The 72,089-nt window shown below is 41.5% G+C and overlaps 1 protein-coding gene across 1 annotated transcript; it reads right to left on the reverse strand.

Moving 5' to 3' along the window:
* Positions 1 to 10,775: 10,775 nt before the first annotated feature.
* PPDPFL (pancreatic progenitor cell differentiation and proliferation factor like) lies at positions 10,776 to 25,895 on the reverse strand. Its single transcript, XM_007058799.4, has 6 exons — positions 25,758 to 25,895; positions 23,830 to 23,889; positions 15,117 to 15,221; positions 13,566 to 13,658; positions 13,374 to 13,476; positions 10,776 to 12,484 (listed from the first exon to the last, which is right to left on the reverse strand). The coding sequence occupies exons 1-6, from the start codon at positions 25,807 to 25,809 to the stop codon at positions 12,472 to 12,474; spliced, it is 426 nt and encodes a 141-aa protein (XP_007058861.3). The 5' UTR covers positions 25,810 to 25,895; the 3' UTR covers positions 10,776 to 12,471.
* Positions 25,896 to 72,089: the final 46,194 nt, after the last annotated feature.

Here is a 72,089-nt window from a genome sequence, read left to right on the forward strand (position 1 = left end):
GTAATATTTCAATACTATTTTTTCTTGTGTGCGTGTGTGTATGTATTATATACACACACACACTTCAATACATATCTGCGTTTAATGTGCACCATAAAATACAGAGGATTGTGTAAAATGCATAAGCTAGCACCGCTCCCCGTATACTATTTTTTTCATTTTGTTAAAGTTTAACTGTGTAACTTTATCCTTTTGTGAATGTAGTTTTTGCATTTATCTTATTTTTATTTTAGAGAAAATGTTTGGGCTTAATAATGTTAGCATTTAAATGATCTAAGATTTTGTATTTCACAAATCACTGAGGTTAAGGGTGGGGGGCGTGTGCTGGTGCTGTTTAGCTGGTGGCAGCAAAGACTGGTTAGCAAAACAGCAGAATTATTATAATGGCTATAACTTAACAATGGAAAAAGACAGACTTTACTTTTAATTGACAATTTTAGAATGTGCAGAATATTTCAGGATGAAGCAAAAACTGGAAAACTAAAACTAAAAGTCATAGGATCTGCATTCCCTCCTGTCCCACCTATGATTTTCTCTTGGTTTAGATACCAAGGAAGGTTAGGGTTTTTCTTTTATTCCTTTTAATTTCTGCATGAATGATCCAATGCAACATTTCCAATCTCCCTCTCACAAACTACCCCAAGAGCAGCCTGACAGTAGCAGCCCCCAGATGATGGCACAAAGAGAACAGGGCCTAATCAGCTTCTGCTAAAAGAAATATTAGATCTCATCTGAGTGTACTCAGAATCAATGTTTCAGCAACTTATAACTTTTTGTTATTAAAATTCCATCCACCTGCCTTCCCCCAACAAATCTCAAAGGCTAGATTGTGGATAATTCTACCAAGGTACACAAGGCTCTCTCCCTCCCTCCAATGTGCACTTTTAAACATTACTGTACAGTACAGTACTATAAATATGAAGAACGAGGGATCATGTGAGAATTTTTCTTCAAGGATAGTAGCTGAAATAAAAAATTAATACTTGCAATATGTTGGCTTGCAAGCAGAATACCCTAAAACGTGCAAGTCCATGCTTTCAGTGAAAAATATATATTTTAAAACCACTATATAAACAAATGGGTTTGGACAATGTATGCATCCCCATGATCTATTTATGAATCTGCTTTTCCTTCATGTTCTTGTAATAAATGTTCTACTTACCTGTCAGCTAATTATAGAATATAGTTATGCAAGCTACACAGCAGAGATTTTAACCAAGATATGTTGGCTAGCTTATGTAATATTTACACAGCTCTTTCATTTCTTGGAAATAGAAGGCTACATGTGATTAACTCCTCCTCCTAAACTGGAAGGACTGTATCCGAGAAAGCTAAAAATAAGCAATGTTCTCTATAGGCCACTCCTCTACACAAAAGCAAAATGGAAATGAGGATGACTGGTGTCCTGGGATTTGGGTGGAAAAGTAAAGCAATCCAAAGTTAGGAAATGCCAGGCTTAGGGTTGCCTGTGCAACAGCTTTTCCAAAAATAAATTCAGCTTAAGAGAGACGATGGGCATGGAAAATTTCAGCCCAAACTGTTAATGTATGATAAAGTTATAAGGAACTGAAAACAGGGTCTTTTAATGGAAAGTGTGGGGGCAACCTTAATTATAGGCATAGCTACCAGTTCTGCGTATAAAAAAAATGGGAGAATCAGGCTCAGGGGTATGTCTACATGACAGATGGAAGTAAGCCTTCCAGCCAAGGTAGAAAGACTCATGCTACTGGGGCTTGAGCTAATCCAGTGAAAACAACAGTGTTGACACCCAAGCTTAGACCTAGGAGGTTCGGTGGGCTTGAAAAGTCTGAACTGCCACCCAAGCCTCAACATTCACACTGCTATTTTTAAAGTCCCACTAGCATGAGTCCATCTACCCTGGGCTGGGTGGCTCCCTCCCACATGCAGTGTAGACATAACCACATATGCAGATAGCCACAGAAGTTAGCGTTACTCTCCTAATTAAAATTTTTCCCCTCTTTGACATGGCAATTGAACAGGATATTAGGCTTACTCATCACACTGCATTTCTCTCCAACATCATTAGCCCACACTGTTTGACATAATCAAAACAAAAAGCGCATCAAAGCTATTTTTCAATGGAAAATTAAGTTGTCAACTTTCCATGGAAAACTGACTTTTGCTGAAAAAAGTTTTTTCTAACACTGAAATATTTCTGCCAAAATCCAAATTATTTTGATTTGGATATTGTCCCATGGGAGTTGTAGTTCATTTGCTTCAGACTCCCCAACTGGTCTATGAACCCTCAACTGGACCTCATTTCCTATGAGTTACTGTAGCCTTGGGACTGGGGGGCGCGGGCGGGGACTGTGGTGCATTATGGGAGACATTCAGAACAGAGAGTGCAGCCTATCAAGGAGAACAGGAGCAAGAGGTGCCATAACTAAAACTTCCATCAGGCACTGCAGTGGTATATCCAAATTGAAATAACAGTTTTCATTTTTTCCTCTGCAAAGTCAGAATTTTCGTTAGAGGAAAAAAAAAAAACCATCTTCCATCCAGTTCTACCCACTATTTTTTTATTTTTTTAAACAGACTATAGGTCTTTTGAATCTGATTTTTATCCATGACAACTGGCTGAATATAAAGGTCACCTAGGACGTGCTCAGTGAAGTTTATGTGGGGTTCTAAATGTAGGCCTGGACTCTTCCTTGGGAAACTGTCGGGTCTATTTCTAACACAAGCCAGGAAGAAATGTACGTCCTCTAGATGTGCTAATCCTATCCTGCAGCTCTGAGGAATACTTCCAGTCCTTGATCCTTTCCATGGGTGGAGAAGGCCCAGGAAGCAAAGGAATCTGTGTAGTTTTGCTGTGCAGAGGAGGACAGGATGTGGCAAGGTAAAATAGTAGTTCTGTATCACCTATATATGGAGGAGCTAAGGAGATACCCTAATGCAGATCTGAAGTGACTCCAATTTATATTCTGTGGGCAACCAGAAAGTGCTTGGGTTAATTAAAAAACAAAACTATGTACAGGGAAGAAAGAGTTCATTGGTGCAATCTCTGCCTCCCAACTGAATCCACATCTTAATATGCTTGGAAGCCCTATCCAAAATAAATTAGCTGTCTAAGGGTAGAGGATATTGTGGCAGATATTGCAACCACATGCAGTACCTTTAGGGACCATATTGTCTGAAACTCTGGTCTGGAGAGAGAAGGGATGCAGGTCTCTACCCACAGAAAGGTGATGGCTAGAAGCATTACAGGCATTCCTAGAGCAGACCGCAGAGTGAGTCAAATGTGCAGTTACCCTGCACATTTAGCTTCTGTGACTTTCTGCTGTTGAAGGCATTAATTTTTGTGGGCTCAAGACCTTAAGTAATAGGGAGTGGGTAGCAACCACTGAGCCCGTGATAAGCTATGTTCATTTTCTATACTGAAACAAAGAATTTTCATCAATCTATTATGAACAGCAGCCTTTACTCCAGTGGACCTCGAGATTTAGCAACTGAATTAGCACTCAGTCTTAAACACTGAAAACTAAAAGTTAATTTACTGACTAAGATAAATGGTAGAAATCAGTGACAAAAATAAATACATTTAGGTTATGAGATACTGTATAGAGTATAGCCATCTTACAAATTGCCCACGATTTTGTGTACGGTGACAGAAATTTTGGTCAAGGACACTAGGGCAAAACCCTTCTCTTATTAAAAGTGCCATGGAGTCTTTAATGCCTACATAGAGGGCTACCATTTTAAAGGTTTAATTAGAAAAATCGACACAGTAGTATAATACATGACAATATTATTATGTGTTATCGTAGCACTCAGGATCCCCATTATATGTAGGTGCTGTAAGACCACAGAATTAATGACAGTCCCTGCACCAGAGTTACAGTCTAATTACATTTATCTCAGAAGCCTGAAGGTCTGATCTGACCCTCCTAGGATTTGAAGCTGTAATTCCAAGGTGTCTAGGTATTTAAAACTTGATGTTGAAAGCACAGAGCTGTCTCCTTCCAATACCACTGAGGCTACATGCACTATATAGCAATAAACAGAACAAATAGCTCCCTCACCAAATACATTAAATGACAGAATATGAACAAAAATTATGACAACTGAAACAAATAAGGAGAGAAAGCAATAATCTACTATATAAGCTCAAAAGCTTGTCTCTCTCACCAACAGAATTTAGTCCAATAAAAGATATTACCTTATCCATTCACCTTAGTCTTTACTAGGTAAATTCAGTGTGAAATATGAAGCAACCAATGCTTCACCTGGAAAAAGAATATTTATAAAAAAAGAACATAATGAGAAAAGACTTTTTAAAAAATAGATCATACATTTTGTGGGCAGGCATTTTATTTTGATGGAATACAAAGGAGTTGCCAAGTATAATTTATATTTAGTCTGCTTTGTATGTTCAAAACTTCAGTTGTATTGCTATGATTGCATAGCTAAGTATTAGACCTTCACAAACAAATCCAGTTGGTTGTAATTCAAATAGTAATTCTAGATTTCACCTACACTTAAAACATACTGCAGATCTGAACTGGAGTCAAGATAGCATTAAATTAACCTGATTCAAATGTAATGGAACAATACCTCTTTAAAGGAACCTACTTCATTGGATATTCTGCCATTAAAAATATTCTTTAATTTCTCCACTTTTATGAAACACTGAATCATTTGCAATTACAGTAATATAATTTAAAAGTTTTCAACAAGATTGATTACATCAGGCAACCAGCTCAACAGCCCAGCCGAGAGACCTGTGGGAACAGTGAGTTTGGCTAACTTTGGTTAAAAATAGCAGTGAAGACACAGCAACTCAGTTTTTAACTTGGGTTAGCAACTCAAGTTAAAGCCTAGAGGGGAGCTTGGGTTCACTAACCTGAATTAATACACCTTCCAGCTTGACCCTGACTCTCCACCCCCCTCAGTGTAGATGTACCCTTGTGAATAGAGTGAACATTGCACTTGGAAGAGGCTCTTATTGTTTTGGGAGCAGCACTGAAAGGTCTCTGGAAGGAGCTGCATAGAATCCTTTGTGTTGTAAGGGCCAGTGGGATGAAATGGGTTCAATGGTGTAAAACAATTTATGTATTTACATGCATCTTTTTTATGATCATCATACAAACATGCCCTTAGCACTATTTTATTGTACAGCTGAAGGCGCAAGATTTTTAAATCCTACCTTTAAGTGAAGCAGGCTGCAGGCAACAATTTATAGTTTTAAGGCCCAACTTTCAGTCTTTCCTCCATTTTTGTGGCTGTGGTTGCAAGATTACAACCTGCAGTTGTTAGGTCACTGGCCATATACATATCTGATTTGTCATTCAGGTGTCCAAGTGATCTAAACTGCGGGTTAAATATAGAGATTAGACGCTGGAAAAACTGGTTTTTCATTTTAGCCCATAGTAGCAAAAAGAGTTAGTATAGAACGGATTTGTATAGAACACCTACATGCTTTAAAAATGTGCTCAATAATAAATGCCATATCCAAGCACAGCATCCTCACTGTCATCTTTAAGCTCAACAATTAACTGTACAGCTGTTGCTGTTGTCAGAAAGTCAGTAGGATAACACAGCTCCCATTGAAAAATCAATATAGACTCCCATTGGATCAGGCTCTAAAAATCTCTTATTTGTGTCACAAGTTCTTGATTAATCTCTTGACTACTGTTCAAAGATTATCATCCACATACATACTGCAAAATGGATCAGATACTTTCTAATATGCTAGTGATTTCAGTTGCTGCAAAGGACAAGCAGAGGAAATTTTAGTAAGCATTCAAAATATTTCCAACTACTGCACATCTGTCTTGGATGCCCTGACCCACTCCTTTTGCTACCACACAGACTATAAATCTTCAGGCTGTCCTTGTGGAGTCTGCAGCTCGTGCTACACACTAGCAGACAAAGAATATCCCCTTGTACCTGACACGAACAGCCCAGGCATAGCCGGTGGGGGAGATTCTGATCTCAGTTATACAAGTGTAGAAATGGAGTAATTCTGTCCAAGCCATTTGAGTTACTCTGGATTTACACTCGTGTACAGCATTTGGGATCAGAATGTAACCCATACGCTCAGAATAGGTGGAGAACAAATGTATTTTACCTAATATCTGTCAGAGACAAAGGGTGTATAAAAAAGTTTGTTCCTCCACCTTTCCCCAATATTCTGACTGGATTCCCTCCCCTGTTGTGAATAGCTTCCTCCTCCTATTGCACAGACATATCTTCCTGTGATTATTGAACAGCATATTTCAGATCTGCTACTGCAGGAGCAGTCTAAAATGGCAAGATGACAGAGCACATGAAATTGGATATCTCCTAACACTCAAAGACAAGGCAGGGCACTTGGCATTGACATGGTCAGAATTTTCAGCAGCCAGCTGCCAAACACAATCTGAGAAACATTTTCCAAACAATGTTAATCCTGTTGCAAACTGAAGAGCAGTGAACCAGATTTTCATTTGCAGAGCTGTGAGAATGCTAGACACATCTTGCTTCTCCAGAAAGAAGATACCCAATTAGCTATGTCCTGAATGCCCTTTTATAAAGGTCATAAAATATATCAGGGTTGGGAGGACCTCAGGAAGTCATCTAGTCCAACCCCCTGCTCAAAGGCAGGACCAATCCCCAATTTTTGCCCCAGATCCCTAAATGGCCCCCTCAAGGATTGAACTAACAACCCTGGGTTTAGCAGGCCAATGCTCAAACCACTGTGCTATCCCTCCCCCTGAACAGGGGGAATCTCATAAATTAAGGCAGGAATTCTTCTATTTTGTAACATAACTTTGCAGTGTCATCACAAACAGACAAATAAAAGTTTCTCATTAAAAATATTGGTCTAGTAAAATCCATTAGAGTTTTCCATGTTGTTGGAAGAAGGTATGAAAGACCAATAAAATCAACATCAGTAGGAAGAGTGTGAAATTCTTTCTGCAGATGGTAGAAAATACATACTTGCTCTCTCATGTTCACCTTTTTGTCATGCAAATTCATTATTCAGAAAGATTTTGTTGAAGCTTTGCATCAAGGGTGTGAGGGAGACATAGGCAATATGTTCATGTAACTTGTACAAAAATAATCCATACATGGGAACAGTAGTGTAATAACTATTGATCCTCAAAAAAACACCACCCATATAAAACTGCCAGGGCTAGTGAACACTAAAGTAAGATGCCACATAAGTGTCTGTTGCGTAAATTACAACACCCTAAAGCTAATCTATCCTAGGCTTCAGATTTGTTGAAGCCTTTCTTTGTTTAGTGTCAAGGAGCCACAAAAATAGCTAGCTTTTATAGTTCCTTTTCTTTTGGGGTTAGTGCATTCTCAGCAGTTTACTGACACAGTAACTCATTAACAATGCAGAATTCATACTGATGTATATGATGCTTTATACCTTAACCAGAAGGCATAGGTGGCATGGCCCTTCTGGGAAAGCTACAAATAAGTCCTGATGTAAAATGTTATTTGTGACGGTCTTTATGACTGCACATGTGCAGAAAAGGATATGCTTATTTCAAACACCTTACACTAGCTTCTTTTGCAGTTTTCTATTGCATTTTCATAAAAACTATTTTAGAATCTTTTTTATTTAACACTCTCTTCTGCAGAGAGCTGTACAAAGAAGGAAACGCAAAATAATATCATGGCAGTAGTTCCCTGCTCCCCTTTAAACTCATTCTCTTATACATAATATGTAATAATGCTATTACAAATACTCTTACAATTTCTGATTAACAGGCATTTAGATCTTGTAGGGAAAATGCTGTTAGCAGTACACTGTTTCTTCCAAGTTCTAGCTGTCTATACATTCTGTTAATTAGAACTTGTTTAGGGCTATCTGGTGACTGTCAATATTATTACACAATGTTCCACAATCTGTAGTACTGGAGTTAACACTTCTAAAGTTAAATGCATTAAAACAATGTATTCACTACTTATCCAAGAATAATGTAGAATTGCTAAAACTCAGCCATTATAATTATCACAGTAATATATTTCACACACAAGAACTTAATATCTCTGCAGATTTCCAGGTCTAATATGCACAGCACCTCAACCCTTGTTTTGATGGGGAAAAACCTCTCAAATGTAGGCAAGCAGAAAGACCCTTATATTATGCAGGAGTCAGTCATGTAACCTAATATTAACCTGGGCGATGCTGAGAATGGCATGGAGTTGATACATGATCTGGGAAACCTTATCAGGGTTATGAATATAGCTGCTCAAAGCTACCATAGCTAAAATGCATTAATAGGGCCTGATCCTTCTCCTGTTGAAGTGAATAGTACTTTTCCACTCGCTTTTGTGATAGCAGCATGTTTGTAAGTAACAGTGCCAAAAAGGGACCTTACAAGGATCAACCAGCTATGCTTTGGCTATTGCTTTTGGGAGGAATTATTATATACCATTGATACTGGAATGCTGGAGGAAAACCAAAATCAAGATCTTAATTTCAGTTGCCAAGCTGCCTGTCCTCTGAATAAGATCTAAATTAATAGCAATATGCTGACTTAACTTGCATTTCCTATTGAATTTCTCTGCTATTTGTTAACTGTTTCTAGGTGGGTGGCAATAAATGTGTTTTGCAGATTTGATCAAGGTATGTGTTCTGTTCTATCAATACTTGGGGAAAGTATACAAATTACCTCAAAATATCATCAGTTAGATATGCTCGACTTGATCCTGGGCTGTACTGCATTGCATCATAAAGTGGGCCTAAAGCTGAAGTAACTGTCCCCAGTTGGCTCATCTTAGGGTAGGACGCTTTACCAGTGGCATAAAGCAGCTTTAGACTCAGATTTTAAGGCCAGAAGACAGCATCATAATCATGTAGTCTGACCTCCTGTACCTTGCAGGCCACAGAACCTCACCTACCCATGCCTGTAATAGACCAATAACCTCTGGCTGAGTACCGAAGTCCTCAAATTACAGAGAATCCACCATTTACTCTAATTTAAACCAGAAATATTATAAAGCTTTGACAAGGTCCTTCACCAAAAGCTCTTACGCAAAGCAGTCATGGGATAAGAGGGAAGGTCCTCTCACGGATCAGTACCTGCTTAAAAGACAGGAAACAACAGGTAGGAATCAATGGTCAGTTTTCAGAAAAGAGAAGTAAAGAGCAGTGTCCCCCTGGTATTTGTACTTGGACCAGTGCTGTTCAATATATTCATAAATTATTTGGAAAAAAAGGATAAACAGTGAGGTGGCAAAGTTTGCAGATGATACAAAATTACTGAAGATAGTTATGTCCAAAACAGACTGTGAAGAGTTACTAAGGGATCTCACAAAACTGGGCAACAAAACGGCAGATGAAATGCAATGTTGATAAATACAAACTAATGCACCTTGGAAAATATAATCCTCTCTATACATACACAATGATGGGATCTAAATTAGCTGTTACCACGCAAGAAAGATCTTGGAGTCATTGTTGACAGTTCTCTTAAAGCATCCATTCCATGTGCAGCAGCAGCCAAAAAAAGCTAATAGTGCTAGGAATCATTAAGGGATAGATAATAAAGCAGAAAATATAATCCCACTCTATAAAACCATGGTACGCCAACACCTGGAATACTGTGTACAGTTCTGGTTCTCCCCATCTCAAAAAAATATATTAGAAATGGTAAAGGTACAGAGAAGGCCAACAAAAATGATTAAGGGTATGGAACAGCTTCCATATGAGAAAAGATTAAGACAACCGAGACTTTTCAGCTTGGAAAAAGAGATGACTCAGGTGAGAGGTGGGGGCGCATATGATAGAGGTCTAACAAAATCATGAGTGATGTGGAGTAATTGAATAAGGAAGTGTTATTTACTCCTTCACCTAGCTCAAGCACCAAGGGTGACCCAATGAAATCAACAGGCTTTAGTTTAAAAGAAACAAAAGGAAGCACTTCACACAACGCAGTCAACTTGTGGAACTTGTAGCCAGTGATGTTGCGAAGGCCAAAACTATAGCTGGGTTCAAAAAAGAAATAAATTCATGGAGGATGGGTCCATCAATAGCTACTAACCAAGATGGTCAGGGATGCAACCCCATGCCCTAGGAGTCCCTAGCCTTGGACTGCCAGAAGCTGGGACTGGACAATAGGGGATGGATCACTTGATAATTACCCTGTTTTGTACATTCCCTCTGAAGCACCTGGCAGTGGCCACTGTTGGAAGACAGGATACTGGGCTAGATGGACCATTGGTCTGACCCAGTATGGCCGTTCTTATGTTGACCAAGTGACCCATAGTGCAGAGGAAGGTGTACCCCCTTTCCCCCTGTGTGGTCTCGGCTCATCTGAACTGGGGAAAAATTCCTTCCTGCCCCCACATATGATGACCAGCTAGCCCTGAGCATCTCTGCAAGATCCACCAGCCAGATACCTGGGAAAGAATTCACTGTAATAACTCCAGAGCCCTCCCCACCTAGTGTCCCATCTCTGGCCATTGGGGATATTTGCTACTAGCAGTTGTAGGCAAACTTCCTCTTCCAACTCCTGCACACATTTTGCAAAAAGAAAAAGACAAATTAGGAGAAAATCATCTTCAAAACTTGTAGTTACAAGTCCATATTCTTTTACTTTGTTTTCACTAAGACATTAAAGCAATTTTCCCCTCCTGGTTTCGCTTTCCTTATTTAAACTCCTCCTTTCCTCTCACATTCCTGTTATGATTGTTTCAAAAATTACTTTGAAAGATGACTTCTTTAATTTCTGTTCATGGTCATTTTGTAGATTTTTGCCACAAATTCACATGCAACAGTGACTACCATTTTGTATTAGAGAAGAAACATTTCAGACCTCATAATAAATAAACTTTATTAAATTATATAAAATTTTAGTATAAAAATAGAGTAGCTTATAACATACATTTAAAAATAATTCTAAGATCAAACCATGCAATCATTTTAAACAAGTAAATTGATAAATTGCTTCTCTTATATTTCATGTAACAGAGTTCCAACACACTATTTCTTCTAACGGTTGTCTTCATCCTTGTTCTCACCTACCCTGTGTATACTGTCTCAAGCTAGATTATAACCTTTCTGGGGATGGGACTACTTCATTATTTTCTCAAGTGCCATGGACATCTATAGCACTATCTGTATGTCATGATAAAGTTTACATGTTTACTTTAAAAGAATACATTGTTACTTAATACCTGAAGTGCTTAAAAATGTACCAGATAAATTCAGTAAGTGACCTGAACAGACCTGATGCATCATAAAGTTGCATTGAGAAATAGTCCTGAAACTTATGGATATGAAATGCTCAAGACAAATATTTGCAATACCCCCTGCACCTAAGCAATTTTGCTCATCTGCCTCACAAAACATAACTGCTGTTGTAGAACTGTGCACTGTTAAACTACCATACTTCACACCAGAGAGGGCTTCAATTCATCACTGAGTTAAGTGATTATATTAATAATTCATTTAAACAGCCTGGGATATGTTAAGAAGGGAAACCATAATTAGTGTAAAAATATATTTAATGGACAAAAATGATTGTGAATACCAGAATTGTGATTATTTAAGGAGTTGGAACTGTCAAAGAGTTCACAACCAATAAGGTTAGTTTATAGAGAGCACTTAATACAAAACAAGAGGCTCTTTAACCAACAGTAGAATAGGTAAGAGTAGCATAAAAAAAGTGAAGTATGGCTGCAAATCAAAAGGTCAAAATCCATGAAAGTCAGACTATTTACCAAGTCCTCACGTTCTGCCCTCAAATACTTAGGTGCATGCATGTGAATGAGAATTACACACCTGTATTTAAGGTCAGAATCCATATTCAGCCATAACAAGGGGACAGAGCTTATGATTGTTGTTTAATAGGATTTTCCACAATTAAAGCTATTAACTGTTCTGTAAACTTCCTTCTTAACAGTATGTAACTGCTATACTGGGCATTTGGGAAAGATGTGCCAGATCCATTATATAACAGGAATCTGTTCATCTGAAACTAGTTTATATCCATTTGATGTCAGCATAGTTGATATAGTAAAATGTAAACTTATGGAAAAATACTACTTACTGAATAGACATTTCAAAACACAAACTTGTCTGTTTTAAGTCACAGCACCCTTGAAAAATTTTAACATGGACAGTCCACAGAAGCTTTTCAACTTACAGAAATAAAACCTAGTCAGTCACTGGCCACTTTATGCTGATCTTACTTTTTACCGTCATTTCTTCTAGTGATGCGAGTTAGTCATTAGGATATTAAATCCATTTAAATTTCCTTTTAAAATATTAAAAATGCATTTCTCAAATGTTAACAACTCAGAAGTAGACAGTGTATGTAGAAACTATGCCTACTTTAAGCAAAACCATTTAAGCTACTGACAAATCTTTGTGAAATTCTAATTTCTCGCATGGAAATGAAGTTCCAAGCACCATATTTTCTTCACACAGCTGAATGCAGCCATCTGAAAGACCCTGAGCTTTAGAGAAAGGAGTAGTCTGTATACGTATCACTACTGCAGGTAAAGTCAACTTGCAACACTGTAAACAGATAAAGACAAGTTATTAACAGGATAATATCCAGTGTAAACAAAATTATGAAATATGTATTTAAGTCAACTAAGTTAGGGTGAAGAGGAAATGGATATCTAGGTACTCAAGCATATACTGTTTTAGAGGTTGTGATTTTAAAGTGTAACTGATCCAGGGGAATGGCTGACCTTAAGTTTTTATCTTTTGTATTTTTAAAAATTGTATTAATTTTACTGAACTGAATAGATTTTAACATTTGTATGTATTGTACTGTAGTCTATGGCCTCTAGCTAAGACACTATATCAGTACATTTTCTAAGCCTTGCTAGGTAGCCAAGCATTATCTTACAAACATACCAACAAACAAAATATTGCTTTATCACAGAGGTTCTCAAACTGGGAGTCGGCTCAAACTGGGAGTCGGGACTCCTCAGGGGGTTGCGAGGTTATTACATGGGGCCTTGGAGGCTGACAGCTCACATCCCAAACCCCACTGTGCCTCCAGCATTTATAATGGTGTTAAATATATAAAAAAGTGGTTTTAATTTATAAGGGCTCAAAGGCTTGCTGTGTGAAAGGGGTCACCAGTACAAAAGTTTAAGAACCACTGCTTTATCACTTCAAGCAATCAGAAAAGTTAAGTACAGAAAAGTTAAGGTCACTATTCTCTGCTTACTGTAAACTTTTGTATGGACTTGACTAACTTCACTAACAAGAAACAACTGGAAATTTCCACAGGCATTCAGCTGTGACCTTGCATTTCCACTATATTTCACTTAAATCAATACCAAGATATTGTATCCCTAAAGTTGATGTGGAGGGCAGGGCAAAGAGAGGGGTATTCCAATCAGTAAAAGTAAAAGTAAATTATCTCCATCATTCAAAAAGCAAGACTTACCTGCTGGTCGATAATGTTTTTCCACTCACATTTGGAGAAGCAGATGTTTCAGAGTGGAAAAAGTTTTTTATCCACCAGCATTTATCAAATAATTCAGGTAACCCTACAAAAGGAGACATAATGGCAGTGACTGGCATTTAATCAAAGTGCCAAAAATGAGAAAAACGTATGTTTGAAAGAAAGAGGCAATACCATGATGGGCTTTTTCCTGGTCTGAGAAGTTCACAGGATCAGAACAGAAGGATGAACTGCCTGATGAAACACTGGATTCAGAATTCAATCGAGCTGAGTGTAGAAAACAAAGCAATGGTCTCAAATTACAGAATATACATTAATTCCACACTAAAGATTTTTTCAAGACTTTACAGACCCCCGATGCCTCAAAGATGACACTGTATAGCTAAAGAAAAAAAAAAATTTAAGTAAACCTAATTTTCCAGTATTTTTATATCCCTGTTTCGCTATGGACATTGCATGACGGCAGGATAAATATTTTACGAGTTCACCTACTGCTACCACTTATTCCTCACCAGAGAGGCATGCTGACATGTAATCTGCTGGTGTAACTTTCACTGAAGCTAAATGAAAGGTAAGGCCACAAGATGTATTTTAGGATCAGGCATATATATTGCTATTAATACAAGAGATTCAGTTCTAGAATACTGACCTTTGATATAACTAATAGGAGAGAAAAGGTGGGTGAGGTAATATCTTTTATTGGACCAACGTCTGTTGTTGAGGGAGACAAGCTTTCAAAGACCTGAAGAACAGCTCTGTGTAAGCTCAAAAGCTTCTCTCTCACCAGCAGAAGTTGGTCCAATAAAAAATATTCCCTCACCCACATGGTTTCTCTTATATCCCAGGACCAACAGAGCTACAACACTGCACATAAGAAATAAGACACATTATACTGGAACTTTTTTTCTTCCTATGCTTTCATAAAAAAATTAATACCAATAATGCTTTACATTACAGTGTGTCATCCAAGAATCTCAAAGCATCAGAACATTTTGTCTCAACTACCTGTGAGAGGCATGCAAGTAGCACTCCCCCATTTTATAGATGAGGAAACAAAGGCACAGAGACATTAAGTGACCCACCCACAAAGGAAGTCTGGACCAGAGACAAAAGCCAAATCACTTGATTCCTAGTCCTCTGCGTTAACCATAAGATTTTATGTAATGACCCACCAAGGACCTCCAGATTTCAAAGCAACAGTAGCTACAATTTGAGATAAAGAAGTAAAACTCTACAGTTGGCTAGTGTAAGAACTCATATCCACTAGGGATTGGCAAAGAGGGGGACCTGCAACAGACTCACCAGTGGGTTACACATCCTTCCTTTTGATGTTTATTAATGTCAAATGCAAGTTACACATGCCTCATGAGAGGAAAAAGTCTTTCCTCTTAATATGAGGAAGGAGAAGTAGGAGACTACGTCACAGAAATACACAAGCCCCCTAAAAATTAAGATTATCCCCCTTCCCCCCGTAGACAATAACAAAATAAATAGAACAGTCCTCAAACCTACAAAACCCTCAGAAGTGATTTAAACACTGTACAAACAGGTGTTGAAACTTTTTCAGAATCAGCATCAGTTTTGAGACGTTTCCTATCCAAAGCAATGGAGGATTTTTAGCCATGTAACCCTTTCCTTCATAAACAAGAAGAAATTGCCACGAAACAGGAAACATGCACCAGGTTTTGTTTAAAGATTTTTTTTTTTTTTTTGTAAACACCTTACTTCTGTAGTACTGATTCTTGGCCAGGAGGCAGCCAGCTGAAGGCACAGATGCCATAGTAAAGGCACGGACTGGGGCAAAAGTCAAGCAGACTGGCTCAGAACAATCTGCAGGAGAGCAACAGAAAAAAAAAAAATGTTGACAATAATGATCTCCAGTGTAAAGTGTCTTTCGCACCAAGGTGCGGGGCAACACCTTTATTGGGGCCCTTCTGATCTTTGGGCTAATTCGAACCTTGATGAAACTCAGCAGATTTTAATTAAATAAACTTCAGATTTATACCAGTGTAACGGAAGGGGAAAATATGGCCCCAAAAAACCTTAAACGTATAAGGCCAGAAAACACTTGCAGGTCCTTCCCAATTTGCAACGCAACAGACTTCTAAGGAGCACCAACAGCACTCCCTGGGTAACCCAACTTAAAGCCCCAGCAGCTATCGTGGCGGCTTGTGCAAAGCAACCGTAAGCATTGCCGCCCAGAGGATTCAGGAGGTCGGGGCAAAGCAATTTCGGGGGCCCCGTCCATAAAAAAAAGTTGCAATACTATAGTATAGTATATTGCCCCGGGGCTTGGGGCAAATTGCCCCCCCGGGCTGCTCTGACCATAAGCCCCCAGCCACGCTCCCCGCTGCCCCTGCAGAAGAAGAAATCCTGCTCCCCTTACCTGGATGACCCACGCTCCCAGAAAGGCCTCCCCCTCTGCAGCGCCCCCGCCCAGCCAGCAAACGGGACGGGGCTCTGGATGCACACGCGAGCCCTCCCCAGCAGCAGGCGCCCCTCTGGCTCCGCGCGCGCGCTGAGTGGCCAGGAAGCGCGAGGCGGCTGTATATAGAGGAGCCCAGGCGCGCGACTGAAACCCTAGCGGCGGGGCGCCTCCCCTGACCTGGTGACCTGACTCAACCCCGGCCCAGGCCAGGCGGGCGGCGTGAAATCCCGGCGCTGGGCAGGGGGTGGGCATGCGCACGTGCTGCCCAGCTGAGGAGCCGGGGCGGAGCGCGTGCTGCCCGGGCTGGGAACGTCCCGCGAAGGGCACGGGGGAGCTGCGCTGCGCTGCGCTGCCCCGGCCTGTGTGAGCGCGGGGCGCAGAGGGCTCGGCGCTAGCAGGAGAGAGGGTTGCTGAGGGACAGCCTCCCCCTCCCCAGTCCTTGCAGCTGTGGAAGTGCTGTAAGGAGTGGGGTTGGGCAGGGTTTGGGGGGCGCACACCTCTTACAGCAGGTGGTTCCCGGCACGGAGGGAGGGTGGAGACAGGGGAGCCACCCCTTCATTCCTTCCTTTTCCCCCTCCCTGTTTGGAAGAGGAGACCCTTGCCGCACAATCACTCCACTGCTGATGATCTCACGCCCTATAGAGAGGCTTCTAGCTCATCCCCACCCTTTCCCCTAACATTCAGTCCATTTATTGGGGTTGCATGGTGGGGGGAAAAGATGCTATTCAAAGACCTTTGTTTTAAGCAGGCAACGGGGAGAGGATTTGCAGAAGGGAGTTGCCAGCAGCTCTCACAACTTCATCGTGGGTCTTGTGATATGCGATGCGTTTCTCAAAACCCCAGCTTCTGAAATCCTGTGATTAGATAAGAGACTCAGCTTTCATTGAAGAAGTTAGTTTCCAACGCTCCTAAGTGCGGAGAAAAGCCTGAAAATGTGTGGCCAGTGCACCCTAAAGGTTCAGAAACTACATGGCAAATAAAAACAACCCAATTAAAAAATAAGCCATTTATTTTGGGGCTGTGACTCATGGTGTTTTGTTTTTCTTTTAAACATATGGGGTTGGCATGTTTATCTATGTATTTATACCATGCTCAATCAGTTGGAAAATGCTCTTTGACAAACTTTTTTTTTTGCACAAAATTGTATCAATTTCAACAAATGTCAGTGTTTTTTCTAAAAAAACTTCTCATTTCTTATTTGTTATATTAAAAAATGTAAAATCTCAAAATCTAAACAAAGCATTTTGGTTTCCATATATATATTTTGTTTCACAATTTTTTAAAAAATGTTTTTTTAATCTTAATTTTGAACAAAACAAATTCAAAATCTAAAAAAAAAAAAAAATTGTGGAGTGGAAATTCCATTTTCCAATCAGGTCTAAACAGAAATGCCAGAAGCTTTAGTTATTGAATTGCACATATTCCATAAAGGAGGAATACTTTTAGCCATATCTCATAGGAGGATTGGCAGAGATGAAAACACAGCTCATGTTGCAGCTATCACATTACTCTATGCTGCTTAACCACCTTGAGTGGTATATCCTGTCTTATACCAAAAGAACAGGAACAGGTTCTTCTAGTGCATTTAGTAAAAGTGAAATGCTACTTATGAGAAACATATTGCTTATGAAAGCGTACAACAGCAGAGCTCCTGCCCTGCAATCATCTTCTAATGACACTGTATAGTATAGGGTCATTGCATTGACCTTCTGTCAGAGACTTAAATGGCAGCTTTGACTAACTATCCTGAGTTGAACGTGGAGGCTTGCCTTAGTTAAAATAGTAAGGCTGACTAGGATAAGTAACTGGCAGTTGGTTTGGTACTAGCTGTACTTAGATCATTTACTTCTTGTTTTTGCCTTGGAATGTTAGTAAATAGAGCTACAGAGTAGTAATTCATTATATTAGTTTTGAAAGATTAATAATATACCTTTAAAACACAATAGTTTATGTTCCACATGATGTTTGCAGAATCTTGTTTCAAGGTAGCTAAACAGAACTCTGAACTGATTTTATCTGCATTATTGGCATCACATAGGAACTCTGTGGCAGAGACAGGAATAGAATCCAGTTCTACAGGGCTGCATTCAATTCACTTAACCATGAGATCATCCTTCCTATTCCTGCAATCTCCCACTTTATTGAATTCCAACTTCTGCAACAAATGAAGCAGGGGTCCTGCAGACGAGAGTCTCTTACACTGCACAACCATGCTCCACCACCAGAGCATGTCCATTCTGTGTGCTGAACAAGGCAAGGGAGGAAAAAAATAATGAGATCATGTAATTAAAGACTGTATTGTAATGCATATGCACAAGGGATCAGATTAAGGTTATACAGGCTACCTTAATTCTGCCATATCCTAACTTTTGAGTACTTGACTTTCCAACCTTAATAATTGCTTTTAATGTAGTTTTATGTATGTGTGCATGCACATAATTAAAGTTACAAGATTGAATTATATGGTGTCCCAAACCTTCATAGCACCTATCACAACTATAAAATAAAACAAATTTGAAAAACAATGGCAACATGGCCAAAATAAATACATCTCCTATCCACTACAGAGTTCAAATAAACAACCTATAATGTCAGATATTACCTGGCATGACCCATCTTAAAATGTACAAAAATAAAATGACATCTCAACAAAACTAGAACAATTCCAACTTGAAGTCAAGCTAGATTAATCATTTGCAATAAATAGTTTATCTAATAAACTTAGCTGCTTCCTTTGCTCCTGGAATATCCGAGATCAGACTCTGACCTCCTTGATTTTATTTGTTGTGTGAAATTATTCAAAAAAAATTTTTATTCCGACTCCCCCACTGCTGTATTCATTATGAACAAGACTCTGAGAGTATTTAACATTTGCTGTTTGATCAGTAGTTGTTCTGATTGGTCAAATAAGTCACATGCCTGTTTGAATGACTGTGCAAGTACTTCCAGCATGTGTGTTTAATGTGAACTTAAAAGATGGCATGAGAATGGCCTAAACATTTAAACATTCAACCAGAATATTTTTGGTAATATCCACCCATCTGTACCTGGAAGGATGCCACAGGTTCTCTGACATATGATGAAGAGTAGAGCATTCCACTGTCTCAAGACTTTGAGAGAGCAGGCAGTACCCTGCCTCCGATGTTCAAGATGATCTAGTCATCTCACTAAATGTGAGTTGTCACAAGTGGCTCTCATATACACGAGAATTAGATGGCAAGACTGAATATTCATAGACATGTCAATAGTGACTCCATAGTTGAGACTGCACTGTGATTTGCAATTAAAGCAGAGTTGAAATCACTTTGTTTCACATGTTGAAGATGGAGTTTAATCCCTGGATTTGGCACAATAACTGGTCATAGGAAGATTTAATTTCTTTGTAAATTTTTTAGTGAAATGTTGCCAGCTTTTGCAGAGGAAATATTTAAAAGTGCTCCCTGTTCGAAATGTTGCCTTATTTCCCCCTCACATTTCTTTGGGTTCCTATAGCTAAACAGTTGCTGCAAATTCCAAGCTTCACTCAGAGTTCTTTGAGGGGGTCAACAAACATGTGGACAAGGGGGATCCAGTGGACACAGTGTACTTAGATTTCCAGAAAGCCTTTGACAAGTTTCCTCACCAAAGGCTCTCACGTAAATTAAGTTGTCATGGGATAAGAGGGAAGATCCTTTCATGGATTGAGAACTGGTTAAAAGAAAGGGAACAAAGGGTAGGAATAAATGGTAAATTTTCAGAATGGAGAGGGGTAACTAGTGGTGTTCCCCAAGAGTCAGTCCTAGGATCAATCCTATTCAACCTATTCATAAATGATCTGGAGAAAGGGGTAAACAGTGAGGTGGCAAAGTTTGCAGATGATACTAAACTGCTCAAGATAGTTAAGACCAAAGCAGACTGTGAAGAACTTCGAAAAGATCTCACAAAACTAAGTGATTGGGCAACAAAATGGCAAATGAAATTTAATGTGGATAAATGTAAAGTAATGCACATTGGAAAAAAATAACCCCAACTATACATACAATATGATGGGGGCTAATTTATCTACAACTAATCAGGAGAAAGATCTTGGAGTCATCGTGGATAGTTCTCTAAAGACGTCCATGCAGTGTGCAGTGACAGTCAAAAAAGCAAATGGGATGTTAGGAATCATTAAAAAAGGGACAGAGAATAAGACGGAGAATATCTTATTGCTCTTATATAAATCCATGGTACACCCACATCTTGAATACTGTGTACAGATGTGGTCCCCTCATCTCAAAAAAGATATACTGGCATTAGAAAAGGTTCAGGAAAGGGCAACTAAAATGATTAGGGGTTTGGAACGGGTCCCATATGAGGAGAAATTAAAGAGGCTAGGACTTTTCAGCTTGGAAAAGAGGAGACTAAGGGGGGATATGATAGAGGTATATAAAATCATGAGTGGTGTGGAGAAAGTGAATCAGGAAAAGTTATGTACTTGTTCCCATAATATAAGAACTAGGGGCCACCAAATGAAATTAATGGGTAGCAGGTTTAAAACAAATAAAAGGAAGTTCTTCTTCACTCAGCTCACAGTCAACCTGTGGAACTCCTTGCCTGAGGAGGTTGTGAAGGCTAGGACTATAACAGGGTTTAAAAGAGAACTGGATAAATTCATGGAGGTTAAGTCCATTAATGGCTAGTAGCCAGACATGGTGTCCCTAGCCTCTGTTTGTCAGAGGGTGGAGATGGATAGCAGGAGAGAGATCCCAAGATCATTACCTGTTAGGTTCACTCCCTCTGGGGCACCTGGCATTGGCCACTGTCGGTAGACAGGATACTGGGCTGGATGGACCTTTGGTCTGACCCAGTATGGCCATTCTTATGTACTCTGATAACTCTTCATGTTTAATGGTAACATTTGAAAGTGGCCTATGTGCAAGAAGTTTTTCTATTATTCAGAATAATGGTTCTGAGCTACGCAAAGATTAGCTATCAAAACCTCTCTGGTTTGTTAGCTACTTCCATCGAACAATCCTGGCAACCGGCCTCTGTCTCACTGATTGGGCTCTGCACACACTCCTAATAAGCCAGAGAGCCAGACCAGACAGCAGGAAGTATGGCTTTGGGCTGAGGGAAATATGGGCTTGGGGGACCTATGAGGAGTTAAACAGAAATATGTGGGGCAGGTAAAGAGAGTGGGGCTATTTTAACCTATGCCAGCTGGCAAGAGTCCCCAGGAGGCCATAAATTAGCTCGGTATAGACTGAGCAGATGAATGACTGGATATGCCCTTCTCTGACCCCATGCCAGGGTTAGGTGGAGTATGTTACCATGCCATCTCTTTACCAAGCGAGAGCTCCCATGCACTGTGGAATTCTGAGCTGGCAGTTCTGGCTGCTATTTGGATCTTTTACACCATCTGTGTACTAAACAATCTCACCCATTAAGTGATTTTTTTTTAAATCAGGAAACAAATTTGTGATGCTCCTTGCATTTTTCCCCTGATTAGCCCATCATTCATTCAGTTTAGCTCCTTTCCTTGTGTTGTCTGTCTGCAAGAGTAAACACTACTTATCTTGGAAAGTTGTAGATTCAAACCAGGCAACACCAAAAGCAGAGTAATTTTTGAATTTCAGCCTCACTACAGCTCACCTCAGTGATGTGCAGTGCAAATCAACTCCCCAGATGCCAACAAGAGTCTGGGGGGGACGGGTGAAATACTTTTCAGCAGTAAGTTGTGTTACCAAAAAGTCCTGGAAAAGATTGTGTTGCAAAATTGTTTGCACAACTCTAATATAATTTTTAGCTTAAAAAGAGATTAAAGGTCATTCACAGATGAGTGCATACAGCAAGCTGTCAAAGGTATTGATAACATTTCTCTTTTTCAATATGCATATATTATGTGCAGCTATATAGCATGGTGCTCACAATGGTATTGTGGGGGAAATTGCTGTTAACCTTGGTGTTGAAACTGACCCCATCCCATTCTGCGGCAAAAATCTATGTACTATATGCAACATATACAAGAGCTGTAACACAAGAGGCCTACAGGGCTGTATCCTGTAAGACTTGGCTTAAACTAAAGCATTTACGTATGCTAGGCTGTGGCACTTGACCCAGATAATGTACTAGGCCAATCTCTAACTAGAAAAGAACCAAAAGGGCCTCCGGAAGAGTCCCTAGCTGTCCATTATGTGCACCCTCCACCCTGCAAAAGTCCCTAGTCAAAACGCTGCCACAGCAAACCGCAGATCTTGATAAGATCTTGATAGTAACGCGGTGCGTCAGCACTGTGCTAGTTATGAAACTGCCCTTCCATTAATTCCTTATAAGGCTTTATTAATAATGCTTGAGTGGTGAGGAAATGTATCATTTGGCTTGAATTTGGACCTATATAAAGTCTCGTATTATAGGGGCAGGGCAGAGAGAGACCAGGGTGGCACCTGCGTGTGACCATCTATCTCCATCTCCCTGCATGCTTGTATTCAATAAAAGGACCTCGGACTGTTTGAGCCAAACAGATGGTGTGACTCGTTTTCCACAACAATATGATCTTGTCACAAGGAAAAAGACACTTCAATACTTGTCATATTAGCATTCATCCTACATTTTAGCATTTAATTAAAATGCTTTTTTGTGAGGGTGCACATATTATATGCTCAACAGGATGATTAAATACCTCCAGCAAACTGAATCTTTTGCTTTCTTTCCAAGATAGCACATGTATAGTTTCCAACTCTCACTTGGGATTCTTTCATTGTCTTCATCTCTTAAGTATTCCAAACAAGAAGGCTTAAGCAATAGACAAAGTGTCCAAATAAGGAACAGTAATCATAAATCATAGTCTTACCAAGTGGAATAGGATTAAAATAGGATTTTAATTACAAACATGTTAGTATAACCCTATGGGTATATAAATACAGACTCTTTTGCAGACATGAGAGGAGTAGGTTAGGCAATTCAAATCCATGTCCATTTTACAGTTACAAGCTAAAAATATATGGGCATTTTAATATCCATATTGTTTGGTTCAAATAAACATTTTTTATCTAGTCTCTGCTTTTTCTACCTGCTGAGCGGTTTAACTAATCTACATAAAATCTCCTCAGTTACTACTGCTTCATATTTTCTTTGTGATACATACAGTAGCACATCAAATGTATTTGAACACATACACACACAAAACCCCAAAGAAAATATTATCTTAATGCCAGGTTAAGAAATACATTTTCAGTGTGATGCCTGGACATTTTAACATTACACCTTTGTGAGAACCAAACACTACCAGGGGAGGAGGGAGGGCCATGGAGGGAGCTTGTCAGGCTTTTTGTCTGTCCAGTTGATATCCACTCTGGTCCTTAAAGGGGCTGGATCTGGATTGCTTGTTGAAAGACATGTGATTCAGTATTTTTTTTTTTTTATATTTCATTGAAACAAACTACATAAAAATCAAGGAAACCTCACAAAAGATAAGCTAGTAATATTGAATTAAACTAGAAATAAAGCAATACAACTATCAATTTAATAGCAAAATTAAACCAATATAGCAAACAAGTTAGTCTCAATTTTGGATTGTAGTAAAATCACATTTGTTATATCAAAGTAATACCAAAAATAATAAATCCTTATAAATTCTAAGAAGGAGTCGAAGGAGGAAGTTGGCCAATTGGTTACAAATCCTAACTAAGAAATTTTCCCAAAATCAAACCTTGGAGCTGGTTAAATATCTTAATTCTGAAACCAAGTTATTATCTATGTCTGAACCAATTATATGTCTCAGAGCCGATTATAAAGCTTCCTTGTTAGTTTAAAACTCCTACGGTGGCTAACGCTTTCTTCCCTCTCTCCCCCTTCATAAGGATATCATAATAGCCACTTTAACAGAACATTCCTAATAAACAAATTTCACATGTTCTATTTACGAGAAATGTCAGATGACAATCTCTCAGGACTTCTAAATATAGAACACAGAACACACATTAATGACTAATCTCATAAGAGACAATTTAGGGCTGTTTAAACCTGGAGAATTTCTTTATGGTGCCTTACCCATAAGGACTTTTGGGGAGTTCATACACACATGCATGCCACCAGCCAGACTTTCACACCCTAAGATTAAGAATATAAAAAGGTTCAGACATCTCCCAGCTAATAAAAATAGATCAAGTGAAAATAAGTTACTTACGGTAACAGAGGGATTGCAAATTCTTTAGCTTTTGCAGTCTTCTCAACTCTATAGAGTATGAACTGGTACCACAGTCAAAGAGCCAGATGGTTATGTTCTACTGGCACAACTCTACTCACTAGTGTACCCAGGGGTGCTGGAACAATTTGTAAATTGGGGGTGCTGAGAGCCATTGACCCAATCTGTGAATCCTGTATATAACAGAAACCACTTCAAGCCAGGGGGTGCGGGTTCCTGCACCGAGTGGATCTTCAGCTTTAGGGATCAAGAAAAGGTCTGCAAGATATTCATCTGAATACAGTGAATGGAGCCAAGGGGGACCTGGTGAGATACAAAATTAGTATTATAATATGATGGGGCAGCCAGTTCTGAATTATGCAGGACATATTGTATTTTTGTTACCATACACACCTAATTTCTTGACCAAATCACCACATGCGAAAGGAAACAATCACATTTTTCTAGCTTTTTAATATAGTTTGACAGGTATGGCTATGAAAGCTGTAGCTCATAATTTTATATTAGTGAATAAGGTTGAGATCCTATAATATCCTGTTCTAATGCGATCTATTGTGGTACTCTTATTTCCTGCTTCTCTTATCTGCCTACTGCTGGAAAGTTCACCCACCGGTGCTGTTGTTGTTGCTTTTGAATACAGTTATGTATTCTTGACCGTTCTCTCTGTTTGATTTGTTTTTTGATGATAAATGGATGTCTGGAGGCAGTCACCAAACTTTAATTTGGCTGAACAGATCATATCTGAAATCACAATTTTGCTGGAGCATAGTTGAAGAGTAAGCAATAATTTCACACCTATCCATACATACAAGCTGTTTATTGGTTTTCTGCAATATGCACTGCAATATTTTAACTTGTGTTATTGCAGTGTTCACATATTATCATCAGCACTACTAACAATGAGTAGGTAAATGGAAAAAATACTATGTTTACCCAAAGATCATTTGATACTGGGGAAAAACACATGTTCATCCAGGGGATACCAGATTCCCTGAACAGTTCACATAATGCACGTAAGTAGTTATTTTGCATGCGTTAAGAGATCTAAAAAGAGACAGTATTATGAATGTACTTCTCAGGTTTCCCTTTCTAAAAGTCGTAACAGAACCTTTATTCCTTTGCTTGAAAGCCTTGTCAACACACACACGGTAGGCCCGATTCTTATGTTGCACTGGTGTAACTATTGATGTCAGCAAAATCACTTGATTTACAGTTGTATTAATTGGTCTACCTCTTCTCTGCTCATTGCTCTCTCCACTCATCTTGCACTGGCTTCCTTTCTTCCTGTAACAGCATTGGTACCCGCCTCTTGCAAACACCCCCTCTCTGGCCAATACATGCCTGCAATCATTCAGTCTTTTTCACAGTGTGGCACCCACCTCTCACAGGCACCCCCTTTCTGGTTGCGTGTGAGCCTGTTTTTTTTCCCCAGTTCTTACAATGGGATAGCACCCACCTCTCACAAGCACTCCCCTCCCCCCCATCCAGCCAATGTTTTTTCAGCAGGCCTTCAACAACTCAGCCCTCCGGCTGACTCACACATACTGTCTCACCTTAGGGGGTATACCGTCTCTAGCTCTTTCTTGCAGCCCTGCTATGGGACTGTAGCACTAAGGCTTCCTCCCTGGAGACACTGCCTTCTTTAACAGCCCATCAGTACCCTCAGTTGGTGTCCTTTCAGCAGCCCTCCCTTGGCTCAGTCTTCAACTATACCAGCAGGGCCCATCACAGTATCTGGCTAGGTTCTGGGCTCAGTCCCCTGGGCTCAGCCTACCTCCACTGACCATCCATGGTCCTGCTGCTGTTCTGGCCATCCAGGCGCCCATTCTTTGGCAGCCTTCTCTAGGCTCAGTTCTGCCTGCAGTGAGCTGTGCACAGTCCTGCTGCTCTTCCAGCCACCCAGATCTCCATCTTCAAGCTATTTATATGCTCCTGGCCACTGACTGGTTGCTCTAGCAGCCCCTCTGATTGGCTGCTCCCTTGCAGCCACTCTAGGCAGCCTGGAGGACTTTTCTTCTGCTCTTCTCCCTGCCTCCAGCAGGGGGCGTCCGGACCTAGTCCACCCCATCACAGTACCCCTGCACATCATCTGGCCATTGATAATGCAGGAACCTTCCAATCTGTATTTTACAGATTCACAGAAGGATGATTAGATCATCTAATCTGACCTGCTGTATACCACAGGCCATTACATTTCATCAAGTTTACTTCTATATTGAGCTCAATAACTTGTGTTGGGCTAAAGTATATATTTCAGAAAGGCATCTAATCTTGATTTGAAGACATCAAGAGATATAGAGCAATCACTTCTGCTGTGGTTTATTCCAATCGTTAATCACCCTCACTGTTTAAAATTTGTGGCTTTTCCTGACTCCTGGAAAAGCCTGCCTTATCTTCCTCCATTCTCAGCTCTCCAGCTCATTTCTAATATCACCCAGACCATATGTTTTCTCACTTCTAGCTTTTTGTCTCTGTGACAGAATACTTCCTTGTACTCACACCCTATGCACTTCTGTAATAGTCTTTGCACAAATTATGTCTTGTGAGGTGTCATCTGTAAACTCATAATTTGCTGGTCATTATTGTCCTGGTAAAATTTGTGTCAACACTGCATGTGAAGTTATAAGATATCCCTATATGATGTTATTAACACATGTCCCAAACCCCACAGCCCTGCCCAACAGAAATTGGCAAAGAGTCCTAAAAAAAGGAATCCATGCTTTGCTTAATTTGCATCTAAGCAGTAAACAGAATCATCAAGCAGGAAGGGAAATAAAGAAAGCTCAAACAGGTGAGAAACAGGGAACATCCTCCTACATAGACTCTCCATCTCCTGGTGCTCAGCTGGAAATGTTTGTCAGGAGGGGGACTGAAACTATAAAAAGAAGGGACAACCACCCTCAAAGCACACACACACACTCCCGCACCCGCCCGCTTATCGTATTCACAGCATCTGAAGGACAAAGGAAGAATTCGTTGGACTCTGGGAGAGAAGTCCTTACCCACATGGTTTGGTCAGTGAGACTGGTCAAAGCATGTGGTGAAAAATTTTGCTTGAATCTTACATAGTTTGTTAAGTTAGGCATTAATAAGCATTTTATCTTTGTTTTTCTTGTAACCATTTCTGACTTTTAAGTATCGTTACTTGCACTCGCTTAAAATCTCTCTCTTTGCAGTTAATCAACTTGTTTTATTGTTTTATCTAATCCAGTGTGTTTAACTTGAAGTGCCTGGGTAACTTCATTTGGGGTGACGAGTTATGTGCATATTATCCTCTTAAAGGAATAATAGACTTAATATAACTTGTACTGCCTGGGAGAGGGATGGGTAGTACAGGACATACAGATCTGGGGAGATATCTCAGCCTGTGGGGGTGTTGGGGTCACCCTGCTTTATAACTAAGGCTGGTGAAATCCAGAGTGTAACGTAAGTGTGGCTGGCAGGCTGCAGTTACATGCAGATACTCAAGGTGTGGCCTGCAGGCTGGAAGACTGTTTGTGAGCAGCCCAGGTGGGAGCTACTTCACCAAGCATTGTAAGGCATTGTAAGGTTGCAGGGCAGGGGTGACACAGCTGCTCATTAGTCTGGATTGTGCCCTGATATATCATAGTCTCCATCTACAGTGAGTTATTATTCAATCTTGCAAAGGATTTTGGGAATGTGTTGTACAAAATAAGGGCCAGATCCTGAAAATCTTTCCCAGGTTAATAGTCCCATTGATTTCGGGAGCATTCAACATTTGACTTTAATGGGACTTGAGGGAATACTCATGGGAGTAAAGCTTGCAGGCTTAGGCCCTAAATGTGGTATCAGTACTTAAAAGGGAAACTATCAAAGGGACAGATTAGACTGGCTCTTGTGCAGTTGCACATTCAAGGGGTGGTGGTGGCTGAAGAAGCATCCTTCCTTCCTTTTCACAGCCTGTGTAAGGGCCAGGTGGCACAGTAGGCTCTGAAATCAGGGGAGTGTAGGATTGCCCTGTCCCTACTCCCCATTCCCCCTGGGCACACAGCATCCCAAAGGGAACAGGGAGATGCCTCCTTTGGTCACCATTCAGCAGAGCTGAGGGGAGCAAGTCACCCTTTGTTCCAGCTACTGACCCCCATAAATGAATGTTGTACCAAACACAGCACCTGTATGCACCTGGGAGCCTTACAGTACTCCATCTGGGATACTGCAGCTCCAAAATGTCCCCTTATTGGTTGTGCATAAATTGCATAATCTTGCTCAAAGTTATTAGACATAAAATCTGAGCTTCCTTGAAAGCTATCCTATGTTGCAGAGTTCCCAGCACTATGTTTTTTATAAATACCACCAGTAAGATAGATACTGTAGGTGACCAGATAGTAAAAACTGGAAAATACTGCCCATCTCCTGTCAGCATGTTCATGCACTGGTTTGCTTACTATCATATTTCATTATGTAATGAACTTGGAAGTAATTTTTAATACTTTTGGGCTATAGGAAGCTATTTTCTAAAAGTAAATATATTGTTGTGCGGAAATATGCACTGTTTTTATCCATGCTACATCTGTTTGGAGAGAAATAGAAAACTTTGTGTTCCAAGGCTATCAATCCATCTCTTTTCCTAGCAATAAATCCACTTAAAACAATATAAAGAGTGCAAAGGGGGCCATATGGCCTCATGGCCACAGGAAGAGATTTCAGACACAGAAGCAGTATTGATTGTAATCTGTTTTGAGACACTTACATGATGGTATTGGGCAAGTCTCTGCTACCATCTTGTGTGTATTAGTCAGGCAAGCTAGAGAACAGGGTAAAAGCAATATATCATTGAAAATCAGGTGCTGTATCTGAGCAGGGACCTCTTGGGTACATACATTTCCAAAAATATGGGATGAACCATTTTATAGCCACTGAATGGAAGCCCAGTAATATCACACATGAAATGCTGTACCTCTCCAGTCTAAAACCAAGGATTGTCTATCCTATTTACTAACTTGCCAAGACAGGTTCCCTACAGATTCCCAAAGTGATCTTTTATATATCAGGAATAATCATACATTTTAAACCACTCAGAGATAAAAAAAGGAGCTCCTCCCAAACAATGCCAATCTCTTGTCAGTGGTACAGGTCTCAAACACTGTATTTATTGTATGAAAAGTTCATGCCATCACCAGTAATTGGCATTTGTTCAGAGTTTGTACTTTTCAGAAAGTTCTGAAATTTTATTCCACCTTCCAAAAATATTTGCCAGCATAACATCATGCATTTTTCACCCACCTGACAACTGAGCAAGGAAAATGTAGAGGGTCAGGGTCACAGTAGGAATTTGTGTCAATGTACAGTCTGTCACATGACAGAAGAATGGACCAAATTATACAATGCTCAGGCAAAAGTACATTAGCATTCTGAGAAGAGGAAGAGCATAATTTACACTGGAAATCTATGCTGGTATCTGGTGGGTGGAGAGTGGCCATTCACCTGGCCATTCATCAACTAGTTAGTCCTCTCCTTACCACCCTTTAGGTAATGTTGGCCTGTGACCAAATGTAGACCTCTGTGAAGAAGGTCAAATCAGGAGTGAGTACACCCTGCACATATTGTACTGTCTTCCACACCTCCTTTCATTGAATGATCCCTGAGAATTGAGAGCCTCCTGTGGTTACAAGTTCTCAGGGTCAAACCTGCCTAAAGAATGGGCTTCACTGGGCTGGCAGGGCAAAAGCGGTTGTTATAATGTGGTGATGTTTGCTAAAAGAAGGTTATCCCTTGTCTGCTGAACCCAGCTTGTAATGGTGAGGCACTGAACAGCATGAATGTAGCTGGTTCAAGCTGGCTGATATTCCTGCCTGAGTTATTCAGCTGCCCTAATATATATACCTCAGAAGTGAATTTCCTTCAATGAACTGTAATGTTGCGGTTGTCTTAAAAAATCGTGTCAGCAGCTCTTTGTTTTAAGCCCTCTTGTAATCTATTAACCATGTTATGGATGCTGTTTTATGCATGTACATTTAGGGCAAGGCAATTTATGCTATTTAAAAATTCATATGCTTTTAAAAGTTTTTGATAGTGCAGAGCTCAGCATTTTGGGTTTCCTTTTCACTTTGCTACATGTACTGTCAATCAGTTTGTTAACCAGTTGCAACCTTTAGGTGAGTTCTTAGAGAGTATTAAAAATAGCTTGTTATGCGGTAGACATGTGTCTCTGTTTGTAATTTGCTGTTTGCACATACTGTATATCTAGTAACCAGTAGCCTTTTTGTGAAGCAAAGGTAATCTGTGGGTTTAAGTAAAAATTGCCTGAAGAAATAGTTGAAGGTTTAATCCTACAGATAAACAACATCTGCCTGATATTTAAGCAAGCTTAGGTTCAGATTTCTAAACACAATACCTGTGATCATGAATCATCAATCGAGTATTTTTTATCCAATCTAAATCTTTTTCTTTGTAAATCCTAAATAACCTCCTTACTCCAACCTGATATATAGACAAGGATTTAATGTGGCTTTGACTGAAAATGCATCATATCTAATTATGATCAGGTTGCCAACACATGCATGAGAAACTGAATTATTCCAGTTATGCTTTGCTTGCTGATGCCTCGACAAGTTTAAAGCTTTCTGCAAGTAAATAAAGCAAACCATAGTGGATATTGTATTATTAGATATTAATAACCTAATGGGCCAAATTCTCAACTTCTTACTCCTTACTCAGACGAAACTCCCATTGATTCAAATAAAGACTAAGAAAGAACTTCAGGACTTGATCCTATAATAAACAGCACCTTCCATCCAAGGATTTATCACAGAAATGTAGGGCTGGATGGAACCTCTAGAGTATATCTAGTCCAACACCTTTAAACCATCCCTGACAGATGTTTGTCTAGCCTGTTCTTAAAAACCTCCAGTGACAGGGATTCAATAAACTCCCTAGGTAACCTGTTCCAGTGCTTAGCTATCCCTATGATTAGAATGTTTTTCCTAAAATCTTCCATTGCTGCAGATTAAACCCAGGACAATTAAGCCCATTGCTTCTTGTCCTACCTTCAGGGGACATGGAGAACAATTGATCACCATCTTCTTTATAAGTCCTTAACATATTTGGAGACTGTTATCAGTCTTCTCTTCTGTATACTAAACTTGCCCACATCTTTCAATCTTTCCTTGTAGATCATGTTTTCTAAACTTCTTTTCATTTATGTTGCTCTCCTCTGGACTGTCTCCAATTTGTCCACAACTTTCTTAAAGTATGGTGCCCAAATCTGAACACAGTACTCCAGCTGAGGCCTGACCTATGCCAATTAGAGTAGAACAATTACCTCCCATGTGTTACATATGACACTCCTGTTAATACATCCCAGAATGACATTTGCCTGATTTGCAACAGCATCACGTTTTTGACATATTCAATTCATGAGTCAATACTTGCCCCCAAATCCTTTTCAGCCATACTAATGCCTAGCTAGTTATTCTCCAGAGCAATTCTCCAATTTATCAAGATAATTTTGAATTCTAATCCTGTCCTCCAATGTGTTCGCGACCTCTTCCCAGGCCTGGTATCATCTGCAAGTCTTATAAGCATACCCTTCATTCTGTCATCCAAGTTGTTAATTAAAATATTGAATATTACCAGTCTCAGACAGACCCAGTACCCCTCCCCTTGACAGAGAACCATGGGTAACTGCTCTTTGATATGTTTTTGAAACCAGCTGTGAATCCACCTTATAGTTATTTCACCCAGACCAGAGATTCTTGAACACTTTTTGCTGATCCCCCTTTCAGAGATTCATGTCGCATATGCACCCCCTTCTTTCTAAGAAACAGTATTTCCATGAATGCCGGGGATCCAGGAGCCCATCCTGGCCAGGGTGCCTGCTGCTCCGTGGCTTGTGAGCATTCCTTCCCCGGGACACGCTCCGGGTAGGCTGTGCCAGCTGGATACAGACAGCCGAGTTGCGTCCCTTTCATCATGACCCTATCCGCGTTCACAGACTGCAGGCCTCTCTGGCCCTGGTGTGATGCATGTGCAAGATCCTGTGTGGACAGGGAGAAACTACCTTCCAAGGGGGCGCATGTGCATCATCCTCTGGAGAGGCAAAGGAGCAGGAATGGGTCCTTCCTTGCCTCCTGTGCTGGGAAAGGTCACACCCCCTCCCTCCTCATCCATCCCTTCCTCCTCCGTGTTCTTCCAGCCTGGCAGAAGCAGCAGAAACTACAACAGGTCCTTGCACCCACCCCCTTCCAATAACCTCATCATGCACCCCAGGTGGGTGTGCCCCACAGTTTGAAAACCAATGGTCTAGACCAGTGGTTCCCAAACTTGTTCTGCCGCTTGTACAGGGAAAGCCCCTGGTGGGTCGGGCCGGTTTGTTTACCTGCCGCGTCTGCACGTTCGGCCGATCGCAGCTCCCAGTGGCTGCGGTTCGCTGCTACAGACCAATGGGAGCTGCTGGAAGCGGCGCGGGACGAGGGACCATTTGATCTAGACCATTTTTTCTCTAGTTTCTTTATGTCAACGTCGTGTGGGACTCTATCAAAAGCCTACTAAAATCAAGTTATATATCACATCTGCAGCTTCCCCCATTATCCACTAGGCCAGCTACCCTATTTTTAAAGAATTTTAAAGAATCCTTATTGAGGTTACAGGGACAAACCATCCCGATGTGTAGAAAGAATAGTAAATATGGCAGGTGACCAGCTTGGCTTAACAGTGAAATCCTTGCTGCTCTTAAATACAAAAAAGAAGCTTACAAGAAGTGGAAGATTGGACAAATGACCAGGGATGAGTATAAAAATATTGCTCGGGCTTGCAGGAGTGAAATCAGGAAGGCCAAATCACACCTGGCGTTGCAGCTAGCAAGAGATGTTAAGAGTAACAAGAAGGGTTTCTTCAGGTATGTTGGCAACAAGAAGAAAGTCAAGGAAAGTGTGGGCCCCTTACTGAATGAGGGAGGCAACCTAGTAACAGAAGATGTGGAAAAAGCTAATGTACTCAATGCTTTTTTTGCTTCTGTCTTCACGAACAAGGTCAGCTCCCAGACTACTGCACTGGGCAGCACAGCATGGGGAGAAGGTGACCAGCCCTATGTGGAGAAAGAAGTGGTTCGGGACTATTTAGAAAAGCTGGACAAGCACAAGTCCATGGGGCCGGATGCGTTGCATCCGAGAGTGCTAAAGGAGTTGGCGGATGTGATTGCAGAGCCATTGGCCATTATCTTTGAAAACTCATGGTGATCGGGGGAGGTCCCGGATGACTGGAAAAAGGCTAATGTAGTGCCCATCTTTAAAAAATGGAAGAAGGAGGATCCAGGGAACTACAGGCCAGTCAGCCTCACCTCAGTCCCTGGAAAAATCATGGAGCAGGTCCTCAAGGAATTAATTCTGAAGCACTTAGAGGAGAGGAAAGTGATCAGGAACAGTCAGCATGGATTCACCAAGGCCAAGTCATGCCTGACTCATCTAATTGCCTTCTATGACGAGATAACTGGCTCTGTGGATGAAGGGAAAGCAGTGGACGTGTTGTTCCTTGACTTTAGCAAAGCTTTTGACACAGTCTCCCACAGTATTCTTGCCAGCAAGTTAAGGAAGTATGGGCTGGATGAATGGACTATAAGGTGGATAGAAAGTTGGCTAGATTGTCGGGCACAACGGGTCGTGATCAATGGTTCCATGTCTAGTTGGCAGCCGGTATCAAGTGGAGTGCCCCAGGGGTCGGTCCTGGGGCCGGTTTTCTTCAATATCTTCATAAATGATCTGGGGGATGGTGTGGATTGCACCCTCAGCAAGTTTGCAGATGACACTAAACTGGGAGAAGTGGTAGATACGCTGGAGGGCAGGGATAGGATACAGAGGGACCTAGACAAATTGGAGGATTGGGCCAAAAGAAATCTGATGCGGTTCAACAAGGACAAGTGCAGAGTCCTGCACTTAGGACGGAAGAATCCCATGCACCGCTACAGACTAGGGACCGAATGGCTCGGCAGCAGTTCGGCAGAAAAGGACCTAGGGGTTACAGTGGATGAGAAGTTGGATATGAGTCAACAGTGTGCCCTTGTTGCCAAGAAGGCCAATGGCATTTTGGGATGTATAAGTAGGGGCATTGCCAGCAGATTGAGGGACGTGATCGTTCCCCTCTATTCGACATTGGTGAGGCCTCATCTGGAGTACTGTGTCCAGTTTTGGGCCCCCACACTACAAGAAGGATGTGGAAAAATTGGAAAGAGTCCAGCGGAGGGCAACAAAAATGATTAGGGGACTGGAACACATGACTTATGAGGAGAGGCTGAGGGAACTGGGGATGTTTAGTCTTCAGAAGAGAAGAATGAGGGGGGATTTGATAGCTGCTTTCAACTACCTGAGAGGTGGTTCCAGAGAGGATGGTTCTAGACTATTCTCAGTGGTAGCAGATGACAGAACAAGGAGTAATGGTCTCAAGTTGCAGTGGGGGAGATTTACGTTGGATATTAGGAAAAACTTTTTCACTAGGAGGTTGGTGAAACACTGGAATGCGTTACCTAGGGAGGTGGTGGAATCTCCTTCCCTAGAAGTTTTTAAGGTCAGGCTTGACAAAGCCCTGGCTGGGATGATTTAGTTGGGGATCGGTCCTGCTTTGAGCAGGGGGTTGGACAAGATGACCTCCTGAGGTCCCTTCCAACCCTGATATTCTGTGATTCTATGATTCTATTAAAGAAGGAAATTAAATTGGTTTGGCATGGTTTGTGGGCTACTGCTTACCACCTGCTTACCACCATCTATTAACTGCTAGATGCTTACAAATCAATTGTGTAATAGTGTGTTCCAGTATCTTTCCAGGTATTGAAGTTAGGCTGACTGGTTTGTAATTCCTCAGGTCCTCTTTGTTCCCCTTTTTAAAGATAGGTATTATGCTTGCCCTTCTCCAGTCTTCTGGGATTTCACCCATCCTCCATGAGTTCTCAAAGATAATTGCTAGTGATTTCGAGATTGTGTTGGCTAGTTCCTTAAGTGCTTTAGGGTGAATTTCATCAGGCCATGCCAACCTGAATACACCTAACTTATCTAAATAATCTTTGACCTGTTCTTTCCCTATTCTGGCTTGTGTTCCCTCACCCATGTTGTTAGTAATATTAATTGTGACCAGATACTTAACACAATTAAACCTTTTTTTTTAGTGAAGACTGAAGCAAAAATGGCATTAAGCCCTTGAGCCTTCTCTGTGTCATCCATTATTTGCTCTGCTTATCCATTAAGTAATGAAGATATTTCCACTTTCCTTTGCCTCCTTCTTACTTCTAGTGCATTTATAGAATGTATCAATGTGTTTGACAAGGGCCAGACAGTAACAAGCCCTGATACAGGAGGTCTGGGGTGGGGAACACGAGGAGTCTCTCCCCTAGTGTGGACAGCCAAGGGCTTGTCACAACTGCAGACCCGAGGCTTGGAAGAGAGTTCGGGGACTGCTCACTTTTAGTCAACACACAAGAGCAACAAGAGGAAGTGGCGCCAAGGCAAAGTGGACCTGTTACATCAAGGGTAGCTGGCAGCACTATGCTACAGGATGGTGTGGCCTGTATAATCCTCCCTGCCACTCTGGGAAGGATTGTGCCTCCGAGTACTAGAAAGTCCTTCCTCCAGGAATTCCCAATAGGGTGGTGCACCTCTACAAAGTCCCTATAATGATTATTCAATGTGTTATGTGATTTTAATTCAGTTTAGCTAGGAGGAGTTGTCTGTTTGTATTCTGTGTTTTGAGATGGACACAAACAAAAGCCAGGAAATTCACTGATTAGATCTTGTGATTAAAAGGATCTTAAATCATTTCAGAATTTCATGCACCATATGTTCTACAATATGCACAAAAGCGATAAAAGACTGAATTAAAGATAGAGCAGGCCTTAAATCCTAATTCTGTGCATAGGTCCACTTGCATTCCAACTTTATTATTAGGGATGGGTGAACTCATTTTGTTTAATTTCAAACCCATTCAAACTGTGCAGTTTTGAAAGTTCATTGAATACATGAATTCTCTTGGATTCACAGCCTGGTTTGGAGAAACTGAATTAATCAATTAATTATTGAATTTCCCTTGGGGGAAAATAGGTATAAATAAACCTATCAGAGTAGCAGCCGCGTTAGTCTGTATCCGCAAAAAGAAAAGGAGTATTTGTGGCACCTTAGAGACTAACAAATTTATTTATTTGAGCATAAGCTTTCGTGAGCTACAGCATGCATCCGATGAAGTGAGCTGTAGGTCACGAAAGCTTATGCTTTCGAGTCCCTGAAGGTGAGAGGAGCAAGAACCTCTTGGGACAACAATATTTTCCCAACCGAACATCCCATTTGTGTGTCTGGTCCTGGGTCTTCATTTGCAGCCTATGTCACAGTGTATTTTCCATGCCTTCTGGTTTTCAGCAATGGTTCTCTTTATTCCTAATAACATCTACAGACAGTAAAATCACCCAGGCACAGAGGTGTTAAGGGCTTATGTGATGCAGAGAACACACTGTGCAGAGCCTCTGTACTACGGTGAATTTCAACATGACAGCATACAAGAGAAAAGCAAGTACGGAAAATGGTTTTGGTATTAGAGCAGTACTACATTCCTATTGTATAGTGTGCAAAAAAGAGTAATAGTAATAGTAGTTCAAGGCAATATGGAAACATTTGCAGCTAGAACTGAAAGTAAAAATATTTTCCTATCTTAACATATTACAACTCAGTATCACTCAGAGATTTCAAATTATTACAGTACTTAACTATCAGGTGTTTGCATGGTGGTATATTGATTAGGGCTGTCAAGTGATTAAAAAAATTAAACACGATTAATCACTCTGTTAAACAGCAATAGAATATCATTTATTTTAAATATTTTTGGATGTTTACTACATTTTCAAATATATTAATTTAAATTACAACACAGAATACAAAGTGTACAGTACTCACTTTATATTTATGTTTGATTACAAATATTTGCACTGTAAAAAACAAAAAAATATATTTTTCAATTCACCTCATACAAGTACTGCAGTGCAATCTCTTTATCATGAAAGAGATGAATTTTCCTCCAGGGCGGATTGGAAGAGGCCCTGGAGGTTTTTCGCCTTCCTCTGTAGCATGGGGCACGGTTCACTTGCTGGAGGATTCTCTGCTCCTTGAAGTCTTTAAACCACGATTTGAGGACTTCAATAGCTCAGACATAGGTGAGAGGTCTTTTGCAGGAGTGGTGGGTGAAATTCTGTGGCCTGCCTTGTGCAGGAGGTCAGACTAGATGATCATAATGGTCCCTTCTGACCTAAATATCTATGAATCTATGAACTTACAAATGTAGAATTATGTCCAAAGAAACCTGCATTCAAAAATAAAACAATGTAAAACTTTAGAGCCTACAAGTCCACTTAGTCCTACTTCTTGGTCAGCCAATGCCTCAGACAAACAAGGTTGGTTACAGTTTGCAGGAAATAATACTGCCTGCTTCTTGCTTACAATGTCACCTGAAAGTGAGAACAGGCGTTCACATAGCACAGTTGTAGCTGGCGTTGCAAGATATTTTCACGCCAGATGTGCTAAAGATTCATATGTCCCTTCATGCTTCAACCACCTTTCCAGAGGACATGCTTCCATGCTGATGATGGGTTCTGCTCAATAATGATCCAAAGCAGTGCGGACTAACGCATGTTCATTTTCATCATCTGAGTCTGATGCCACCGGCAGAAGGTTGATTTTCTTTTTTGGTGGTTTGGGTTCTGTAGTTTCCGCATCAGAGTGTTGCTCTTTTATGACTTCTGAAAGCATGCTCCACACCTCGTCCCTCTCAGATTTTGGACGGCACTTCAGATTCTTAAACCTTGGGTCGAGTGCTGTAGCTATTTTTAGAAATCTCACATTGATACTTTCTTTGAATTTTGCCAAATCTGCTATGAAAGTGTTCTTAAAACAAACATGTGCTGGGTCATCGTCCGAGACTGCTATAACATGAAATATATGCAGAATGTGGGTAAAACAGAGCAGGAGACATACAATTCTCCCCTCAAGGAATACAGTCACAAATTTAATTGACACATTTTTTTAACGAGCATACAAATGTTTAGCAGATCTGGCATGTAAATACTTTGCAATGCCAGCTACAAAAATGCCATGCGAATGCCTGTTCTCACTTTCAGGTGACATATTAAATAAGAAGCAGGCAGCAGTATCTCCCATCAACATAAACAAACTTGTTTGTCTTAGCGATTGGAATAAGAAGTAGGACTGAGTGGACTTGTAGGCTCTAAAGTTTTACCCTGTTTTGTTTTTGGGTGCAGTTATGTAACCAAAAAAAAATCTGCATATGTAAGTTACACTTTCAAGATAAAGAGATTGCACTTCAGTACTTGTATGAGGTGAACTGAAAAATACTATTTCTTTTGTTTATCATTTTTACAATGCATGTGATTAATTGTGATTAATTTGTTAATCGCTATTAATGTTTTTGAATTAATCTCATGAGTTAACTCCGCTTAATTGACACCCTAATATTGATTTATCTGTTTGAATGTTAAGCAATCCTTTCTTAGCTTTCCCATGTTACTTGCTACTTAACTTGTCTAAAAGTTTTAACAGTCTGTGCTAGGTTAAGCTGTCCACATACCACATTTCATGCCAACCAAAACAATAACTAGATTTTGCAAGTATTCAGTAGCTGTTTTGTAAGCATGAATTTCTTGACAGATTCATATCTCTCATTAAAATAATTCCAGCAAGCTGACAAGTTAATGGGTACCATCATAATAAAGTGCTTTCCTTTCATTTCCGATTCTGTCGTCTCTGCCAGATACAAATGTGGCTTGTATACTTTGTTAGAGACATAACCAGGAAAATGCCCCGTCAATATAAGGCAGTCACACTGATCTCCTTTAAAAGCGTACTGCTTTCAGTAAGCAATTTAAAAGTGCAACATTAGAAATATTTTGTTAAAAATTACAACAACCCATGAACTATCTTTTTAAAGGTCTCTAGTAGAGTATCTCTCTGCATTATTATGAATTTTGAGATGGAAACCAATGTTTTGTTTTCTGTAGAACTCAGCAAAGTACTTTGTGGCATTACTGGAAGGTCAGATCTCTGCAATTATTTCTGGAAAATACAGAAAAAGGGGCAGAATTACACTGATTTGTGTCTAAGTCATAGAACTATCTGATTTACAAACCAAAGTGCACACCAGACCAGAATCTCTATACAGTATGTTTAATCTCCATTAACTCATCCATTTTGCAATGAGAACTTTTCATTGCGGGCCAGATGCTTCCTGCTTCTGTCATGGGTGCTCTGTGGTGAGCAGAGGCTGTAAAACAGTGGTTCTCAATCGGGGTACCCGAACCCCTTGGGGGTACACAAAGATCTTTCAGGAAGTACATCAACTCATCTAGATATTGGCCTAGTTTTACATCAGACTACATAAAAAGCACTAGCAAAGTCAGTACAAACTAAAATTTCATACAAACAATTACTTGTTTGTACTGCTCTATATACTATACACTGAAATGTAAGTACAATAATTATATTTCAATTGATTTATTTTATAATTATATGTTTAAAATGAGAAAGTAAACAATTTTTCAGTAACAGTGTGTTGTGACACTTTGTATTTTTATGTCTGATTCTGTAAGCAAGTAGTTTTTAAGTGAGGTGTAACTTGGGGGTACACAAGATAAGTCAGACTCCTGAATGGGGTACAGTAGTCTGGAAGGGTTGAAAGCCACTGCTGTAAAGAACCTGCCCTACTACCTTCTCTCTATCTTCTTAAGGGAATGCAGGGGCTGCTCTCTTCCTAGTCCTGAAAGGCACACAACACCCTAAATGGAGTGGGAAGGTGGCAAGGCTATAAACTCCAACTCCCCTGCAACAGCCAGTAAAACTGGCCATCTGTGGAAGGTAAATAAGCTGCACACCACAAATGGGGTTAAATAACAGGCTCACAGCCTCTGCAAACTAGGGAGCCCTGGAAGACAGTCTAATTTCCTGAGGCAGAATGCTCCTATTAGGTGCCGCTGTTCAACACCCCCACTAATTAGAGGCTGTGCTTACATGACAAAGTTAAAATCTACTAGGGTTAACAGGAACTTGCATACCAATTTTTCATAGAGATGGTGTAACACTTTCTCTGGATAATATTTCTTTTCTTCTGTAGTAACTATTATTGATTGATGGCTATTCATGTACCACTGTTGTGGAAACATAACGGAAGATACACTCATGCCCCAAGGAGCTAACAATCCAAGGTCCGATGGTTTAGAGAAAATCTGAACTGAATGAAATTCTGATCTCAGAGCTGGTTTAGTGATATTATAAATTGCCCAGAGTGTAATACATCTGCAATCTCAGCATATATAGTTTGTGCTTTGTTTTATTGTACCATAATATGTGCGAGTTTATTTAATGATATAACACCACTGGCCAAGTGCAGTCCATGGCAATGTAAGGTGCAAGCTGCTCTGTTCAAGAAAGAAAGCTACAGGCAGGGGTCTACACGAGTTCTACATGGACAAAGATGAGGGCAGCTGCAATTTATTACAATTAATGCAAACTAGATAAAAGTGTGCCTCTTCACTACATGGTCATAATTTGAGAAAAGCATAAGCACGCCTATGATACAGTCTACACTACTTCTGCACAATGGGTGAACGTCCCTGTCAAGGTTCCTTCTCCACTCTGAACTCTAGGGTACAGATGTGGGGACCTGCATGAAAAACCCCCTAAGTTTATTTTTACCAGCTTAGGTTAAAACTTCCCCAAGGTACAAACTATTTTACCTTTTGCCCCTGGACTTTTTTGCTGCCACCACCAAGCGTCTAACAAATATAACAGGGAAAGAGCCCACTTGGAAACATCTTTGCCCCCAAAATCCCCCCAAGCCCTACACCCCCTTTCCTGGGGAAGGCTTGATAAAAATCCTCACCAATTTGCATAGGTGAACACAGACCCAAACCCTTGGATCTTAAGAACAATGAAAAAGCAATCAGGTTCTTAAAAGAAGAATTTTAATTAAAGAAAAAGTAAAAGAATCACCTCTGTAAAATCAGGATGGTAAATATCTTACAGGGTAATCAGATTCAAAACATAGAGAATCCCTCTAAGCTAAACCTTAAGTTACAAAAAGCCACAAAAACAGGAATATACATTCCATTCAGCACAAATTATTTTATCAGCCATTTAAACAAAACAGAATCTAACGCATATCTAACTAGATTGCTTACTGACTTTTTACAGGAGTTCTGACCTGCATTCCTGCTCTGGTCCCGGCAAAAACAACACAGAGACAGAGAGAACGCTTTGTTTCCCCCCCTCCAGCTTTGAAAGTGTCTTGTCTCCTCATTGGTCATTTTGGTCAGGTGCCAGCGAGGTTGTCTTAGCTTCTTAACCCTTTACAGGTGAAAGGGTTTTTCCTCTGGCCAGGAGGGATTTAAAGGTGTTTACCCTTCCCTTTATATTTCTGACAGCCCCTGATTCTCCACTGCACTGGAACTGTGCTCCGACATAGTGCATAGTGGCAGTTGCAGGGAGCCAGTTGCAGAACCGTCAGACTCAGAGCCATCCAGAGTTGGCACAAGTTAGGGCTGCACAGAAACAGTCCTAAGTTATGCAGTTGGTGTAAGTTCCCCTCCCTGTCCCTTTCACATCCCACTCTCAGAATGCCCCTTTTTGCCCCCTTCCTTTCCTTAACCAGGGATAGGGTGACAGGTAGCATAAGAAGTGACAGAACCTCCTCCACCAGATTTATGTCAATAGAGAATCGTTTTGCACAGGGAGGAGTCTTTGGTCATCTCTGGTCACTTAAGGTCATTTTGCACCACTTAAGAGTTTGGATCACAGTATCTGGTCAAAAAGGTCAAGTGAGAATGACACACAAGAAAGCACTTTAAAATAACCTATTTGTTCTGTATAGTACAACTGGCCCTGGTCTTCCGCATTCATCATGGTAAAGTTGTATCTGGAATTTGCTGAGAGTTGGTATTTATTTATATACTCCCACCTGCATGCTAGGGCCTTAATAGTGAAAGTAAGTTCCTGGACTCCAAAAACCTTCTACAAAGAAATCTCAAACTAAATGTTCTCCTTCTAATTCAAACTGGCTTGCAAATGTATTCTTTTTTCCTTTCATTTTCTCCCGCTCTAATTTTTTGTAACAAAAATAACTCATGAACAGTGGAATGATTTTGTTATATAAATCTGAAAATTGTCCTGTATTCTTCAGTTCTGAAATTAGGGCTATTGGCCTCTAAGGCATACATATTAATTGTAGCCTATGGGGATTCAGTCACACAGACATCATTATCATTAATGAGAATCCCTGAGCCTCGATCTGCTGGCAATGCTCCTACTAATGCAGCCCAATATGCAGTTAGTCTTAATGGCAACAAGGGAACACTGTTGACTCATATCCACCTTCTTGTCCACTGTAATCCCCAAGTCCTTTTCTGCAGAACTGCCACTTAGCCAGTCGGTCCCCAACCTGTAGCAGTGCATGGGATTCTTCCCTCCTAAGTGCAGAAGTCTGCACTTGTCCTTGTTGAACCTCATCAGATTTTTTTGGCCCAATCCTTCAATTTGTTTAGGTCACTCTGGACCCTATCCCTACCCTCCAGCATATCTACCTCTCCCCCCAGCTTAGTGTCATCCATAAACTTGCTGAGGGTGCAATCCATCCCATCATCCAGATCATTAATGAAGATGTTGAACAAAACTGGTCCGAGGACCGATCCTTGGGGTACTCCGCTGATGGGCCGCCAGACAGTTTGTTTACATTTGCACAGCCACTCGCAGCTCCCCGTGGCCGCAGTTCACCGTTCCCAGCCAATGGGAGGTGAGGGAAGTGGCGTGGGCCGCAGGGATGTTCTGGCCGCTGCTTCCTGCAGCTCCCATTGGCTGGGAACAGCGAACCGCAGCCACTGGGAGCTGCAGGGAGGCGTACAAATGTAAACAAACTATCTGGTGGCCCACCAGCGGATTACCCTGATGGGCCACATGTGGCCCGTGGGCTGCAGGTTGCCCATCACTGTTATAGTCCATTCATCTAATCCATACTTCTTTAACTTGCTGGCAAGAATACTTTGGGAGACCATACCAAAAAGCTTTGCTAAAGTCAAGGTATATCACATCCACCACTTTCCCCATATCCATAGGGCCAGTTATCTCATCATAGAAGGCAATCAGGTTGGTCAGGCATGACTTGCCCTTGGTGAATCAATGGAGATCACCTTCCTCTCCTCCAAGTGCTTCAAAATGGATTCCTTGAGGACCTGCTCCATGACTTTTCCGGGGAATGAGGTGAGACTGACCAGTCTTTAGTTTCCTGGATTCTCTTTCTTCCCTTTTTTAAAGATGGGCACTACACTGGCCTTTTTCTAGTCATCCAGGACCTCCCCTGATCGCCACGAGTTTTCAGAGATAATGGGCAATGGCTCTGCAATCACATCAGCCAACTCCATCAGCACCCTCAGAGGCATTGCATCCGGACCCATGGGCTTGTGCATATCCAGCTTTTCTAAATAGTCCTTAACCTGTTCTTTGACCACTGAGGACTGCTAGCCTCCTCCCCATACTGTGCTGCCCAGTGCAGCAGTCTGGAAGCTGACCTTGTCTCTGAAGACCGAAGCAAAAAAAGCATTGAGTACTTCAGCTTTTTCCACATCATCTGTCACTAGGTTGCCTCCCCCATTCAGTAAGGGTCCCACTCTTTCCCAGACCTTCTTTTTGTTGCTAACAGACCTTTAGAAACCCTTCTTGTTACCCTTCACAACTCTTGCTAGCTGCAACTCCAGTTGTGGTTTGGCCACTCAACCAATATTTTTATACTCCTCCCTAGTCATCTGTCCAAGTTTCCACTTCTTTTAAACTTTCTTTTTGTGTTTCAGCTCACTGAAGATTTCTCGTTAAGCCAAGCTGATCACCTGCCATATTTGCTATTCTTTCTGCACATCGGGATGGTTTGTTCCTCAGCCACACCATCAGAGGCTGACTCACCTGCACGTCTACTAATGTTATATATGCCATCATGCGCCAGCAATGCCCCTCTGCCATGTACATTGGCCAAACTGGACAGTCCCTACGTAAAAGGATAAATGGACACAAATCGGACATCAGGAATGGTAACATACAAAAGCCAGTGGGAGAAGACTTCAATCTTCCTGGACATTCTATAACAGATTTGAAAGTAGCTATACTTGAACAAAAAAACTTCAGAAACAGACTTCAAAGAGAAACAGCAGAATTAAAATTCATTTGCAAATTTAACACCATTAATTTGGGCTTGAATAGGGACTGGGAGTGGCTGGCTCATTACAGAAGCAGCTTTGCCTCTCCTGGAATTGACACCTCCTCATCTATTGTTGGGAGTGGACTTAATCCACCCTGATCGAATTGGCCCTGTCAACATTGGTTCTCAACTTGTGAGGTAACTCCCTTTTCTTTATGTGTCAGTATATTTATGTCTGCATCTGTAATTTTCACTCCATGCATCTGAAGAAGTGGGGTTTTTACCCACGAAAGCTTATGCTCAAATAAATCTGTTAGTCTTTAAGGTGCCACCGGACTACTTGTTGTTTTCAAGAATTTTATGTGATTAAGTGTTGGGCTGTATCTAATTATCCTCAGCGTCTTTAGGTCTGTGGGAATACAGACCTAAAGATGGGGAGGGATAGCTCAGTGGTTTGAGCATTGGCCTGCTAAACCCAGGGTTGTGAGTTCAATCCTTGAGGGGGCCACTTAGGGATCTGGGGCAAAAATTGGGGATTGGTCCTGTTTTGAGCAGGGGGTTGGACTAGATGACTTCCTGAGGTCCCTTCAAACCCTGATAGTCTATGATTCTATGAGGTGTTCAAGGAAAAGACCTTATCAAACTATTAAAAGGTGTCTACAGAAGTATGTTATAAACAAAATGGGGTGATCAGTAAGGAATCATTGTCATTACAGGTGGGTTCTGTACTACATGAAAAAATGACCCATTGAAAGATGCTTTGAACTCAATAAGAACTGTTTTCACAGTAGTCATTAATGACTGGATGAGAGATTCTTTTTTACTCAATCAGGTAAACTGAGGACCATAAAATTCCATTCCAAAAATAATTTTAAAAAAACAGAACACATGGTAAATTTAACCATGGGAAAGTATTTTTCCCTCCAAAAAAAGAGATTTGTCTTATACCCTATGAAGAGACAGAGGTTTTGGAATTTAGGTTGGGGAATACAAACTGCCAGCATCCCACCAGTTACAGAGGAGAGACACACAGAGGCAAGCTTGTTACCTTACACCAAGAGTTGTAATATCTGTTCTTTCTGGATAGTGCTGTACTAGTCTGATTGATAAACTTTGGTTAAATAATTTCATTTGAGTCTGTCATTGACAGTCTAGAGTTCTCTTTAAATTCAAACATGCAACACCATTGTGCTGCTCAAAAAAGTGATGCCATTGTTTTATTTTATCATTTATAATAAAAACATGAATAAAACAAAAAATTGCAAATACACATATGCACATACAATTATATATATATTTGCCTCCCTCTTCCTGCATATATTGCTTGTCTTCTTGGTTCATAAGTTCTTTGGGTCAGACACTATCTTTCATGTTCGTACAGCACCTGTCACAATGAGATCCTGATTGAGGCTGATGTGTAGTATCTTCATATAATAATAATGTGGTACTAATCACAACAGGGAACAACGAGCCACTGATAGTAGCTGTACATCATGGGAAAACTGTTCAAGCTTCCCCACACACATCTCTGCCAGTGTGCATCATTCCTGATATGCACAGCCTCTGTTTATCCCAATCCTGGCACTTCTGCGATAACACTACCAGTCATGCACCAAGGGAAACTAGGATGAAGCCACCAGCATAATTTCACTTGTCACCTAAACAGAATGAGCTCAGGTCTTCAGATAAGAAACACTGGTAAAATTAATCCATGGTGCCTCCTCCCATGCCCCCCCCCCCCACCTCCGGGGATCTTTAGATTCTTGTGTAGATGTACAACTCTTTGGGGTCAACTGAGCTAGACAGACACACTACTCAAGAAATAAAGGCTGGAAAAAGAAATCCTTTAGAGTTTCTGGCTTATTTACTAAATATTGTAGCTTCAAATAACAATAATAGCCTGGAGTCATTTGGCATGACTCTCTTCTGCCTTATATCTGTGAAGTCATTTGCATCTGTGCAAAGTGAGTAAGGAATAAATATAAAAATGCAGCCAAGCTAACCTGCATGTTACATCCACTTAATTAACTACATGAAAAAAGACAGGTTTCAGAGTAACAGCCGTGTTAGTCTGTATTCGCAAAAAGAAAAGGAGTACTTGTGGCACCTTAGAGACTAACCAATTTATTTGAGCATGAGCTTTCGTGAGCTACAGCTCACTTCATCGGATGCATACTGTGGAAATTGCAGAATATCATTATTATATACACAGACACCATGAAACAATACCTCCTCCCACCCCACTCTCCTGCTGGTAATAGCTTATCTAAAGTGATCATCAAGATGGGCCATTTCCAGCACAAATCAGGGTTTTCTTTGTTAGGCCTGTCCTGTAGTAGGTGACTTCTGGGAACTCTTCTGGCTCTATCAATCTGTTTCTTCACTTCCGCAGGTGGGTATTGTAGTTGTAAGAATGCTTGATAGAGATCTTGTAGGTGTTTGTCTCTGTCTGAGGGGTTGGAGCAAATGCGGTTGTATCGCAGAGCTTGGCTGTAGACGATGGATCGTGTGGTGTGGTCAGGGTGAAAGCTGGAGGCATGTAGGTAGGAATAGCGGTCAGTAGGTTTCCGATATAGGGTGGTGTCTATGTGACTATTGTTTATTAGCACTGTAGTGTCCAGGAAGTGGATCTCTTGTGTGGACTGGACCAGGCTGAGGTTGATGGTGGGATGGAAATTGTTGAAATCATGGTGGAATTCCTCAAGGGCTTCTTTTCCATGGGTCCAGATGATGAAGATGTCATCAATATAGCGCAAGTAGAGTAGGGGCGTTAGGGGACGAGAGCTGAGGAAGCGTTGTTCTAAATCAGCCATAAAAATGTTGGCATACTGTGGGGCCATGCGGGTACCCATAGCAGTGCCGCTGATCTGAAGGTATACATTGTCCCCAAATGTAAAATAGTTATGGGTAAGGACAAAGTCACAAAGTTCAGCCACCAGGTTAGCCGTGACATTATCGGGGATAGTGTTCTTGACGGCTTGTAGTCCATCTTTGTGTGGAATGTTGGTGTAGAGGGCTTCTACATCCATAGTGGCCAGGATGGTGTTATCAGGAAGATCACCGATGGATTGTAGTTTCCTCAGGAAGTCAGTGGTGTCTCGAAGAGAGCTGGGAGTGCTGGTAATGTAGGGCCTGAGGAAGGAGTCTGCATAGCCAGACAATCCTGCTGTCAGGGTGCCAATGCCTGAGATGATGGGGCGCCCAGGATTTCCAGGTTTATGGATCTTGGGTAGTAGATAGAATATCCCAGGTCGGGGTTCCAGGGGTGTGTCTGTGCGGATTTGATCTTGTGCTTTTTCAGGAAGTTTCTTGAGCAAATGCTGTAGTTGCTTTTGGTAATTCTCAGTGGGATCATAGGGTAATGGCTTGTAGAAAGTGGTGTTGGAGAGCTGCTGAGCAGCCTCTTGTTCATATTCCGACCTATTCATGATGACAACAGCACCTCCTTTGTCAGCCTTTTTGATTATGATGTCAGAGTTGTTTCTGAGGCTGTGGATGGCATTGTGTTCCGCACGGCTGAGGTTATGGGGCAAGTGATGCTGCTTTTCCACAATTTCAGCCCGTGCACGTCGGCGGAAGCACTCTATGTAGAAGTCCAGTCTGCTGTTTTGACCTTCAGGAGGAGTCCACCTAGAATCCTTCTTTTTGTAATGTTGGTCGGGAGGCCTCTGTGGATTAGTATGTTGTTCAGAGGTATTTTGGAAATATTCCTTGAGTTGGAGACGTCGAAAATAGGATTCTAGGCGACCTGGGATATTCTATCTACTACCCAAGATCCATAAACCTGGAAATCCTGGGCGCCCCATCATCTCAGGCATTGGCACCCTGACAGCAGGATTGTCTGGCTATGTAGACTCCCTCCTCAGGCCCTACACGACCAGCACTCCCAGCTACCTTCGAGACACCACTGACTTCCTGAGGAAACTAAATCCATCGGTGATCTTCCTGATAACACCATCCTGGCCACTATGGATGTAGAAGCCCTCTACACCAACATTCCACACAAAGATGGACTACAGGCCGTCAAGAACACTATCCCCGATAATGTCACGGCTAACCTGGTGGCTGAACTTTGTGACTTTGTCCTTACCCATAACTATTTTACATTTGGGGACAATGTATACCTTCAGATCAGCGGCACTGCTATGGGTACCCGCATGGCCCCACAGTATGCCAACATTTTTATGGCTGATTTAGAACAACGCTTCCTCAGCTCTCGTCCCCTAACGCCCCTACTCTACTTGCGCTATATTGATGACATCTTCATCATCTGGACCCATGGAAAAGAAGCCCTTGAGGAATTCCACCATGATTTCAACAATTTCCATCCCACCATCAACCTCAGCCTGGTCCAGTCCACACAAGAGATCCACTTCCTGGACACTACAGTGCTAATAAACAATGGTCACATAGACACCACCCTATACCGGAAACCTACTGACCGCTATTCCTACCTACATGCCTCCAGCTTTCACCCTGACCACACCACACGATCCATCGTCTACAGCCATCCAAAGCTCTGCGGTACAACCGCATTTGCTCCAACCCCTCAGACAGAGACAAACACCTACAAGATCTCTATCAAGCATTCTTACAACTACAATACCCACCTGCGGAAGTGAAGAAACAGATTGATAGAGCCAGAAGAGTTCCCAGAAGTCACCTACTACAGGACAGGCCTAACAAAGAAAATAACAGAACGCCACTAGCCGTCACCTTCAGCCCCCAACTAAAACCCCGCCAACGCATTATTAAGGATCTACAACCTATCCTGAAGGATGACCCAACTCTCTCACAAATCTTGGGAGACAGGCCAGTCCTTGCCTACAGACAGCCCCCCAACCTGAAGCGAATACTCACCAACAACCACATACCACACAACAGAACCACTAACCCAGGAACCTATCCTTGCAACAAAGCCCATTGCCAACTCTGCCCACATATCTATTCAGGGGACACCATCACAGGGCCTAATAACATCAGCCACACTATCAGAGGCTCGTTCACCTGCACATCCACCAATGTGATATATGCCATCATGTGCCAGCAATGCCCATCTGCCATGTACATTGGTCAAACTGGACAATCTCTACGTAAAAGAATAAATGGTCACAAATCAGATGTCAAGAATTATAACATTCATAAGCCAGTCGGAGAACACTTCAATCTCTCTGGTCACGCAATCAGAGACATGAAGGTCGCTATCTTACAACAAAAAAACTTCAAATCCAGAGTCCAGCGAGAAACTGCTGAATTGGAATTCATTTGCAAATTGGATACTATTAATTTAGGCTTAAATAGAGACTGGGAGTGGCTAAGTCATTATGCAAGGTAGCCTATTTCCCCTTGTTTTTTCCTACCGCCCCCCCCCCCCCCCCCGGCCTTCTGGTTAAACTTGGATTTATGCTGGAAGTGGCCCACCTTGATTGTCATGCACATTGTGGGGAGAGTGGTCAGTTTGGATGAGCTATTGCCAGCAGGAGAGTGAGTTTGTGTGTGGGGGGGGGGGGTGAGAAAACCTGGATTTGTGCTGGAAATGGCCCACCTTGATTTTCATGCACGTTGTAAGGAGAGTGGTCACTTTGGATAGGCTATTACCAGCAGGAGAGTGAGTTTGTGTGTGTAGTTTTTGGAGGGGGGTGAGGGGGTGAGAGAACCTGGATTTCTGCAGGAAATGGCCCACCTTGATTATCATACACATTGTGAAGAGAGTGGTCACTTTGGATGGGCTATTACCAGCAAGAGAGTGAGTTTGTTTGTGGGGGGGCGGAGGGTGAGAAAACCCTGATTTGTGCTGGAAATGGCCCATCTTGATGATCACTTTAGATAAGCTATTACCAGCAGGAGAGTGGGGTGGGAGGAGGTATTGTTTCATGGTGTCTGTGTATATAATAATGATATTCTGCAATTTCCATAGTATGCATCCGATGAAGTGAGCTGTAGCTCACGAAAGCTCATGCTCAAATAAATTGGTTAGTCTCTAAGGTGCCACAAGTACTCCTTTTCTTTTTACATGAAAAAAGATTACATGCAGTGTTGTAGCCACCTTGGTCCTAGGATATTAGAAACAGAAGGTGAGTGTGGTAATATCTTTTATTGGACCAACTTCTGTTGGTGAGAGAGACAAGCTTTTGAGCTTACATAGTGCTCTTCTTTAGGGCTGGGAAATGTACTCAGAGTGTCACAGCTAAATACTATGTGGAACAGATTGTTTAGCATAAGTAATTAACAGATATTTCAAGGGACCATTTAAGGTGAAGTGGCCCATTTAAAATGAAGCAATGGAGAAACAGGCCTATTCGTCTAAATTACAGCAGTGAATATGCAGTGTATATGGTTAGGTAATTGTTATGAATGTTTCTGTGGTGTATCTTTAAATTTCCAACAGTCTGCCTCACAAACTGGCCCCTCCCCTTGCAGAGTTTTACAACATGTTACAGAGAGCACACGCTGTACTTGGAGACTTTATGTTTGTACCCTGATTTGTTGTTTTCCGTAGTCTAAAATTAATGTAATTCAGAGTGAAAATATGTAGTTTGTGTGTGTAAAACATAATACCACCCCATTGACTTAATGGGGGTTGTCCTAGTGTAAGTGTAGAATTTTGCTCACTGTATTTTCAACCTTTTGGTTAACAGTTACAGTCAAAATCAAAACATTAAACACTGGCCTGTTTTCCAGAGTCCCCCATCCCAGCTCCCAGACGCAAGGATTTACTCTCCCTGCCTCGTCTTAGAGGAGACACAGTAATTCTTTTGGCAGTAAATGAAGAAAGCCACCTTGATTTATACTCAGATTGTTCTTCTTAGACAGTGTGCATCTGCTTGCTACAATGCAAAGCTAGCCCACTAGTGTGGCACTTGGGTTCCTGCAAGGTGTCACTTTGTCATCTAGTTTAGCAAAGATTCCTTACAAACAGAAAACAATCTCTTGAGTCTTTCTAAAAATCCATAATTATCTACTCTTTGTTTTTGATTTCCCTCCCCACAAACACAAACATGTGACACCCTGTCATATGTTGGCACACATCTATAGAAAAATAATGGGCCTGCTTCTGCTCTTTCCTACACAAAATTAGCGCAGGAGTAGATCCGCTGAAGTCATCAGACCTAAGTCTCCTGTCATCTTCAATAGTTTTACTCTAGCGTAAACTCTATTTACTGCAACAGAACTACTCCTGATTTACATCAGTGAGAATTAGTCCTACCAAACTCCATTGAAATGACATGAAAATAAGAGTGGTATCAGTGAAAATTGTTCAGGTTTATTAAAAAAAAAACCCAATAAACCTCTGTATGTAAAATACTTTGATCAAAATACTGACATTTGATTTATTATGTATTTGAAGGAAGCATAACATACAATTATCACCCTGTGCAAGAACAACTGTAGGCTCATATTTTCCAATATTACAAAAGATAAGTTAGGAATGTAACTGGACCCAAAGTGTTTGTCTCCTCCCATCCCTACATAACTATACTAAAGAGCAATCTGCGACAGCTGACATATTCTGCAATGGGAGGTGCTGCTAAGAGAGCTAGGTATTTATTATTATTAATGGGATACCCACAAAAAGTAGCTATAGTACATTGGAAAATGGTTGATTTTTACTTTTCGAATAAATCTTGTGTATCATCAGCTTGAATGATTGCCTGTGTAATTCTGCTTCTACACTTATTTACCATAACTTCTACTTTCATCTTAGTGCAGCGCTGAAAGTTCACTCACACACCAGCCTTCTCCTCCTAACCCCCCCAAAAATAACAACAACATGCCAATGGCAACAGCTTTTTAACTTCCATCCACTTTCTCATTATCATTACCTTCTCATCTCCTCTTTCACTTGAATCCTTGGATCAGAGACCTGCTGCAAGGCATACTTGTAGGAAACAGGCATTTGCTCATTTTAATGAATGTCATTCTCTGAACATGAATGCGAGAAAGACATGCTCTTTTCAGCGATAATGGCCCCATCATTATGAAAGAGGATTTGTGTAAATCATTTCTAGTTTAGGAACATGAGACCTGGAAGTGACCTCTTGGGTTATTGAGCCCAATCCCCTGCTATTGCAGGCAATGCTGTCAAAAAATCCTGTTACTAAACTTCGCAGCAGTGTCGCCACTGTCATCCAATGAAAGGTGGTGATGAGACTCAGAGGTGCCAACTTCTTGTGGCATTGTGTCCTATAACTGGACCCACTGTGCCTTTGCCAAGAGTGCAGAAGAATGCATTGCAGGTGAAGAAATCTGTGGAAAACAAGAAATAGCAGTGGTGGCACTGCTTAAAAATAAATCGGATCTTCATGAGATTAATATTGATATTTTGTCAAACTTGTTTTGCCCTTTCCTTAATGGCAGTGGAGAAAGTGCTCTTCTCTTTCTGTTTTATTCTCTCTGGCAGGCAATTAGCCTCATAATCTGTTTTTGGCCCCTAGTATTCTGCATGTGAGAAGTACAACAGACGCATCTTTCAATCCGGGATCTAAAGAGGTTGTTGAACCCAGAGACCAATTCTGTCTTAACTAATATGTTATATCTCCAGCAAAAAGCATAAAATGCAACATAATTATTAGTCACATCAAAGGCCTCTTTCAAGAACCACTCCCCCCCCCCCCCCCGGCAGACAAATAAATGACAACATTTAACATTTCTATCGTGTTTTACATACATAAGCAAAACATAATGGGGATGATCAAATTTAGACCAGCATGACTCTCTACACTCCATTAGCACTAAGCTCTACTTAACACTATGTATCTGATCTCCTCTAAATGGTTCAGGATTGTACTAACTTCTGATAAGATCTCACTCATCTGAAGTATGCTAGAAATTAAGGACAGAAAAAACTAGTTTTTCAAAGGTCCACCACAGGATCTATAGCAGTACAAAATATTAACATGACAAATGCACACAAAACGCCTCCCACTGAACACCCATCATTCTACTATTCACACACTTCTACACCAGCTATGCCCTTTTGTAGGCTATCTTGCCATGGCACCTTCCTGGAAAGTTCAGCCACATTAATCCAGACTAGAACTGTAGCAGACAAAACGAAGGAAACAAAATGGTTCTGACCTCTTGAACCTGAAATAATTGCAAGAAACCAGAAGCACTACCCTCGAAGGATACTCATCTAGGAAATATCCTGTAGCCAGGTCTAGCTGACTAGTTCCACTGACTACAGCTGGACCTAGATCGCCATGGTTTAGAACAGCTCATGTCCCCAACTAGGAGTTTAATACCTTGCTGATGAATACAAGGTTGGCTGTTAAAACCAGAATTATTTATTATCTGATTTTGACAAGTCATTCATCCTGTTTTTCATCACTAAGATCTGAGTAAACAAGAAAAAAACTAAAACTCTGCAAACAAAGCATTGGCAGAGCTTGACCCCGCCAGCTGTTCTATACAGCACAAGCCAAGACCATATTGTAGAGGTCTGTGGCCATCTCTCCCCGTCAGTCTCAAAGGGAGCCATGCCCCCTCACTACCGTGTGCCTATGGATATAAGGCTCAATGCGGGGATTAGCAGTTTCAGGGCTCTGGCCAGGCACAGCTGCAAGCAGGTGGTTTGCTTATCTGCCGCATCCTCAGATTTGGCCAATTGCGGCTTCCACTGCCTGCGTTTTGCTGTGCCTGGCCAATGGGGGCTGCTGGAATGGTGCGGGCTGAGGGACGTATTGGCCACCGCTTCCTGCAGCCCCCATTGGCCAGGCACAGTGAACCGCAGCCAATGGGAGCAGCAATCGGCCAAACCTGCGGACACGGCAGGTAAACAAACCAACCGGGCCCGCCAGGGGCTTTCCCTGAACAAGTGGCGTCCCAAGTTTGGGAAACACTTCACTAGGGGATGGAGAGTGGTTCCTTCCCGTCAATCTCAAAGCGAGGCAACACTCCCTCATTTCACATATGTAAACATTCTGCAGCCTCACCTTGTCCTCAGTGAGATGCTGTCTAAAGGGGAAGGTGATCATCTACACTAATATGGTCACCACTGTTACAGAATTTTGATAAACCTTGTACAAAGTATGCCTTGTAAGGTATCATTGGAAACGTTGTAATCTGCTGAGTATTATTAACTCATTATAATGTATTCATCAACACTGGGTATGGAGTTATGAAATTTTGCTATATGTTTGTAACTCAAACATGTTGTGAGTCTGAGAAACACCCACAGCTTAGCTCTTCAGGAATAACAAAGGAACTGTAAAAAAGAGTTTCTGCACATCATTCCTGAAGACACCTAAAATGGCACGTATGCAAAAAATGTAAACTAGAATTTGCAATTCATATGGCGGACTAATGGCAAAGCACATACGCAATGGAGCTACCTGACGCCAGAACACAGCCAGGATTTTTCCTGAAAAAAAACAGGTCAAGATATATAAAGGGAAAAAAGGCTCCTAGCCACCTCTTTCCTGCCCCATCTCCAAACTGGTGAATTCTTTTGGGAAATTTTGAACAAAAGGACTGAAGTCCCTAAAACTATTTGGGCAACTCAGAGAGACTTATAGAAAAGTAGCAGATTTAACATCCCTGCTATCATTTTGGACTACATACTTTGATCCAACTGCAACATATTTTATTTGCTTTAACCTTTTAGTATCTCTTATTTCTTTTTCTTAGTCAATCAATCTTTAGCTAGTTTATTAAAAGATCGGCACAGCATTGTCTTTGGTGTAAGGTTCTGAGCATCCATTGACCTGGGTAACTGACTGGCCCTCTCAGGTTGGAAGAACCTACATGTGTGGTGATTTTTTGTTTTAATAACCTTTAATCACAGAAGTCCAGTTTGTCTGGGTGGTAATATAGGCTGGAGTGTCTGTGTCTGTTAAGCTAGAATAGTGATGCAGGAGCACACATTTGTTGCTGCTTTGATTAAGTCTAATTATAGACTACACCACCAGTGTGGGAGTGTCTGTCCAGTTTTTTGACAGTCTGAGCTGAGATTGGCCCTCTCAGCTATGATCCAAAACAGGCATGGTGACACTCAGAATAAACAGAGCTGAATTAGTGTCCAAACTCATTTCTCTTCCTGGGGTTTGGCTTTCTTGGCAACTTAAAAACCAAATATAAACCTCAGCCTAAGTATCCTTTCCAAACCTGAGTGTTCCTACAGTTTGCTTCCAGGACCTCTTCTTTCCCAGCTGCCTAGAGAGCCATTAAATATCTTATCAGCCTTTAATCCAGGACAGAGTTAATGAGCCATGTTGCAAGTTAGTCAGCAAAATTTCTGCAATTTGATGCAGGTTTCTAACTCCTGCTAATATGCTAGTTCAACAGAAGAGCCCTGCAAACCCATCATGCCATATCAAGAACAATTGTAAGGGAAGTAGAGTAGCAATTCTTTATTCCTCCAAATTTACATGTCAGATGGCACCCACCCACCCAAGATACTTTGAGAGCATCTACATGACATTCAAGGCGAGGAATGGATAAAATATTTTTCTCCGGTTGATGTACAGTTCTCCCTAAAGATACTTTTCTTGACCTCTGAGCTTACTGATTTGATTTTCAACATGACAGACCATTTCACTCTTGCAGTAGCATTCTTCAAAATCCATTCAGAAGACACTTCCAACAAATTAGCTCAGTATGCCTTTGCTATGATGGATGTCATGGCTTCTCACAGGTGATTTTTGGGGACACACACTGCCAAACAACACTGGACCTGATCACCACTTTTGTGGTAAAAACTGAAAACAGCAAACCTTTTCCTCTGATCACAACCTCCTTGGAACATAAACCATGGTTTTGCTACCCTATCACATTAGAAAACTGATCAAACTATTTCCTTCCCGGAGCCACATTATTCCAACTAACTTCCAACATGCTCTTAGAAGGAAGGTAATTCAGCAGCAAGAATAAAGTGCCAGGGATCTGGTGAAGCTATACAACCACCTGCTGGCTACAGCTCTCAATACCTCAGCTTCAAAACACCCACTGTCTACTCACAATAGTGCTTTAAAACAGGCCATAATACAGGTATGACTGTGGTTGCACTTTTGGATGAATTCCTCATTCCTGGAGATGTATGAACAAACACAGATGATCAGACTGCATGATCCAGCTGCAGCCACCAACACTATGGATCATCCATCCATATGTTACTATGAGTGGATAGGTTAGCGTTCAGTCACTGTGCTCTCTTCAATCATTCTTTGCAAATATAACCAAAAGAGTTATGATGACAGAGGCTCCCATCTTCAACAGCCATGATATAGCAGTCTATAGGGAAACAGTCTTATCCCCTCTCCATGAAATCACTGGAAACCATGAGGCAATAGGGGTTCAGTGTCAGCATATTGCTGATGACTGTGTCACAAGGATGTCATGCTGTCTGTAAGATATCATCCCCTGGAAATCCTTTAACCCAGGTAAGATGGAAATGGTGTTGATAGGAACAGGCAAACACTTCAAACAATAGGTCAAAATAATGACCAAACTATCTACTGAGGTTCCTTCATCCCCGTTCCCCATCACTAAAATACTTTCAAATCAAAACATCTTCCATCACCTCTGGCTTGCCAAACAGCACTACCCATTGGTCTCAGACTAGGACTTAGTTACTGGGATGCACAAGTTTGTCACCTCAGGCCTGGACAACTAATACTTTCTTTGTCTAAGCCTGCCAATCAAGGCCATAAAGAAATTCCAGGTGATGCAATGAGGTGACCCACCTTGAGCAGGACAGGCTGCTGAGAACACATCACACCAGTGCTCTTTGCTCTTCACTGGTTTCTTATTCACTTCAGGGTTCAATTCAAAGTCCTATTCCTGAACATTAGACCCATTGATGGGTTAAAAGTAATTTATTTCAGAGACTGCCTCTCCATTTGTGACCCATGAAGCTGAAGAACAATGAGTAAGATAGGGAAAAGGATAAAAACAATTTCATATTCAAGTGACTAAAACCACAGAGAGAAGAGCAAGGGTCCATGAGGGACTTAGCTTTATAGTAGCATTAATTTATATACTCCAGTACCTAAATAATATGGTGATGGGTGCCCTGTGAAAAAAGGTCATAAAACCCCTGCATTCTGCAGCACTGGAGTGTAACGGATACAACATGCTGCTGTAGCTTCTGATAAAATAAAGAATTGAGGGGGTTTTATGGTAAAAATGAAAATAAATAATACAATCCCTATAGAATGTCCTTTATTACATAAACTTCAATTTATTCTACACTGCCTCTATTTTTAATTTTCAGTGCATTTCAGAATTTTATGTTGAAAATACTAACTAACACAAAAGCAGTCAGTGGGGAAGCTAAAAGTTTGGGCTGAGTTGTGTACAGGTGAGGCTTTTCAGGTGATTGGAGCAACAGAACAAGGGTTTCAGGCTACCTGTAGACTCAGGTAGACATCACAATATAGGTTTGGAAGCTTCTCTTTGCAATATTAAACTTCAGTGGTGGGTTCTGTGGCAAATTCAACAATCACAGAATCAGAGAATATAAAGTCCTTCCTATAAATACCTAAAATAGATCTAGTAACCTCATAGATTTTATTTCTTATTTTCACCTAACTATTCCTAGTTATACCACATTGTACCACCCTAAACAATTACCAGCTCTCTTTCCCCTTCATCACCTCATCTACAGAGCCACAAACTCAGACATAGCTTTGCATTTTTCAATGAATGATTCAGGCAGAGGGTGAAATGATCTTTTGGCAATAAGGTTTTTCAAGGGGTGGCATCACTGTGAAAATGGTTGTCGTGATCACCAATTTTGCCAGTACTGGCCAGTGTATTTTTCATGTCTTCTTCAATAAGATTGCTCATAATTTAAGACATTTGCTATCATGGCACACAAGAACCAACTCCATAGCTTTTATTGACCCCTACAAACACATGTGACAAACCCAAGGGAAAGTGAGAAGGCAAGAGGCAAACCCCTCAGTAACCTTGTCTTGCAGCTTCTGCAGTGCATTCAAAGCAGTGGGGGATTTTTTCAGAGCTGAACACAAAGAATGCTATTTTACAGAACACTGTGACTGATAGACATGAACATTGACAGTTTCTTGCTTTCTGTTTTTTCCCCTACCCTGACTATGGCCTATTTTATTTTCTGAGTGCCTTTTAGATGCTTAAGAAAAATGTGTCTGCTGTGCAATCCCACAGACTTCCCCACCAATAGTTTCCCACCTTCCTTTCTCCCATAGGGTTGCAACAGACAAGAATCATACTTTGGTTATTTGGATTATCCTCTCATGGTTATTTAATTTTCTTAACACATACTGCTCAGTAGTGCTTAAATGCAACAGTTACAAGACACAGCAGACAAATGTGATGGCTCTAGAACTGCAGCCACTGCTTGCTTTTTCAGAGTGTCAAGCTCACCAACATGGTTTACAGTATTTTTCAAATATCTGTGTTTGTTTTAAAGGTGATTCTAACGCTTTTCAGAAAAGTTAAACAATTAATTACGGTCTACAACTAATTGCAATAATAATAAACAACAACAGTCCTCTCTTGAGCTTGAACTGCTTGCAGTATGAACTATGTCAGGCCTGAAGCAGTATGAACTATGTTAGGCCTTGGGGACTTCAATTGCGGAAATCAACCTTCTTTAGATTTCCAGTGCCCTCTTATGGCCAAAACATGATGGTAAAAAACTAAATAAAATTTTTGATTCTCCAAGAAACTATCAGTCTCCTCGGACATTATTATTATAATCATCATTTTCAAAATGTCACAGAAAAAGGATCAGTGAAAGAAGGTAGTTATAGATGAATCCTATGTTTTGTGACTAGATACATCACCTAATTAATCAAGTTATTTAAGAAATGGATATTGAACAATTTGAAAATATTATGAAGACCAATGATTTTACCCCCTCACCTAAAGAGTAACTTACTCTATTGTAATGTAATATAATAAATATAGATTTTAGATAGATTATTCACATAGTTTTGTATGTATCAAAGTCTCCTGAGCAGAGTCCGGTTGTGAATTTTATTGTCAACGTTAAGGGCTCAGCAGACCCACTCCCGCACCCCCAAACTGAAATAAGTTTAACCCCTTGAAATCCATGTAAGCTCCATGTGTATATGCTCAATACAATAGCCAATGTCTCTTAATACCAGGCCCTTACTGAATCAGCCACAGTGGCTCCTTCCATTCCAAACAGGCACTGGGGAAGAATGTTTGCGGGAACTCCTTGAACATGCTCATCATTCCACCTCACTTTACTTTATCGATGACAATGGACTCTTATCAGCTGTCAGTAATGCAAGCAATTAAAGTTAGAAACTCCCAAAGTGGCAAGAGCAAATAAGCAAATTTAAGGAATTTAAGGAAGCTTTAACCCTTTGTCTTTATTCTGTAATAGTAAAGCTTTGTATGTCCTGGTTACATACATTCACGGTACACAAACATATTCATGCAACTGCAAGCCTTCTCCTGAATACTGATGGAACAAAATCTCATTCACACTAGCATTCATGGAAAGCCAATATTAACACAGCACTTGATTTAGAATTGCACTTGATTTAATATTTGAATGAATATTTATGGAGTTTCTTTTCCTACAATTAGAAAGGCTGGTCTTGTGTTTAAAGGCTCAGGATATCTGGGTTCAGTTTCCTGTTCTGCCACAGAGTTCCTGTGTAACCTTGGGCAAATAACATTCTCTCTGAACCTCAGTTTACCATCTGTAAAATGGGATTAATAATAGTTCCTTTCTCCCACCCTTTGTCTTGTCTATTTAGACTAAGATTTTTGAGACACAGTTGGTCTCTTACTATGTATTTGTACAGCCCCTAGCACAATGGAGCCCCAGTCTCAGTTGGGTAGGCACTATTGTAATGCAAATAAGTTAGAAGAAGAACTTTTCACCCAGCTCTAGGTTGATGATAAACAGCTTTAAATTCCTTGTAATCAAATTCAGATTCTACAGTCTCATTTGTTGACAAGTTGTATAGTCAGTTGCTTGACCACAGTTCGGTTCATTATTTTGTTATGAAATATACTCAATAGACCAAATAACCAGGGTCAGTCAGGTTTATTAATATGGTACAGGAAAATGGTTCTATACAATACCATTCCCAAGCAGCAATATTACATTCACCTTATGCAGAAGGTGTGCTCCCCAAAGTTAAATTTCTAAAGCCATTTCTATATCCTACTTATTTACCAGTGAAAGGTACTATATACATGTTACCTTAAAACTGGATTAGTCATCTTTATACCTTGTTTCTGGTACCATGGTGTACCTTTATCTTTTGTTCTGAACTCATGCATTCCAGGTCATGATGCACCCTTATTTGTGTTCTGGGTACATGCATTCCAGGTACACAGGTGTGGGTAATTACCCAATGTGTGGATAATTTTTTCCTGTTGCCATAAGGAAATAATCATATATCCCGATACTAATAGTGTTCCTATCTACTCAAGCCAAGGCTTACTTCAGATAAGGCATGGTGTTATGGGATACTTAACACAAGTGTACAGGAGTACAACAAAGATACAGGCCAATCTGGGCTATATAACTGCTATACCAATGCTTAATATGTATACTTACATTTTTTAAATATATATTGCTGTAATATTATCAGCATAATATATGTGTGCTCATCAGCATATATTAGTCAACACATTATTCTCCTGGAGCCAAATTCTAATCTCAGTCATTCCAGTATAAATCCAGAGTATAACTCCACTGGTGCTAATAGAATTACTCTGAAAATGCTCCAGAATGTATCCTCTAATTATCTAACAGAGATAAAAATTCAATATGGTGCATGAATAGCAACTGGTCACATTAAATGAGCCTATTTGCGCAACAAGGAATGCCTAATTTAGTGGTTATTCTGCACAAATTTCTAATATGTTGATAGCTTCAGCGAGAGAAATACATAAGGCTACAGTTGAATGGTCCTGCGCCATCAGCTTTAGTTTCAAAGAGAACAAATTCAGAAAAAGAAAACTTACTGTACACTGATGATTTCCAAGTTATGGTTTACTGAGTAAAAATATTCAAAATGTATAGTTGTAATTTAAGGGAAATCTCTAAATCAAAGACATTTGTTTTAGGACTGGTCTTTTACTCTCTGCTGAAAAACAAAAATATAGCATTTCCTAATATTTATGGAATTCTCACAATTAGTGTCAGTTGCCTTAAGATATAAGAGACCAGAATTGTACTTTTAGGGCAGTAGCTAGTATGGGAGTTACTGCAGAGCTACACTGCCTTGGGAAAAACTTCAGACAGCACAATACTTCCTTGAGTATTATATGGCCAAAAGCAGCACTGGATTGGATTGCTGGGCACCGAAGTATTTCACCCTACCCTACAGGCTTGGCTCAGGAGATATTCCAGGCAAAGCTCCTCTTCTGTCATTATGGTAATAGTGTACACAGGGTAGTGCATACCTGTGTGTCTGAGTGGCAGAGAACAGTTTGAAAGAGATGGGTAGAGAAACACTTTGGCTGGGAGAGGTGGGGGAAAGAGTGAGGATAAAGAGGGAAGGAAGGAGAGAATGCAAGCATGTGCAGTAAAGAGGAAGGGTGCATCTACAAAATCCAGCTTCAGTTTCAACCCTATGTAACTTGAAGTACTGTATGTTGTGCTGTATGATGTAGATTATGTACTTGATCAAATCCAGCATCCATCTAGTCCAGCATCCTGCCTCTGGCAGCGGCCAGCACCAGATGTTTCATAGGAAGAACTGCCAATCAATGGAAACTTTTGAACGATCTATAACTAAAAAAGGGCTTTGGAAGTGTGTCTGCTGAAGCAAAGGAATCAGGATGAATGATGCTGATTTCTTGGAACCTGTGTCCAGAGACAGCTTTGATAAGCAATCTTGGCAATTAACCCATGATTTGCAATACTGGTGTGACATTTAAAATTGATATGAGGTAGAGGTGGCTGTGATTTATAAACAGACTAACAGGGAGATGGGCCTCAGCCCTAGGCTGAAGCAGACTACAGTTATGTTCAGATAAAATACCTGGGTCAGTGCAAAGTTTCTACATGTTTCAAAGGCAACAAATACATGTTTGACAACTTTGCCGGTAGGGGCCTCACAAGTAAACTCCTAAACTGGACCACAATCATTCAGATGAGACATACAAGGAAGTTGGAATGGAATTTAGCAAAAATGGCTTGTTTGAATGAGAAAGTGCAGATCGCATTGAAAGAGAGGACTATATTCAGCATGGCCCAGAAGGTGCCAATCTTACTATTTCTCAAAATGAAGAAAGAACCAGACAGGATTCGGGGGGGGGGGGGGGGGGGGGGGGGGGGGGGGGAATGGAGTAATAGTGTAAGCCAGTGAACTGACAGAACGGTGTGCCCTTTTGGAGCCTCTTACGAAAAAATAAAGGTCATGTTTATATCTGCATAGAAGAAGCATGATGAAAGAGCAAGGAGGGAGAAGGCATCACAAAACAGCCCTAAAGCCAGCTTGACTTACCCCTGAAGAGCTCCTGCTTTGGAGCCACAGGCAGCTGGCATAAGTTAGAACCTGTAGATGCCATTTTGAGCGGTTTGCCAGCTTCACTACAGAAATTAGAACTGATCGAAAGGAGTCAATAGTGCTGATACATAATTGCAGACTGCATCCAAATTGATAAGATTTGTCTGGTCCAGTCCCCTTGTCAGAAATCCTACACCCATGATTTCTGAAGAAGAGGGGAATTCCCAAAAACCCAGAGGCCTGCGAAAATCACATTGCATCCCCCAATTCTTCATCAGCATCATATTCAAGGTCCTCACAAAATGCTGGGAGAGTTTGAATTTCTGTCTACCATAATTGAAAGTTAGTAAAGTTCTCTGATAAACAAATAGCATAAAACATTAGTGCAACAACAAAATCCAGCTTCAGTTTCAACCCTATGTAACTTGAAGTACTGTATGTTATGCTGTATGATGTAGATTATGTACATTGTATTGAAATCTGCACTAGTCATATATAGATTTGGGGCCAGGCATGATAGTCAGTGATGCACTGATAGTTGTAATGCCTGGTGGCCCAGGTGGGCTAAGAGGCAGTCCACAGCAGTGGTCAAGTGTGCACAGGTGATTGGATAGCCAGGAGGTCAATCTGTACCAAAGGCAGTCTGAAGCAATGGTCAGAGTTCTCACAAGGGTCAGTAGCTGGAAGATCCAATCAAAGGAGCTGGGTCAGCTGGTTAGGGAGGCAAGGTCATGCGAGATGGCAAGGCAGGGTCAGTGGAAGCAACAGAGCAGCAAGGCAGGGTCAGGGGAGGCAGCAGTACAAGGTACAAGTCAAGGCATTCTAGGCAACAGTCAGCGGAGAACAGCCTGTTGCTCAGCCAGCTTCCTCTTCATGTTAGAAGATCAGGTAACCCATGAGAATGCTCTCTGTCCAGACAGTCAGGGACCTGGGTGTTGCTGCTGTGGGGCTGTAGGCCTTTATCACTAAGGCTATGTCTACACCGCAGAGATTTGTCACCAAAAGTTATGCCATTTTAATTAAAGTGCTTTAATTAAACCGCTCTTGCACATCCATACTGTGCTCCTTGTGTCAGCAGAGTGCATCCACACTAGCAGCTCTTGCATCGACACAGAGAGCAGTGCACTGTGGGTAGCTATCCCACCGTGCAACTGGCCACATGGTGCTTTGGGAAGGGTTTGCAATGCCTCATGGGGCAGGTACAGCATCACATGATGCAGGTTTCTAAATCACATTGTTCCATGGACATCCTACTAGATTTCCAGCTGCTTTTCAACTAAAGTGGAGGGTAGGGGGGTGGGGGGATAGTGTGTGACAGGGAGCATGTCGGGGGGGAGACACAGACAGAGTGCGTGTTGGGGAACTGCGTGAGAGAGTGCAGGGGGGGTAGTGTATGTGAGAGAGAGTGTGTGTTGAGGGAGAGTGATTGTGTCGGCGTGCTGTCTCTTAAGACAGAGCAGCACACTCAGCTGTCAGAACTTCCCAGAGCTTTGAAAAGGGAGGGGCGCATGCCTGCCAGGCAGCTGAGTTCAAAACAGTGAGCAGAGTGGTGACGGCGGGCATTGTGGGATACTGGGGGAGGTAAGTTATGGCACTATAATGAACAGCAGTGTCTACACTGATACTTTGTCACTTTAAGTTTGCTGCAAAAAGCTTTATGCCTCTCGTCATAGTGGTTTTATTTTGTCACTGAAACTGAAGAGGTTTGTTGCCAAAAATGGCACTGCAGTAGCGTACACCTCCACTGTTTCGTTGCCAAAAACTGCCTTTTGACAACAAAATTCTGCAGTGTAGACAAGGCCTAAGGCTGTTGTCAGGGCAGTGGTTCAGTGCACCACTGCAGTCCATAGGCTAAAGATGCTGTCTATGGACCCAGCAGACCTGGGTTCAGTATAGGGGTCCTGATTCAGTAATGCACACTTGTGTGGTCTAGATGAAATTAAAACACATGCACAACAGGTTGAAAAACTGTACTCAAAAAGTAGTTATCAATGGTTTGCTCCCATACTGTAAGGACATATCTAATGGGTACCTGCATACATCCAGTACTACTCAATATTTTTATTAGTAACTTGGATGGTGGATTGGAGAATATACTTATAAAATTTGCAGATGACTCCAGACTTGGAGGGGTTGCAAGCACTCTGGAAGACAGGACTGAAATCCAAAATGATCTTGATAAATTACAGGATTAGTCTGAAATTAACAAAATGTAACTCAATAAAGACAAGAGTAAAGGACTCCACTTAGGAAGGAAAAATCAAATATAAAATGGGAAATAGGCAGGCAATAATACTGCAGAAAAGGATCTGGGTGTTAGTTTGCAATTTGCATTGCAAATTGAATATAAGTCACAATGTGATGAGTACAAAAGGAAAATAGCATTCTGGGCTGTATTAACAGGAGTAGAGTATGTAAGACACAGGAGGTAGTTGGTCTGCTCTACTCAGCACTGGTGAGGCTTCAGCTTGGGTAATGTTTGGAGCGCTGTGTTTTATGAAAGATGTGGACAAATTGAAGATAGCAACAAAAATGATAGAAGGTTTAGAAAACATGACCTATGAGGATAGGCTAAAAAAACTGGGCACATTTAGTCTTGAGAAAAGAAGACTGAAGGAGGGGAGATCTGATAGCAGCCTTCAGATATGTTAAGGTCTGTTATAAAAAGGACAGTGATCAATTGTTGTCAATGTTCACTGAAGATAGGAGAAGAAGTAATGGGCTTATTCTGTAGCAAGGGAGATTTAGGTATTAGGAAAAACTTTCTAACTGTAAGGATAATTAAGTTCTGGAATAGGCTTTCAAGGGAAGTTGTAGAATCCCCAACACTGGAGGTTTTTAAGAATGGCTTAAACAAACATCTGTCAGGGATGGTCTAGGTATACTTGGTCCTGCCTCAATGTAGGGGGATGGATTTGATGACCTCTCAAGGTCCCTTCCATCCCTACATTTCTATGATTTCTGTGGGATTTTTGTTTTTTAAAATTGGCTAGAAAATAATGACAGGATATAAAGCAAGCTTTTATCAACCAAAGTTCAAGATACATAGTAAAACACCAGCCCTCACTATTCCTGTCTTTGTGAGTTATCTGTCATTTGTCGATGAAGGTGAATATGAGGTGGTTATTTTTAACAATACAAATTTTTTAGGCTTGAGTGGAACAAACAATTATATTTTCCTATAATTATTTTACATGTGTTTGTATTTGTGGTATGTGTAGCTATATAACTGTTATGTCTCCATTTTCTGTGTACCTTGAAATATAGAGAATCACTCTGTTTGTATCCTGAAAAGCAAGGTCTATGAGGTAATTCAAGATGGCTGCTGCTACAGACTGAGACATAAACCCTGCACTGTCACAAGGAAACTTTACATATGTTCTGTTTTTGTTGTCCTTTAATATAAAATAAAAGCCATCCAGATTGAAAGTACATGTTGCTTTTTTTGTATATGGAAAACATGAAAGGGTGTCTAATGTAAATACATCGCTTGTGTCTATTTATGGCAATAAGAAAAGGAGTACTTGTAGCACCTTAGAGACTAACAAATTTATTTGAGCATAAGCTTTCGTGAGCTACAGCTCACTTCATCGGATGCATTCAGTGGAAAATACAGTGGGGAGATTTATATACATAGAGAACATGAAACAATGGGTGTTACCATACACACTGTAACCAGAGTGATCATTTAAGGTGAGCTATTACCAGCAGGAGAGCGGGGTGGAAAAAACCTTTTGTAGTGATAATCAAGGTGGGCCAATCAAGCTGCTTAAGATAGAAGGGTAGTGTTATTACCTCATACAATAGAACTGTGATATGTGCTTTCATGTTATTTTATGGTGAATAATGTTGGTGACTTTGAGTGCTTAGTGAAAAGAAGTCCATGGGGAACTACATTAGATGTAGTATGAACAGTGTCAAATGTAACAGGGCCATGTCTTGTGAGAACCACCTGCAACATAGCTGTGCCTGAGCACCTCAGTCTTGACTTCCTGCATCTCTTTTATTACAACCTTAGGCCTCTTAAAAGCAGGGTCTGCCAAATGTGATGAGTTGTATCCATTGCATAAAGGCTATGTGGTATGTAGATACATCCATAGCTAACTGCTTGAGATATTAGAATTCCTCTCACCTATATCCCATTGTTCACTGACTTACGTAGTGGTCTTTTGAGTTAAATGATAGACAATACCATATACTCTATATTTCTTTTCTGCTTTTAAAATTACACCTTGATTAATGGTTGATAAAAAGATGTATATTATTCTGCCAATGAAAAATATAGGCCTATCACAATTAGACTACTACAAGGCAAAGTAAACTTAGAGCCTTCATTTCTCCTTCAGTTTTTTTCTGTTTCTCTTCTCTCTTTCTGTAGAAGAGGGTAAAATATCCCCTTTCCACTGCAGTTAAGCTATTCACTATGTTAAAATTACTTCAGTATTGATCCTTTTCCACTTTCCTACTAGTCCATGTATTTATTGCAATGAGTCCATGCATTTATATATTTATTTTTACTTTAGTGAATCATTATATTTCAGTTCTATGAGATATCAGTCTCCTTACATTTTCTTCTCTGTCACTTACATTTTGTGTGCCTGGCGTTCTTCCATTCTAAACATTCCTCATTCCATCTTAACTTTCTTTGGCATTATTTCTTTTCATTTTCTTCCACAGTTTCATTTTCATCCATCTTCACATTGTTTCCTTCCACCATCCTTTGGCATCCCGGTATATTGTTTTCATTTGACATCATTCTACTTTGTGTTCCCCATCTCTCTGGATTCTATTTTCCCTTAGTTTAATTTGCATTCCCTAGACTGGTTTTGCCTACTTCATTCATTCTCATAGACATTGCTGTTTTACTCGTTTTTAAAATTATTTTCCTCATTTTGTTTCCTTTTCCTTTCAGGTTCTCTTCATTCAACTTTGTTTTCACAACCTTTCTTTTTGTCTGAGGATATTTTAACCATTTCAAGGCAGGTATCTTATACCTTTTGCTTGTCATTTTAGTAATCTTAGCCTAATATTAGCTCTGTGAAAAAAATATCAAGATGTTTATTTAAATTTCAAACCTATTGTGAATATACACGGTAACTGAAAGGTTTTTAGGTTTAAAAATTGGCCTACTTAGAAACTATATAAGGGTATGTCTACACTATGGAATTAGGTCGAATTTATAGAAGTCGTTTTTTTAGAAATCGGTTTTATGTATTCGAGTGTGTGTGTCCCCACAGAAAATGCTCTAAGTGCATTAAGTGCATTAACTTGGCGGAGTGCTTCCACAGTACCGAGGCAAGCGTCAACTTCCAGAGCGGTGCACTGTGGGTAGCTATCCCACAGTTCCCGCAGTCTCCGCTGCCCATTAGAACTCTGGGTTGAGATCCCAATGCCTGATGGGGCTAAAACATTAACGCGGGTGATTCTGGGTACATATCGTCAGGCCCCCGTTCCCTCCCTCCCTCCGTGAAAGCGAGGGCAGACAATCGTTTCACACTTTTTTTCCTGAGTTACCTGTGCAGACGCCATACCACGGCAAGCATGGAGCCCGCTCAGGTAACCGTCACCGTATGTCTCCTGGGTGCTGGCAGACGCGGTACTGCATTGCTACACAGTAGCAGCAACCCATTGCCTTCTGGCAGCAGACGGTGCAATACGACTGGTAGCCGTCATCGTCATGTCCGAGGTGCTCCTGGCCACGTCGGCCGGGAGCGCCTGGGCAGACATGGGCGCAGGGACTAAATTTGGAGTGACTTGACCAGGTCATTCTCTTTAGTCCTGCAGTCAGTCCTATTGAACCGTCTTATGGTGAGCAGGCAGGCGATACGGATTGCTAGCAGTCATACTGTACCATCTTCTGCCGGGCAGGCAAGAGATGAGGATGGCATGCAGTCCTTCTGCACCGTCTGCTGCCAGCCAAAGATGTAAAAGATAGATGGAGTGGATCAAAACAAGAAATAGACCAGATTTGTTTTGTACTCATTTGCTTCCCCCCCTCCCCTGTCTAGGGGACTCATTCCTCTACATCACACTGCAGTCACTCACAGAGAAGGTGCAGCGAGGTAAATCTAGCCATGTATCAATCAGAGGCCAGACTAACCTCCTTCTTCCAATAAGAACAATAACTTAGGTGCACCATTTCTTATTGGAACCCTCCGTGAAGTCCTGCCTGAAATACTCCTTGATGTAAAGCCACCCCCTTTGTTGATTTTAGCTCCCTGAAGCCAACCCTGTAAGCCGTGTCATCAGTCACCCCTCCCTCCGTCAGAGCAACGGCAGACAACCGTTCCGCGCCTTTTTTCTGTGCAGATGCCATACCAAGGCAAGCATGGAGGCTGCTCAGCTCACTTTGGCAACTAGGAGCACATTAAACACCACGCGCATTATCCAGCAGTATATGCAGCACCGGAACCTGGCAGAGCGATACCGGGCGAGGAGGCGACGTCAGCGCGGTCACGTGAGTGATCAGGACATGGACACAGATTTCTCTGAAAGCATGGGCCCTGCCAATGCATGCATCATGGTGCTAATGGGGCAGGTTCATGCTGTGAAACGCCGATTCTGGGCTCGGGAAACAAGCACAAACTGGTGGGACCGCAGGTCTGGGACGATTCCCAGTGGCTGCGAAACTTTCGCATGCGTAAGGGCACTTTCATGGAACTTTGTGACTTGCTTTCCCCTGCCCTGAAGCGCATGAATACCAAGATGAGAGCAGCCCTCACAGTTGAGAAGCGAGTGGCGATAGCCCTGTGGAAGCTTGCAACGCCAGACAGCTACCGGTCAGTTGGAAATCAATTTGGAGTGGGCAAATCTACTGTTGGGGCTGCTGTGATGCAAGTAGCCCACACAATCAAAGATCTGCTGATATCAAGGGTAGTGATCCTGGGAAATGTGCAGGTCATAGTGGATGGCTTTGCTGCAATGGGATTCCCTAACTGTGGTGGGGCCATAGACGGAACCCATATCCCTATCTTGGCACCGGAGCACCAAGCCGGCGAGTACATAAACCGCAAGGGGTACTTTTCAATAGTGCTGCAAGCTCTGGTGGATCACAAGGGACGTTTCACCAACATCAACGTGGGATGGCCGGGAAAGGTACATGACGCTCGCATCTTCAGGAACTCTGGTCTGTTTCAAAAGCTGCAGGAAGGGACTTTATTCCCAGACCAGAAAATAACTGTTGGGGACATTGAAATGCCTATATGTATCCTTGGGGACCCAGCCTACCCCTTAATGCCATGGCTCATGAAGCCGTACACAGGCAGCCTGGACAGTAGTCAGGAGCTGTTCAACTACAGGCTGAGCAAGTGCAGAATGGTGGTAGAATGTGCATTTGGACGTTTAAAGGCGTGCTGGCGCAGTTTACTGACTCGCTTAGACCTCAGCGAAACCAATATTCCCACTGTTATTACTGCTTGCTGTGTGCTCCACAATATCTGTGAGAGTAAGGGGGAGACGTTTATGGCGGGGTGGGAGGTTGAGGCAAATCGCCTGGCTGCTGGTTACGCGCAGCCAGACACCAGGGTGGTTAGAAGAGCACAGGAGGGCGCGGTACGCATCAGAGAAGCTTTGAACACCAGTTTCATGACTGGCCAGGCTACGGTGTGAAAGTTCTCTTTGTTTCTCCTTGATGAAACCCCCTGCCCCTTGGTTCACTCTACTTCCCTGTAAGCTAACCACCCTCCTCCTCCCTTTAATCATTGCTTGCAGAGGCAATAAAGTCATTGTTGCTTCACATTCATGCATTCTTTATTCATTCATCACACAAATAGGGGGATGACTACCAAGGTAGCCCAGGAGGGGTGGTGGAGGAAGGAAGGAAAATGCCACACAGCACTTTAAAAGTTTACAACTTTAAAATGTATTGAATGCCAGCCTTCTTTTTTTTGGGCAATCCTCTGTGGTGGAGTGGCTGGTTGGCCGGTGGCCCCCGCACTGCGTTCTTGGGCGTCTGGGTGTGGAGGCTATGGAACTTGGGGAGGAGGGCGGTTGGTTACACAGGGGATGTAGTGGCAGTCTGTGCTCCAGCTGCCTTTGCTGCAGCTCAACCATACACTGAGGCATACTGGTTTGGTCCTCCAGCAGCCTCAGCATTGAATCCTGCCTCCTCTCATCATGCTGCCACCACATTTGAGCTTCAGCCCTGTCTTCAGCCCACCACTTACTCTCTTCAGCCCGCCACTTACACTCTTCAGCCCGCCACTTCTCCTCCTGGTCATTTTGTGCTTTCCTGCACTCTGACATTATTTGCCTCCACGCATTCGTCTGTGCTCTGTCAGTGTGGGAGGACAGCATGAGCTCAGAGAACATTTCATCACGAGTGCATTTTTTTTCTTTCTAATCTTCATTAGCCTCTGGGAAGGAGAAGATCCTGTGATCACTGAAACACATGCAGCTGGTGGAGAAAAAAAAAGGGACAGCGGTATTTAAGAAGACACATTTTATAAAACAGTGGCTACAGTCTTTCAGGGTAAACCTTGCTGTTAACATTACATACATAGCACATGTGCTTTCATTACAAGGTCGCATTTTGCCTCCCGCCACCGTGTGGCTACCCCCTCAACCCAGCAGGAACGGGCTACTCTGAGTGTCCCCTGAAGAAAAGCACCCTATTTCAACCAGGTGACCATGAATGATATCTCACTCTCCTGAGAGATAAAGAACGGATGTTGTCTGAACGCCAGCAAACATACACTGCAATGCTTTGTTGTACAATGATTCCCGAGTACGTGTTACTGGCCTGGAGTGGTAAAGTGTCCTACCATGAAGGACGCAATAAGGCTGCCCTCCCCAGAAACCTTTTGCAAAGACTTTGGGTGTACATCCAGGAGAGCCACGAATGCCAGGGCAAAGTAATCCTTTCACATGCTTGCTTTTAAACCATGTATAGTATTTTAAAAGGTACACTCACCGGAGGTCCCTTCTCCACCTGCCGGGTCCAGGAAGCTGGGGTAGTGGTGGCTGAACCCCCTAAAATGGCATGCAGCTCATCATAGAAGTGGCATGTTTGGGGCTCTGACCCGGAGCGGCTGTTCGCCTCTCTGGTTTTCTGGTAGGCTTGCCTCAGCTCCTTAAGTTTCACGCGGCACTGCTTCGGGTCCCTGTTATGGCCTCTGTCCTTCCTGCCCTGGGAGATTTTGACAAAGGTTTTGGCATTTCGAAAACTGGAATGGAGTTCTGATAGCACGGATTCCTCTCCCCATAAAGCGATCAGATCCCGTACCTCCAGTTCAGTCCATGCTGGAGCTCTTTTGCGATTCTGGGACTCCATCATGGTTACCTCTGCTGATGAGCTCTGCATGGTCACCTGCAGCTTGCCACGCTGGCCAAACAGGAAATGAGATTCAAAAGGTCGCAGTTCTTTTCCTGTCTACCTGGCCAGTGCATCTGAGTTGAGAGTGCTGTCCATAGCGGTCACAATGGAGCACTCTGGGATAGCTCCCGGAGGCCAATACCGTCAAATTGTGTCCACAGAACCCCAAATTTGACCCGGCAAGGCCGATTTA

This window comes from Chelonia mydas, chromosome 2 (assembly GCF_015237465.2).
Source record: "Chelonia mydas isolate rCheMyd1 chromosome 2, rCheMyd1.pri.v2, whole genome shotgun sequence".
NCBI lineage: Eukaryota > Metazoa > Chordata > Testudines > Cheloniidae > Chelonia > Chelonia mydas.

Coding starts and splice junctions, on each gene's coding strand:
- PPDPFL (XM_007058799.4), bottom strand. CDS start 25,809: ATGGGCGCCTGGATGGCCAGAACAGCAGCAGGACCATGGATGGTCAGT. Junction 15,222..23,829: donor CTCCCCAAAAGTCCTTATGG/GTAAGGCACCAT, acceptor GCTCTCCTGCAG/ATTGTTCTGAGCCAGTCTGC. Junction 13,659..15,116: donor CAAGAATCAGTACTACAGAA/GTAAGGTGTTTA, acceptor TTCTACACTCAG/CTCGATTGAATTCTGAATCC.